The sequence below is a fragment of the Hibiscus syriacus genome, unplaced genomic scaffold, assembly GCF_006381635.1.
Source record: "Hibiscus syriacus cultivar Baekdansim isolate YM2019G1 unplaced genomic scaffold, ASM638163v2 tig00110387_pilon, whole genome shotgun sequence".
NCBI classification, from domain to species: Eukaryota; Viridiplantae; Streptophyta; class Magnoliopsida; order Malvales; family Malvaceae; genus Hibiscus; species Hibiscus syriacus.
In genome coordinates, this window is record NW_024062717.1 from 4,189,647 (window position 1) to 4,261,735 (window position 72,089).

Here is a 72,089-nt window from a genome sequence, read left to right on the forward strand (position 1 = left end):
TTTGAAAATGTTTTTCCCTTTCTCTTATTTTAGGAGGGAAACGAATATGAGAATATAAAAATTTTGTAAAACATTGCTCCTTAATTCAGGCTCGCAATAAAATCAAATTATAAACATGAGTCCAAGGAATATCAAAGGAATCAATAGCTCTTTTATTGATTTCAGAGTTATAGCTCTTTGATAATGTTCAAATGGATGAGTTTTGTTGAAAACATTTTAATGTTTCGATATAACAAATTATGATAAATGAATTTTAAGATTTTACAAATGATTTTCTAAGTATATTCGATACAATTATTCGAATATCAAAATTATCACTCCAAGACTTTCAAAGTTCAAATTCAATCCTTACTAAAGTGTAAAATTGTGTTTTATACTTAAAATATTTTTGAAACAATTTTTCACAAAGTATTTTGAACAAAAAAAGAGCCAAAAAACAATTTTATGAAGGGATGTACCAATGCACTCATTTGATGCATCGATGCACACCCATTTTGAATACAATTTATGCACTGATACACAGTCATGCATCGATGCACTCTGGATTTTATTAAAACATCGAATTGATTTTGTGCACCGATGCACAAGTCATGCATCGATGCACCCCGGCTATTTTTGAAACATCGAAGAAAATTTGTGCACCGATGCATACCCTAGTGTACCGATGCACTAAGTCTTCCAACGATCGAAATATTTGAATTTAAACATAGTGTACCGATGCACAAAGCCTATGCATGGATGTATCATACGATCCCAACTGTTTTATTAATTATTTTCACACACTAACAACTCTATTAACTCCACTAATGATCCCCAACGTTCAGAAGTGATCTAAGGAGTATTTAAACAAGCTTAGGAGCCATTGATCAACAACAATTATCAAGAATCAAGAGAGAATCAAAGAGAAAGCATCAAACCTCAAATTTGAGCATTTTTAAGCCTATTTCATTCAATATTCATTTTTTCTTTCAAGAACACTTATTGTGCTCAATTGTATTATTCTTGAGTGTTCTTTATTTGTTCTAGAATTGTGCAAACATCTTGCCTTGTGAGGATTTTCTTGTAAGTTTCTAAAATTTGTATTGTTCTCTTTGGGAGAGAGTGTTCTCAAGAATTTGGGCTATAATTCTTGAGGGATTTGTAAGGTTACTCTTTGTCCTCAAAAGAAAGACAAATTAGTGAATTTGTGGAAACTCCTTAGTGTGGATAGCTAAGGTAGTGGACGTAGACTTTGGTTGAGAAAGTCAGACCACTCTAAATCGATGTGCAAATATTTTCAATTTTCTACAAAAGCTTCCACCAAAATTTTTATTGCCAATTTACCCCCTCTTGGCCTATTTCGTCGATCGATTAACTCAACAATTGGTATCAGAGCTTGACTCATTTCAAGTTTTAACCTCCTCTTGAGTAGATCCGGAAGAGTTACATCGATACTCAAGTCATCAATGGCCTCTACTTTAAACAACGACTTCGGTCTTTATTCATTGCCCGTCAACAAGCCTCCTTTCTTCAATGGAGCTAATTATACTTATTGGAAGAATAAAATTATGTACTTCATTCAAGCAAGTGACATGGGAGCATGGAATATTATAGAAGATGAATACATCAAACCTTTCACTCATCCAAGATTGTGGAGTGAATGAGAAACAAGAATGTTCCAGCTCAACTCCAAAACTATCCATATTATCTATTGTGCTCTTGGACGGAATGAATACGGGAGTGTTTCATCTTGTATAACTGGCAAGGAGATATGGGACAAACTACAAGTCACTCATGAAGGCACAAACAAGGTAAAAGAATCTAAAATTAGTCTTCTAACTCATAGCTATGAAAATTTCAGGATGAAACTGGATGAAGATATCAAAGCTATGACAGATAGATTTTCCACGATTTCCAATGGTCTCAAATCATTTGGAGAGGTCATTCCAAATGAGAAGCTTGTGAGGAAGTTAGTTTACTCTCTTCTAAAATCTTGGCAATCAAAGAAGACGGCGATCATCGAGGCTAAGAACTTAAAATCCTTAACTCTCGATGAGCTAATTGGTTCTCTCCTTACTCATGAAATGATGCTTTAAGATGAGATAGACCTCGAAGAGACGGAGAAGAAGAAGAACGTAGGAGTTGCTCTCAAATCCATAAAAGATGAGAGTGATTCGGATGAAGATGACAATGACGATGAGATGTCTTTATTTTCCAAACAGTTCAGAAAATTGATGAGGCCCAATCGAGGAAGAAAATTCAAACGCAATGAAGGCTTCAAAAATGAACCGAAGGAGAAAGACCCCATCATTTGCTATGAGTGCAAAAAGCCGGGGCATGTCAAATATGATTGCCCTCTATTGAAGAAAAATGATCAATCAAAGAAGAAGCACAAGGCTCATGTGGCTACATGGAGCGACGACGAAGGTTCCGATGAAGAGGAACAAGAAGTTGTAAACTTGTGCTTAATGACCATCGCGGAAAACTCTCAAGTAATCTCTAACTCAGTTGATTTATGATTTATCTTATTATAATGGGTTGGCTTTGGATTATAAGACTTTATTTTCAAAATATAAAAATGATATTTCAAAATTGAAAAATGAAAATAGTCTTATGTCCAAAACAAACAATTATCTTGAAAGTAAGATCAAAGAATTGCAAATCAAATTAGATGAATTTGAAAAGAAAAATACCGATTTGCATCAAAAGGGGTGACAACTCGATCTTCTCTTAGAAATATATGTAATTATGTTGCATTTATTTCTTGCATAGAGCCTAAGAATATTAAAGAAGCATTAAATTATGAACATTGGATTATGGCTATGCAAGAAGAGTTAAATCAATTTGAGAGAAGTAGAGTATGAACATTAGTTGAAAGACATAGTAATAAATCTACTGTAGGTACTAGATGGGTATTTAGGAATAAGCTTGATGAAAGTAGTAATATAGTGAGAAACAAAGCTAGACTTGTTGCTCAAGGGTATACTCAAGAAGAAGGCATAGACTATGATGAAACATACGCTCCCGTAGCTAGGATGGAAGCAATTAGAATGTTATTAGCATTTTCATGTTTCAATGAATTTAAATTATATCAAATGGATGTTAAAAGTGCCTTTTTTAAATGGTTTTATAAAAGAAGAAGTGTATGTGGAACAACCTCATGGTTTTGAAGATTCAAAATTTCTAAATCATGTTTTTAAATTGACAAAAGTGCTTTATGGTTTAAAACAAGCTCCTAGAGCTTGGTATGAAAGATTGCCATTTTTTTAATTGAAAAAAGTTTTTCAAAAGGGAAGGTTGACACTACATTGTTTTTAAAGCATAAAGGTAAAAATTTATTAGTAGTTCAAATTTATGTTGATGATATAATATTTGGTTCTACTAATGATGTTCTTTGCCAAGAATTTTCTAAGCTAATGCAAAGTGAATTCGAGATGAGCATGATGGGAGAGCTCTCATTTTTCTTGGGACTCCAAATCAAACAAAGAAAAGATGACATCTTCATCAATCAAGCTAAATACGTCAAGGATATGCTCAAGAGTTTGGACTGGAAAATGAGAAACCTCATGCCACTCCAATGAGTTCTTCTACAAAGCTTGACAAAGATGAAGGAGGTAAATATATGGATGTTAAATTATATAGATCAATGATTGGCTCTTTGCTCTATCTAACAGCAAGTAGATCGGACATTATGTTTAGTGTTTGCTTATGTGCTAGATTTTAATCATGCCCTAAGGAATCACATTTACTAGTTGTTAAGATGATCTTTAGATACCTTAAGGATACTCCTAGTTTAGGACTTTGGTATCCTAGAGATTCTAGCTTTAGCTTGCATGCCTTCTCTGATGCGGATTATGGAGGATGCAAAATAGATAGGAAAAACACATCTGGTACTTGTCAATTCCTAGGAAATATGTTGATTTCTTGGTTTTCAAAGAAACAAAATTGTGTTGCATTATCTACCACTGAAGCGGAATACATTTCAGCGGGTAGTTGTTGCGCACAAGTTTTATAGATGAAACAACAACTTTTTGATTATGGAATTGAAGTAAGTACCATACCTATCAAGTGTTACAATACTAGTTCTATTGGTCTCACTAAAAATCCCATCCAACACTCTAGAACTAAGCACATTGAAATTAAACATCATTTCATTAGAGATCATATCGCTAAAGAAGATATAGTTCTAGAATATGTTGATACTTTGCACCAATTAGTGGATATCTTTACAAAACCTTTAGATAAAGAAAGATTTTGGACACTTAGGAGAGAATTAGGTTTGACCAACCTACCTTGACTTAGTGTTTAAAATAAGTTTAGCACTTTTAATTAGTTTTGGAAAATGCTTATAAAAATAAAACTTTTGATTGCATCCTTTGCTATTAGTTAGGGGGAGTTTATGATTCTTAGTGAGAATTAATTATATCTTCAAATGTAGTTTAAGGATTTGATTTGATTGATTGAACATAATTAATTTTCAATATATAAGTTGCCAATACCACTAGAGCTAATTAATTTAGCATTTATAAGTGTTTAGAATGGATTTTTTACATTGTTTTGCTTAATGTATCGATACACTATCTAGTGCATCGATGCATCCCTTGAATGTGCATCGATTCACCATGAAGGTGCACCAAAGCATGCCTTGAATGTACATCGATGCACTCTGCTGTGCATCGATACACCCGTCGTATTTTGGGTATTAAAACCCTATTTCTTCTTTATTCTCTCAAAACTCTTCAAAGCCCTCATTGTCGTTGTTCGTCCCTCTCTCACCCTATACTCTCCATTTGCTCAAATCCTTTGATTGTTAGTTGGAATTCAATAGTTGTTCATCATTAAAACCTGTTGGAATCATTAAACTCGTGCAAAAATACTACATTCTCACTCAATCCGAAAATTTCAAGGTAATATTTCAAAAACCTTTGTTTTATTTATTTATGAACTTAGAATTAATTTTGATTAGTTATAGGTTGAGCAAATTATCCAACATTGATTGTTTAGTATTTAGAAACTGATTTTTACAATCAAATTTATCTAAAACACACAATCTTTCAAACATTTTCTGAATTTTTTGAAATAAAAAAATTATTAACTTCGAAAATTTCTGTTTTCATTAATTTTTTTGATTTAATTGTGTTGTTTTTATACATATTATAATCATCAAACATTATTTTCCAAATAGTTTTTCAAATCTTTGCCCACTAGGATCCGATTTAGAGAACCTTGAAATATTGCAGACTCAATTGAGTTTTGAGATTGATTATATTGCATACATGTGCTTCAAATTTGCAGGTTACTCTATCCTATTGATTTCGTAAACCATGTCAAATCCTAAATGACCTAGGACATCGTCTAGTCGCTCAAACCAAAACCGACCTCCTATTCCTCCACCTAATCCAAATCCAAATCCAAATGACCCAAATATGACCATTCTGAACTCATTTTTTAACGTACCTGGTCGTAGACAGAATCTCTACCATATGTACCACACTTGTTTTGAGTCATACAAAATCCGAGAAGAGCGTATCCCTACGATCCAAGCTATAGAAGATATGGATTTTCAATATCTTCCTACTCTTAAATCCTAGAAGTTTGATAACCTCTTTAAACTCAAGCCTATTGTTTATCAACAATTAGTCCGCATCTTCTATTCCAATGTGGTATGTGTCCAAAACGAGCGTCGACCCGTAACCATAGGAATTCGATCCTTTATTTTAGGACAATTCATTTTTATTGACTCCAACACATTCGCTACTCATTTTGGATTAGATAATTAGATTTATATGAAAAGGAAACTGTGGGATCTCCCTATAAGTCTAAGGATAGCGTTAGTACCCTACCATCTCATCATGATCGATTCCTACATTTGTTAATCTCTTGGTGGTTTCGACCATCCGGATAAGTACTCATCCCTTAGAAAAATATATATGGTGTATACATTGTATTCAACATAACAAGAAAATCAATTTTCCATAGATTATTTTTAGTGAATTATTAGATATCGTAAACAATGTCCCTTCAAAGAATATAGAAACCTTAGTTTATGGTTATCTTCTCAATAACTTATTTATCAAACTCGGTCTTAGGGTCAATCTTGATATTCCTATCCCTCTTCAAAACCAAATCAATTTCACTTCCTTAAAGAAAAAGGGATAGAAACAGGATAAGAAAATTGGCCAATGGGTTTATCGTCCCACTGAGCAAACTCCGGGAGCTAGCTCTTCACGAGCTCCACTTCCTCTGGCACCGGCAACTGACGACGATCCAGAGCTTCAACAGCTTATGCAAGATATTGACGAGGTAGTGCCCAACGATATTCTCCTGCACCGGAACCAGCACAGCAAGAGGAACAAATGCCTCTATATTTTCAAATATTTATGGAGTCATTTGATCTAAGGTTTGCTTCCATGGAGTCTCAACTGACTGAGTTTCAATGGGAGATGCGTGAACGTATGGATGCTCTCACACTCGAAGTGAGCACATTATTCTCTTCCCGATCCTTCTATGGACGACTAGACCTATCTTGCCTTAGTTTTCTTAAATTGAACCCCAAACTCAAACTTTGAATTATAAAATATTTTGTTGTTTTTATTTTGGATGTTTGAATTTGTTGGATGATTGGATGTTTGAATTTATTATATATATTTGGTATGTTTAAATTTTCTCTTCGAGCCTAATGTTTATTTTGCATCATTTACATATTAGTTGCATTATGACCAATTTTTACCATTTCACATTATGAATATTGAATTATGAAACTATTGACTAATCTTTCTTTTGATTTTGATCTTAGCAGCTTAAGCTATATCTATAAAAATCAATTGGCTATCTTTTACAAACTTGTTTAAAATCATTTTAAGAGTCTTTTTGATTTAACAAAAAGGAGGAGAAGATATATTATATAAGGGGGAGTAATTTCAAAATTATTTTCAAAAATTATTTTCATAGAAAATCTTAAAATTACTCAAATGTTTTGTTATATCAAAAATTGGGAGATTGTTGAAAACATTTTGATGTTTCGATATAACAAATTACGAAAAATGAATTTTAAGATTTTACAAATGATTTTCTAAGTATATTCGATACAATTATTCGAATATAAAAATTATTACTCCAAGACTTTCAAAGTTCAAATTCAATCCTTACTAAAGTGTAAAATTGTGTTTTATACTTAAAATATTTTGAAACAATTTTTCGCAAAGTATTTCGAACAAAAAACGAGCCAAAAATCAATTTTATGAAGGGATGTACCGATGGACTCATTTGATGCATCGATGCACACCCATTTCGAATACAATTTATGCACCGATACACAACCATGCATCGATGCACTATGGATTTTATTAAAACATTGAATTGAATTTGTGCACCGATGCACAAGTTATGCATCGATGCACCCCGGTTATTTTTAAAACATCGAAGCAAATTTTTGCACTGATGCACACCCTAGTGTACCGATGCACTAAGTCTTCCAACGATCAAATATTTAAATTTTACATATAGTGTACCGATGCACAAAGCCTATGCATCGATGCACCGTACACTCCCAACTGTTTTATTAATTATTTTCACACACTAACGGCTCTATTAACTCCACTAATGATCCCCAATGTTCAGAAGTGATCCCAAGAGTATTTAAACAAGCTTAGTAGTCATTGATCAACAACAATTATCAAGAATCAAGAGAGAATCAAAGAGAAAGCATCAAACCTCAAGTTTGAGCATTTTCAAGCCTATTTCATTCAATATTAATTTTTGCTTTCAAGAACACTTATTGTGCTCAATTATATTATTCTTGAGTGTTCTTTATTTGTTCTATAATTGTGCAAACATCTTTCCTCGTGAGGATTTTCTTGTAAGTTTGTAAAATTTGTATTGTTCTCTTTGGAAAAGAGTGTTCTCAAGAATTTGGGGTATAATTCTTGAGGGATTTGTAAGGTTACTCTTTGTCCTCAAAAGAAAGACAAATTAGTGAATTTGTGGAAAATCCTTAGTGTGGATAGTTAAGGTAGTTGGCGTAGACTTTGGTTGAGAAAGTCGAACCACTCTAAATCGCTGTGCAAATATTCTCAATTTTCTGCAAAAGCTTTCACCGAAGTTTTATTGCCATTTAACCCCCCTTTTGGCCTATTCCATCGATCGATTAACTCAACAAGTTGGCTTTAGGTTGATCTCTTATTTTCGAAGGTTTCAGCCATAAAAAAATGTCATTTTTCGGTCACTGCAACATGCCTTTTTCTTGGCTTGGCATTTTAATTGGATGCGGACAAAATGACGCAACTAACATGAACAATTACTAGACCTTCTATTTCGATCCTCTAAATCTTTCATTTGTTCAAGCTACGTAGTTTCTTCTAACAAAGGTAGTGCAGAAATATTGGTCAAAAAATGAAATTTTTGAGTGCTCGTGTGAAATTTACTATAACATGTGTTTCTTAACTCTATTAGTCCATCATTACCGAAAATTTCTTGTTTAGATAAATTTGATTTAATTTGCCATTGTCTGGCTAGCCGAATCCATAAAGTTAGGGCGTTTAACCAATTGCTTTAGATGGGCAGCTTAATATTATAATCACTTTTATCAGGTTAACTGAAGGGTTCATCTCATCACAAAGTCTTTTGCCTGACAATAACAGTGGAGCAAACACTGAGTTTCCAAGTGTCCGAGCAATGTCATGGTTTGAACGCAATCTATTCATAATGCCAGAGATTTCGAGTTTCCTCTATAACCAATTGCCTTAGTGGAATAGCTCAGTTTTACGGATTTAATTTCTTAAGATTGCCAAGAAGAACCTGTTATAGTCTAGGTGTTTGTTGAAAGTAAAAAATTTCATCTTTAGAGTTCAATTTCCAATCAACTGGCCTAAACTAGATTCACCTATTCGACTATTCCATCTGTGAAGATCATCATCATCATTGAATGCCTTAAACAAAAAGTATAGTAATGTCATATGCAAAAGATGCCCCATGTTGTCCGCACCTATGCACATCTAAATACCAAGCCTATTTTCATTCTTTTATGAGAGGAAAAGGCTATATCAGTTTTTATAAGAGAAAGGTATACTGTTCAAGCGTATCTTTCGGGGTAAGATTAAATTCCTTGTTTTACCACTTTTTAATCGTGTTACTTTGTCAAAGATCTATAAATCCAATCATTTACAGAGTTTTTAATTCAGTTGATATTCAAAGAATTTCAAGTCTGTAAATTTGATTCATTGCTCGTCGTCTTTAAAGTAACATAAATTTATTTAAATGTTCAAAAAAGGAAAGTTCAAAAACAAGTTACACCAAAATATGAGAAATTAAAAAAATGAATTCAAGCGGGATGCTGCAAATGATGAAATGATATTCTTTCTCACTTGGATGCCCCCGAGTTGTTGAAGTCGATCCAATTCTTGTTACACATCTTTTGTACGATTCTCTTTAATGCGTAACAGTTCTCAATAGTGTGCCTTGGTACACTGCCGTGATATTCACAATGAGCATTCTCATCATACCACTTGGGGTATAGGGGCTTCATGGGTTTCACCGGATATGGCGACACTACGTGAGTGTCAAAAAGTTGTTTGTAAAGCTCTTTGTAGGTCATGGGAATTCCCTTTCCTTCGTAGGTTCTCTGAAATCTTGATTAAAAGTACCTGACGGTACAGTTGCATTTGATTTTGGTTTGGAGATTTTAACACCTTTATTAGTATTGTAGGTGTTAACGTTGTTAATCTCTCCATCCCTTTCCTTCACATGAGGTTTTTTACTGGCCTCTCCATCTTTAATCTTTCCTTGCTTTATGGTCGTTTCTACCATCTCACCGGCCATGACTAAGTCCAAAAAATTATCGGATGTGATCGCAACCAAATGTCCGAAATAGGGATTCTTTAGTGTTTGCATGAAGAGCTTCCGGGTTTCTTTCTCATCTAAGGGTGGATGAACTTGTACAACCAAATCCCTCTATTTTTGCGTGTATTGTCTGAAATTTTTGTTATATTTTTTCTCCCTGATTTGTAGCATAACTTGGTCTGGCTTCATGCCATTAATGTGTTTGTATTGTTCCATAAATGACTTGGCCAAATCCTTCCAAGTCTTGATATGGGATTGGCTTAGCTGATTATACCACCAGATAGATGAGCCTGATAGACTCTCTTGGAAGCAGTGAATCAAGAGTTGGTCGTTTCCTCCATATCATGTCATCTTTCGGCAGAACATGGTAATGTGGGCGGATGGCCAGTTGTTTCCATCGAACTTCAAAATTCCGGGGACATAAATTTTGGAGAAAGAACCAAGTCTGGGATTAGACTGAGTTCTGCAGCATCAACTCCATAGTAGTCATGGTCTCCTTTGACCACTTTCATTTGGTCCTCTAATTGCTTGATTTTTCTTCTATCATCTTCGCCTTGTAGTCCTCTTCGTCTAAATCCAGTATATGGTAATAACCCATATTATTCTCAGGATTGGATACTGTAGTCTGTATCTTTGCAGCAGGTGGGGTCTTTATTTTTACATCGAACGAGTCCCCTTGAAGTTCCAGTAAGATTCCGGGTAAGACAACCACTTGTGGGGTAGGTGGTATAGTTACCCCTTCCGATGAACCTGCCCCAGGTGCAATCCCTTGATGTAGACCAGATAACTTGGCCATAATTTGATCGACCAAGGACTCTTGGCTTTTCATGATTGTATCCAGAGTACTCAGACTGCTCTGGTTTATCTTATCTTCTAGCTCTCTCTGTAACTTCAACATATTTTCCTCAAGTTGAGCAATTTTCGCTTCCATCTTCTTCCTTTTTAAGCGGGTGTTATGCAGATAGGGTGTGTCCAATGCTTGAGGTGGTGTATCCAGTATTTGTTCCTTTTGATGAGATATACTTCTGTTAGTTAATGCAAATGTAAAGAAAAATAACAAAATGCAAATATGTCTAAAATCATGATGCATGAAATGTTCGAGGCATTGATCCAAAAATGTGTATGTTATTATAAATAATCCTTATTGGGGACAAAAGTGTTACGCCTAAAAGAAAAAAAACATTTTAAAGGTATAAACCCCGAACAGCTTTTACAGATTAAGTTGAATACCCTGTCGAACCGCTCTGGCTTCTCTGGCTAAACCGTGCAAGTGACGAGCTATTTTTTGTACTTGACCCATGAAGTCTCGAATGGCTGCATCTTTGGTTTTCACTCTCTGCTGAGTTGGTTCCCTCAACGAAAGCGCCTTTGAAAGCCTCTATTGAAGGGAACAATCTGAAACTCACTTGTCTGTTTCTTGGATTAGTCAATAATGGCCTGTTTGTCTTTGAAGGGCTCTTCAGGTCAATAATATTTTTCCGTCTTGCCCCTGCAACCTTTGCTAGCTCAAAAAGACAACTTTTGTTGTGTATAGTGTAAATCTCGGTTCATTCTGAGTATTCTCCTACCATAGCTGGACTTCTGAGCTTTTCATCTCTTGTTTTATAACCCCTTTATCCATTAATGCAGATTATTTACGCTTAACGAACACATTTTTGGTGGATCAACACCTCTTTTAAATGATGCAAATGATGAAAATAAAATAAAAGAGAACAAAAATGAAAGTGTTAGTGAGGTAAAGATAATAATCAAAATAATAATGAAAATAAAAAATCCTATCCCACACGATATCTACCCAACATGCTTTAATTCCTACCCGGACATGATTCTTATCCCACATGCTAACTTTAAGTAAATCCTAATCGCATATTTGTCTAATTCTCATGCTTTGAGTGGAAAGTAAAGCAAGAAATAATTCAAGCATCCTAGGTTTTGAAGTGAAGTTTTGGGGTGGGCTCTAATTCTCTGTAGTCTCCCGGTTTAGGTTCTAAAGAAGGTACCCGAGTTCTCCTTGCTAGTGCCCCCTCGGGCCTGCCAGACCCTTAGTCCTAAGCCCATTACAAGCTTATGTGGACTAAGTTAAACTCGAGAGGATATATTCCCTTATGTCTGTGTTGTGAATAAATTCACATGAACACATAAGGTATATGAACCCCGAAAGTTACTTACTAGGCTTATACATAGAATAAATTCTCACGAGGGCGTCATTTTTACCCCCACTTAAACAGGGTTTAGAGCTCGAGTATAGAGCTGAGATGAAATTTTTTCAAAAAACTGAAATCATTGAAAGAAAACATCAGTACAAGTATTTATTTTAAAAATAATCAAAGGTAAATAATTGAAATCGAATAAATAAATTAAAAGTAAAATTTACTATTTTCGCATAAAAAGACAACTGAAAATTAATTCTGGACTGACTCACTTACATGTCCATAGCAGAGTCGCCAAGCTATCACGACCGTCTTTCGGTTTGGGCCCGAAATTGGGCTTCGACTTGAAAATGGGTTAGAGTCGCCACCGATCATTTTAAAATATTTAGATGGATCGGACACTATCTTACTTTATCTGCATTTACCAGAAATGTGTTGAGTTCAGGAGTCGATTACGGTCAACGAAGGATTATAACCCTTGAACCGCCCTTTCGGTATCAATTAATTTGTCGGTTGTCTTAATTGCAAAAATCAAAATTTAAATTTAAATTTAAAACATTCGATTCGAATTACTTACCTTTGATTGGTTGGAGTTCTTCTAAAAAAGGTCGAAAATGTTAGATAAAGAAAAAAACAATAAGTAAATATTAAGTATAAAAACATAAAAAAAATTAACTAAAATAATAAATCAAAGGATGAAAAAAAGAATAAAAATAAAATAAAAAACATAAATCAAAGAAAAAATAAAAAAATATTAAATAAATAAAACAAAAGACAAAAGTAAAAAAATAAAAAAATAAAATAAATAAAATAAATAAAATAAATTTAAGGGAAATAAGATAAAAATAAAAAAATAAAAAAAAAAGGGAAAATAATAATTATAACAAAAAATAAAATAAAACAATATGAAGAGAAAAAAATAAGAAAATGTTAAACTAGAAAAACTAGTAAAAAAAAGAAAACAAAAATGAAATAAAAAGTTAAAAAAAATAATATAATATGGGTTGGGGACTAGATAATAATTAAACCTGAACGAGACAATGACTAAAATGATGTATTTCAAATGTCAAAGCCCAAATTCAAACATCTACAAAATACCTAAAAACACTAAATCATTGACCAAACTAATACATTTAAAAATATTGTGGCCAAAATCAAACAGTCCCATTAATAATAAAATGAGCAGGAATCATGACTAAAATAAAAATAAAAGAAAGCAATAGGTTCGAAATAGTAACATAGTATTTTCATTAAGTGACCATAATGAAACTTATACAAAAGTAGGGACCCTTTCGACATAATTTACCCATGCGTCGAACCGAGAGATGCCCTAAAATCACCTAAACGACGTCGTGTTGGGGGGTTTAAATACCCTCTTTTATGCGATTTTGGCAAGAACTGCCCTCATTTCTCAATTCAGTTATTCTCTCCACTAGGGGTGTAAACGAGCCGAGTCGAGCTCGAGTATTGCCGAGATCAACTTGAAAACTTTAAATGTAAGCTCGACTCGACTCGAAAACTCGCGAGCCTAAAATTTTCAAGCTTTACTCGAACTCGAAAGATAATATTGAAATCGACTCGGACTTGAAAAGGCTCGAATTCAAAAAAAAATTAAGAGCTTGACCAAAGCTCGAGACTCGAGCTCGATTCAAGCTCAAGTGCTCACCACGTGGCTCAGGAAATTAAACTACTGAGTTTAAGCTTTAATTTATAGGATCACTTGTGGAGCACTTGCTTCTATCTTAAAGATGCGGGATATAAGGCCACCTTGTCAGGCATACAACAACAGAGCCACATGCTACACAAAATTGGGTGCTTTGCCTGAGGGATTGAAAGATGCTGAGAAGTGCATTGAGCTTTGTAATACCCTAATTTGTCCGGGCTTTTTAAATCCATTTGATGATGCCTGATAATTAATTTGGAAGTAATCGTGCTCAGATGAAGATCAATTCAAACGACGAAGCTTGAAAGATTACGTTTGGAAGCTTTAGGTGCTCAATTGGGATTAGTCGTATATGGAAATCGAGACACATATTGAAGTTCAATACAAATTAAGTGTCTAAAGTCCATTTACATATTTGAAGCCCAATTACAAACCAAATTAATTGCAAGGTCAAGATTCAAGCCCAACAGTAATTAAATTGCAACCCAACCCAAGCTATCCATGTCTCCCATGCAGCACGGTTCCCCAACAGCTACTCCACGCCCTTCCAAGCATCACCTACGAGTGCCCATGCTTGACCGGACATCACCCTGCCAGCACTACAACCGAGCAGACAAGGCTCAGCTCCCAGCTGTGACCGAGCAACCTCCCACGTGAAACAACACAATTGCAGCTGCAAAGGCCGGTTCTCGAGTGAGACCCATGTCCTGTTGCTCCACTAACCGTGCACAGCTCCCTAGCTGCTTCCCACGTGAAATGCTAGAACCAAGCAGCAACTCATGCTTCACCGTTCCCACGAGCAACAGCTCATACGCCCTGCTCCACTACAGCAGACCACGCCCGTGAAGACAGAGACAGGCTCTGCCACCCATGCTCTGCAGCATCAAAAATAACGACCACACAATTCAAGACCAGTCAATTACGAGGAGCACGGACTGAGAAGAGGAGAAAAAAAAGAGAAATCAGTTTTAAAAGCAAACGGAGGAGGGGAACAAAAAAAAAGAAAAGACCAGAAAAAAATCATCTACAATTTTCCATATTATTTTAGCTTAATCGAATAGGATCAATTGCATATAAGACCCTATAGTTTATGCGCATTTGTATTTAAGTCATTGTTTAATTTCAATTTTGTAAGTTTAATTTACATTTACGTAATTTAATCATCATTCTAAAGTTAGTATATTTAGCTTAAATTAGTCCTCGCATTTAGATTTCTCTTAATTTAGTCCTTGTTTAGGATTGTTTCTTTAATTAGTTGTTTTATTTATTTTGCATGTTGATAATTTATGCATAAGTATGTGATTTATTTTATTTAGGAGTCATATAACATCATTTTGCATAATTTGTATGTTACCTTCATGTGCATAACTTAACCCCCATCACATAATCATATTTAGGGTTTAGGTTTATAGTTTATGATTTAAGGTTTAAGGTTTATTACAAAGACATTAATTAATCGATTTATGAGATAAGTATAATTTAGGGTTAGGGTTTAGATTCATTACAAGGATATTAATTAAAATTTGGAGTAATTGTATATAGAATTTTTAATATATTTTTAAAATTTTATAATTATCAATAGTGTATTTTTAATATATTTTTAATAATGTAATTTAAAAATCTAAAATTATAATATAACATTTTTCGAGCTGCTCACGAGCTTTTCGAGTCGAATATCGAGTAGCTTGTTTAGGCTCGTTAAGAACTCGAGTCGAGCTCGAGCTCGAGTCGAGTCCATTCGATTCGAGTATTTATCGAGCCTTGATCAAGTCGATCTCGAGTAGCTCACGATCTGTCTCGTCCATTTACAGCCCTACTCTCCACTCTCCTTTTCTCTTATCTCAAAAAAAAACACAAAACCCAAACAAAAAAACCTTACAAACCTTCACCGAAAACGTTACATTGATGGCCTTAAGGTTCCTTCCACTCCAACGAAGCAAGGATGACGAGATCAAGAGGTAAAACTCTCATTTTATTTTTTGAAAGCCTCTATTGAATATTCTCTTGTTTTTTTCTCGGTTAGTATGTGTTGCTTTCGAAAAAAACTTACCCATCTCTTTTTGTTTTACAGGAATTTATAGGTGAGTTGGGTTTGGATCTTCTCGCCTCGATCTCGAGATCATCGGAATTTCCTTGTTGACGAGGGGCTTGTTTCGCACGTTACTCGTTGTTTTCGTGATCTTCCGTTTAAACTGATTATTCTTGTTTTTTCATTCAGTTTGCATGTTACTGTGGGGTATATTGTTTGTTGTTACGTGTGTGTTGCTGATTTTTCGGTCTTGCTTCCCCGAAATTTGACCAGTCCGATTTGATTTTGATTTGTTATGTTACCCGAAAACTGCTCGGAGGTCGTTCTCGTGTTTGGCCGATCTTAGGGTCTGGCCGTTGGATTAGTTGCAGATCCAACGGCCTAGGCTTGGCTGCGACGTGATGGCATCTTTAAGGTTTAATAAACCCTCGTTTCCTGACCGTTGATCCTCTCTCGATCTAACGGTCCCCTGTTGTGCGGCGTTAGGATCAAACTTGAAACCCTAGCCACTATTGGATCAGGCAGTTGGGCTCAGGTTTTTGGGCCTTACCCGTCCTTGGCCTGCTGGGTCAGGCAGGCCTTATCTTGGACCCTTGTTGGACCTAAAAATAAAATTAATAAAAATGTTAATAAAATAATAATAAAATAGATAAAAAAAGGAAAAAGCAAATAATAATAATAATAATATATTATATATAAAAAATATTTCCAAAAAACTATATATATATATTTTTTAAATATTTTAAAAACTATAAATTATATATTTAAAAAAAGTTTTTAAAATTATATATCATAGTTTTCAAAATATTTTAAAATTATATTATAGTTTCAAAAAATGTTTTTAAAACTATATTATATGTTTTCAAATGTTTCAAACTATATATTATATAAGTTTTAAATGTTTCAAAAATTATATATTATATATATTTTCAAAATGTTTTCAAAAACTATATTACATATATATTTTCAAATATTTTCAAAACTATATATTATATATTTTCAAAACTATATAATATATACATTTTTAAAATTCATTTTCTAAAGAAAAAAATTCAAAAGTATACTATATAATATATAACAAGAATAAATAAATAAAATCCGAACGAAAATGAGTCTACAGATGTGATATAATCTTATGATGTCACGTCAGTATTTGTTAATTTTTTAACGGCGGTTGATTAAAATAAACCAAAACTAGACTTTGAGTATGATTTTGAAACAGAAATTAATTTGGTTACCAAAACAAAAAAAATAGATAATTGAGATATTAAACATTTAGTTTATCTTAAATTAAATTAGGAGAGCTCTTGAAAATGCACACGATTAATTAATGTGTAATGAGTTATTGGTAGTAAAATGTACATGTTCGTTTTCATGTGGGTCAAGCCACACATTTGTTTGGAATTGAAGCAAATATGTATGTATTAATATTCATTGTTTGGAATTGTCAAAAAAAATGATTAATCTATATTTCTATTTACTTTAATCAAAAATCAATTCAATAAAAAAATATAAATTATTTTTATTTAAGAATATAATGCATATTATTTTGATATTATTTTATCTTCACTCTTTCATATATTTAAATAAAATAATTAAAAATTATTAAGGGTGGAATGATAACTATAAATAAATAATAAGCATTACCCACCTCATCTGATATTATTTATTAATAAATTTTAATAATTTTTTATATAATATTTTTCACTCTAATCGATAAAATCTAATATTAATTAAATATTTTTATAATAATTATTTTGCACTTTGATTCAAATAATATCTCAAATGATATATATATATAATATATATATTCAAGATTCAAGTATTTATTAGAAATTTATCCTTGGATACTGGATTTAATGATTGATACATTATATCTTTTCTCAAAAATTAGGATTTGAATTTTTCTCTTTTAAAACAAGTGCTGGGAAATGCTGATTTTGAATTTCATGAATTTTCCCCCATCATATGAAGCACTTGGATTATGTATCCATTCTAACGACTCTGTCTTTGCTGGAGAATTTGACATGTGCTTAAATGAATGAAATAATAAATAGGTAGGCAATCGTTTATAATTTATTATTGATATCTAAGTTCCAAAAAATTTATGAGTTATTTGCATCATATGTACCCGAACTATAATCTCATTTTAAACGAGTCCTTAATTTTTTGAATATTTCAATTTCTTCCTAAACTATAACTCTCATTTTAAATTAATCTTAAACTTTTGATATTCTAATTTCATTCCTAATTATGAGCATCTTTCTAATTGGTCTGTAAACTTTTAAATCTTTCAATTTCATCCCCAAATTCATCCAAATATGTAATTATTTTCACCATAGGCTTTATATGTTTTCTACAATAGTGTGCTCTTAGTTGTTTGGGTTGATTTATTTTCTAGTGAATTTGGTTTCGCGGTGTTTGAGTGTAGGGAAGTTGCTTACTGATGGTGTCTATTTGAGTGAGGTCTTTTGTGATTCTATCATCTTCTTACTCAGGTAGAATGTACTCTTTCTTTCCATCTAGGTTTTAATGAGACATTCTACTTTGACCTTGGCTTCATATTTATGAATATAGACTCTATTGCTAAGCAAATAAAACAAAGGTTTCACCATAGTTTAGCCTAAAATTTATTCTTCTCAAACATATAATAATATAACTTGGCCTAACAATTTTATTAACAGAGATGTGATTAATATATATGCATAGCTTGAGATAAATTGGAATGTTCAAAGTTTGGGACTAATTTAGAATGAAGTTATAGTATAGAGATGAAATTAAAATATTTAAATGTTTAGGGATCATTTTAAAGTTTAGAGACTAATTTAAAATTAAGGCCATATTTTGAAGATATGTAATCCAATTAACTCATATTTTATTTTACAATTTTTTTTTCATCTTAAACTCTAAACTTTAAATTCTAAATCTAAACTCTAAATACTCAAAAATATGATCCTAAATCCTAAAATTGATAGATTGTATAAAACTATCAAATAATTTTTCCGTATTCACACCCTAGATCGGATCATCCACCAATTGAATATAACGAGATGGATGAGCAGTCATAGAAAAACTCAAGATTTTAAGAAGTATATTAAAAGTTTTAGAAAATATAAAAATATTTAAATTATATAAAAATTAAAATTTTGAGTTACCACGGCGCTTGCATCCCTCTGATCATCAAGGATGGATCGAAAGGGCGAGTGGGAGCAATCACCTCCTAGAAAATTCAAATTAGTATATATTTTAGATATTTTATTTTAATCTTCAATTAATAATCTATTTTTGCTCCCTAAAATTTATAAGTTCGCTTCCTCATAAAATTTTAAAATTTCACCCCTCCACGTAAGATCTTATGTCTGTCTGTTCTTACTATCATTGTGAGCAACAGATAAAGCATTATATCTGTGAAGACCCTTCTTTCTTGGCTTATATATAATCGATAAACAAAATAATAATGACAAAACCCAAAACAATACCTATCTTGACAGGGATTCAATGACTAATTCAGTAATTATTCAATAAAGCAGGGATTGCAAAACATTTTGGTTGGCAATTTGACAGAAAACATTTTGTTTTTGGTTCTTTTTTTCTCCTTATTGATTCGCAATCTCTTCTAAGATCAAGTTGAGATATATTTAATCAATTCTAGTGCCCACAATTCATTTCTTCCCAATCTCTCTCTCAAGATTTGAATTAAATAGTGGTTTAATTCATGATAAGGACAAAATTTCGCAAACGTGGGTTGGACATCCAACATTCGATGGATCAATATACCCCTACTATAATATAGGCAAAGTCTGTTCCCAACAACAAGAAGAAGAGCTTGTAGTTTTTCTTATAAAGGTACATAATCATCAAACATTTCTTGTTTTTTAAATTTTGATTGCTTTACTTTCAACGTAGTCTTTTAGGCTACACTACAATGGCCATGGACTCTTTATCAGCAAATGGTTATCTGAACTGGTACGCTGATATCTTTGTAGCCACATGATTTGAATAGTGTAATTATAAGCGTGTATATATAATGATAGGTCCCAACCAGTACAAGCACAACAACCACAAGAAAGTATTCTCTTTGGGTGAGAATGAACCATAAATTCATTAACTTCTAATCTCCCTTTTTCCGATGTCTTCTTTCCAAATTTATACATCAAAGAAACAACTGAAATGAAGCTAATGGTGTCCGAGTATGTAAGAGACTCATCCACCCACTACCCATGAATTGCATTCGTGCTAGTAACTTCCCTATAACAAAAGTAAACCAGCAAATATTAAACTAGCAAATGCAATAAAATGAAATGATGTTGAAGTAGAATAAATGGCTTGGCTTTCGACATGGACATCAGTATATATAGCATGAGTTGGGTCTTGGGGTCCGATAAGATCTTCTGGGCTTATCATTGCCCACCCCATGAAGATGATGCTTTTCCTCAAGCATCAAATGAGGAAACTGGTGGCAAAGAGTATCCGTGGACTCCCAGGTGGCTTCTTCGTGGGGTAGATGCTTCTAATGCACCAAGCTTTCTTCCATGAAGGTGTCACCATGCTTAATCCATCGTGTATCAAGTATTTGTTTAGGTTCAAGGGTTATGATGCCATCATATACAAGTGGAGGTAAGTCAAGTGGAGTGACAGTTGGAGTGCCATTGTATGGTTTAAGCAAAGAGACATGAAACACGGGGTGAATTCGAGCTGTAGGTGGAAATTGTAGGCGGCATGTTACTGCTCTGATTTTATCCAAAATAGGATAGGGTCCATAGTAGCGGCTGGATAATTTTTGATGAGCCCGTTTGAAGATTGTTTGCTGGCAATGTGGATGAAGCTTTAATAGGACTCAATCACCAACTTTGAATTGGATATCTCTTCGGTTGGAGTCATCTTGTTGCTTCATTCGGTTCATGAAAATATCTAAATTTATCTTGAGTTGGTAGAGCAGCTCGTCGCAATGCAGGAGCGTTTGATCCACTTCATGAACTAGGGAAAGGCCCTCAGGATAGGCGGGGAGAAGTGGTGGAAGGCGGCCATAAAAGAGCTTGGTACGGTGTCATTTTTGTTGAGGCGTGGTAGGTGGTATTGTACCAATACTCTGCCCAAGCGAGATAATTACTCCATTTGCGCTGCCATTGGTGAACAAAGCAACGCAAATATTGTTCAACACAACGATTAACAACTTCAGTTTGGCTGTCTGTTTGGGGATGGTAAGCTGAACTGAGCATGAGTTTGGAGCCGGATAGGTTGAAGAATTCTTGCCAGAATTTGCTGATAAAGATTGGGTCGCGATCACTGATGATGGAGCGTGGCATCCCATGAAGTTTGACAACTCCCTCAATAAATTTTTCTGCAACAACTTTGGCCGTAAATGGGTGAGTTAAGGGAATAAAGTGGGCAAACTTACTGAGCCTATCGACGACCACTAGAATTGTGTCTTTTCCATGAGAATTGGGCAGCCCTTCAATGAAGTCGAGAGTGATGTCCTCCCAAACCTGTACAGGAATTGGTAAGGGCTGTAATAATCCCGCTGGTGCCTTGGTCTCTGGCTTAATGCGTTAACATACCTCATATTTCTGGACATACTCCTGAACAGATTTATGCATCTTTGGCCAATAAAATTATTGTTGCAATCTTCTATAAGTTCAAAGGATCCCCGAGTTCCCTCCAACTTTAGAATCAAGAACTTCATACAACAATTTGGCCCGTAAGAAGTGATCAACATGCACCACAACCTTTCCTTTGTAAAGAAGTAATCCATCACGCCAAGTCAAGTTGTCACGAGGAGGGTCACCAGCCTTTTTACCCAAAAACTACACATAGGAATCTAATTTAGAGGCCTCACGGATCTGCTTCCAAATATCCACATCTGAAAAATGAAGAGCAGCCAATAATGGGTTTTTTTGCCGCCTTGGTAAAGCATCTGCTGCAGAGTTGTCACGACCCTGTCGGAAGATGATTTCATAATCGTACCCCAATAATTTGGCCACCCATTTTTGCTGCTCCAGAGTTGAAACACGCTGATCTAAGAAAAATTTGAGGTTGCGTTGATCGGTTATGATGTAGAATTTGTGACCAAGTAATTATGGTCTCTACAATCGTATTGCTTCCATGATGGCTAGCATTTCCTTTGCATAAATTGACCAAGTTTGCTTAGTGATTTCCAAGGCTCGACTCATATAGGCAATTGGTCTATTTTGTTGAGTTAGAACATCGCCAATTTCGTTCCCCGATGCATCTGTTTCGATGAAGAAAGTTTCGGTAAAGTTTGTCATGGCTAGTGTAGGGGTGGATGTCATGGCTTGTTTCAAAGCTAAGAAAGTCGATTCCGCTTCTTCATTCCATAGAAACTTCCCTTTTTTAAGGAGGTTTGTTAATGGTTGATCTACTAATCCATACCCTTGAACAAACTTGCAGTAGTAGCCGGTGAGCTACTAAACCATTGCGTCAATTTTCTTTTCATCAAATTTGACGCCACGATGTGTAATTATGTGGCCCAAATACTCTAGCTCTTGTTTGCCGAATGCACATTTGCTCATCTTGACATAGAACTGATGTTGCCGAAGGATGATGAATGTAAGTTGGACATGACCCAAGTGCTGCTCCCATGTCGGACTGTAAATTAAAATGTCATAAAAAACACCAAGATAAACTTCTGCAAATACGGTCGAAAAATCGAGTTCATTATTGCTTGGAATGTAGATGATGTGTTGCATAGCCCAAATGGCATAACCAAGTACTCATAGTGGCCATTGTGAGTGCGGAAAGTAGTCTTAGGAATATCAGGGGTGCTAACTCGTATTTGGTGGTATCCTGCCTTGAGATCCAACTTAGTAAAAAAAGTAGCTCCGTGTAACTCATCAAGCATATCATCTACTGTTGGAATTGGAAAACGATCCTTTACGGTGGCAGCGTTTAATGCTCGGTAGTCTGTGTAGAATCGCCATGTGCCATCTTTTTTCTTCACTAGTAGTACTGGAGAAGAAAAGGGGCTGGTGCTTGGTCGAATCAACCCTGCATTGAGCATGTCTTGAACCTGATTTTCAATCTCAGATTTTTGGAAATATGCATACCTATATGGCCTCACATTAATAGCTTTAGTTCCGTCTTGGAGTAGTATTTTGTGATCAATTTCACGTGCTGGTGGTAAGCTGGTAGGCGCAGCAAAGACATCTGAATATTCCTCCAGCAATGCATGCATATCTGATGAGAGTTCCTCATTGTTCTGCTGTCCTTCGAGTTGAAAATATAAAGCAAACACCGCTTGTCATTGTCGAAAGTCCTTGGTGAAGCCCTGTTATGTGGTGTCTTGGATTGGTGGAATTTCCATCCCCTGGAGTTTCTTAGGTTGTTGCTCTCAAATGAAGTCCATGGTTCGCTTTTTCCAATCACAAATTATTGAACCCAATGTCTCTAACCACTGAATGCCTAGCACCATATCCAAACCATTTAAGGGCACAGAAAAGAAGTCGAGGTGGAACTCATTACCTTGTAAATTAACCATGAGCTTCTCATATTTCCCTTTACAAGATAATCTTTCCCAATTGGCAACTCGGACAGTAAACGGTGTTGTGGGCTTCACGGGCAAACGAAGCGTTTCGACTACTCGATCACTGATGAAATTATGAGTGGATCCACTATCGATTAAAGCAACCACCTCATGCGCTCCAATAATTGCCTTAATTCGTATTGTTCTCGGTATAGTCCATCCAGTTAGTGCATGTAGGGTGATCTCGGGCTCCTTTCCGTTGTCATCTTCCTCAATCTTAGACATTTCCCTTGTTATGTTTACCCTTCCCATTTCGTCTAGTGTTTCATCTTTCTGTATACAGCCCTCAAGGAGAATCAACTGTGGAACTTGACACTTGTGTCCAGGGATGAACCTTTCATTGTAGTTGAAACATAATCCTTGAGCTCTACGTTTCTGCATCTCATCCCATGATAGCCTTTTGATTGCCACTTGTGTGGAACCCTTGGGAGGACGGTGTTACTTATAGGAAAATAAGCTCGTAAGGCACCTAGCCGTGTGAATCGCCTTTGTCTCGTAAGCTGATTGTCCGTCATTTTCGCCAAGCTAATTGCCTCCTTCACAGATTGAGGCTTGAACATTCTTATACCATCAACCACATCTGGTTTCAAGCCCCCCCCCATAAATGTACCCACTAGAGCCTTTTGGGTCCATCCACGAACTCGATTCCCAAGCCGTTCAAATTCCCGTTGATAGTCTCGCAATGTTCCCGTTTGTCTCACTCGGGATAGCGCTTCGTCAAAGTCTTCAGAATCAGAGGGTCCAAATCGAGCCCTCACTTCATCTTCGAAGGCTTCCCATGAGATGCTCCCCTATCCGTCAGTGAATGCTTTTCAGAACCACTGCCACCATTGATTCACCTCGCCTTCAAGGTGGAACGAAGCTATATGCACCTTTTGATCAGCGGCTATCTCTTGAAACTCGAAGAATTGGTCCACACGATTGAGCCATTCTGTCGGGTCATCTCCAGAAAATCTTGGGAATTCCAACTTTGCAATCTTGGAAGAAAATGGTCGGATGTTTTTGTCGGTATCTCAGTTGGTTCGGTGGGCTCCTTCATTCTAATAATTATTATGGCTACGTGATCTGCTACTTGCGGAGAATGCTCCAGATAGTTTTGCAATAGTGTCTTCTAGTCGTTGGATCTTGTCGGTGATTCCCACCTCCATGCGCTGCATTCCTTCTTGAACTCCTCCAAGCCCCTCCTCTAGACGCTCGATCCGTTCTTTGTTTGTCTTCATGAACCTGGCTCTGATACCAATGATAGGTCCCAACCAGTACAAGAACAGTAACCACAAGAAAGTATTCTCTTTGGGTGAGAATAAACCACAAATTCATTAACTTCTGATCTCCCTTTTTCCGATGTCTTCTTTCCAAATTTATACATCAAAGAAACAACTGAAATGAAGCTAATGGTGTCCGAGTCTATAGGAGACTCATCCACCCACTACCCATGAATTGCAATCGTGCTAGTAACTGTCCTAAAACAAAAGTAAACCAGCAAATGCAATAAAATGAAATGATGCTGAAGTAGAATAAATGGCTTGACTTCCGACATGGACATCAGTCTATATAGCGTGAGTTGGGTCTCGGGGTCCGACAGGATCTTCGCTTATCATATAATTTTAGATTTTATTTCGTAATCTAATTTAGGGTTTTGATGTTGCAGGAAATGGATGAATACGACATCATCCACCAATGTCATGTGAACTCTTTAGCTGAATTTAATGCCGGTGAAGATATTCCGGTTATCGGAGGGAACTTGAAATGATTATTTTCCTCCGAGAGCTACTCTTCTTACCCTAACTGCAATACCAAAAATGGCAGCGTTTCATCCATTGAATCTTCGGACAGACCCACAAAACAGATGAAAACCAGCGGTAGTTGGAACTCCAGCACAACAGCTGAGCATGTTCCGGTTCCAAAGAAAACTTCATCTCCCACATCTCGGATTCTTTCTTTCCAGAAACCAGCTGCGAATTACAACGTTGTGAAGCATAACGACGAGACTGTTTCTTCAGGAAATATGAACTACTTTTCGCATATAATCACAAATGATCCATTTCAAAAAACAAATCATGCACCAAAAAACCATAGCCAAGCGATCAAAAGGAGTTACACAATAAGTAGAAGCCCTTCACATGCTCAAGATCATATATTGGCCGAAAGAAAAAGAAGAGAAAAGCTCAGCCAACGTTTCATAGCTCTTTCAGCAGTCGTTCCTGGTCTGAAGAAGGTACAAATATTTCTCCATATCAATTTTTTTGGTGATTATTATTTGATTAAAAAACCAATATTTTTTGTATATATATAGATGGATAAAGCATCAGTTCTTGGAGATGCTATCAAGTACGTAAAACAACTTCAAGAACGTTTAAAAGTACTGGAGGAGCAAACCAAGAAAAGAACTGTGGAGTCTATAGTTTTCGTGAAGAAATCCCAGTTATCAGCCGATGATAAATCGTCTTCATGTGAAGACAACTCTGAAGGACGATATTCGGACGCTGCACTGCCAGAGATTGAAGTGAAAGAATCCGATAATGATGTTCTTATTCGAATCCATTGCGAGAAACAGAAAGGTTTCGTGGCCAAAATATTAAGCGAAATTGAGGACCTTCACCTATCAATTGTTAATAGCAATGTCTTGCCTTTTGGGAACTCCACTCTTGATATGACCATAATTGCTCAGGTGATTAACATCTTTTGTTTATCTATTGAGTTCTTTTATTCATTACTTGAACAAATAATGAAAATCCCTACTTTTTTTCCTTTTTGCAGAAAGATGGTGAATTCAACATGACAGTGAAGGATTTCGTTAAGGATTTAAGAGTGGCTTTACTGAAGTTCATGTGACATAACTCTTGAAGTCTTTGTTGTTCCCATTTTCATGATAACATTTGATAAAATAATGAAAAGAATTACATATTCTTAAATGATTGATTCATGTTTAAGTTATTAATGATGCACGTTCGCTTGGATTTAGCATGTATGAATTCCAGATGTATGGGCGTTAAACGTGCAATTTCCCGGTTACAGCTCAGCTATAAGGAAATACAAGTGATCAAAACAATTCTTCTGGTTTAAAAAAGAAGGAAAAACATGACAGGGTTGGAAGTTACGGTTTAAGATTTAATTAATTAAATAGAACATGAACAATTCATTTCAACATTAATTAGTATCCCAAATTAAATTGGATAAATTAAATCACAAATTAACGTTATGTTTTAATTTCAACATTTTAAATTCTCATATAATTTGAATATTTTTTTCATATTTTTTATTGATAATATATTTTTATCTCTTAAAATTTTATAAATCCGATCCTCTTAACATAAAATCTTATATTAGTTCCTAAAAGGTGATGGGAGTTAAGGTGTAGGGGTGATGACGTTGCTTAAGTAGCTTCAGGGATAGCTCGACGGGTAAGATGGCTGATGGAGAAACAACAGAGTATCTGAGCTGGAATAGCTCGACCAAGGTGTTGATGGAACTGTTGAAGCTTTTATGCAATCTTTCATTTTGTTTATATTTTTAATTTTCTTTGTAATATGAAAATTTTAAAAAATATATTAAATAAGAAAACTAAAAAAATAATATAGGCCCCAAATAAATAAAGTGGGCTTGAAATTTTGCACTAAACCCAAATGTAGAAATTGCCTTTAAAACTTAAGTAATGGACGACAAAAATTGAAACCAACACGTTCTATGTTTTCAATATTTGTTTTTAAAAAATTGAGTAATATTCTATGTCCACATAAATTATATGCGACTTTTGTTAATGTAACCTCCTATACCTGCCCCAAATGTTACGATCAAATCTAGGAGGTCACATATCATACTCTAGATATACAGAAACAGTAGTAAAATCTCACATCACCTAAAAATATAACAAAAATTATATAGAAATATACAAAAGAGAGGAATGATCGATCCTCCTAATGCCAAGTCTGTCATCTACTATCTGGTATTAGAAAAGTTTAAAAATTAAAGAATGAGCTAAAAAGTCAAGTGTGCTCCTTAAAGTGTATAAAAGCATACAGATATCAAACACTTCGATAAAAGTTATTTGAAAATTGATTTTGAAAACATGTCACTATCCCCATCCAAACATCAAAATGTGTAAGTTCTCCTTAATCATACACCCACATATACACCCGGTAAGGACCTTATACTTATAGCATAAGAACATGCGGTAAGAACTTATGCTCTGCACAAAGCAGAAGAACATGCGGTAAGACTAAGCCTAAGATACTTACTTCAATAATACCCCATGACAATAATAAATATGTATGCATTTAAGTGAAAATAATAGTTTAACAATTTAAAACATGAAACATTCCATAGTTTAAAATCATTTTCGGAAATACATTAACCAAAGATAATGCCAGAAATATAATATGAGTTAGAGATTAAACTAAAGTTATCCAGCAAATCAGATACATGTCATTTTAAAAATCCAATACCATTAGAAATTCAGAGTGATTCAACTAAATAGATCAAAACAATAATATAACACCATCATGAACACACATGTATCGGTCTGAGATGTCTAATAGAGTAACCTACTGAAGAATTTATATTATTGTCCCACTACAGCAAAAGTGGCTTGTTGCGGCATTTTTTTTTTACTTATAGCGGCGTTTTTAAGCGCCGCTAAAAACACCTGCAGGGTAAAGACAAACGCCGCTAAAAGCGCCGCTAAAAATAATGCCGCTAAAGTTTGCGGCGTTTTTCAACAAAAAAACGCCGCAAAAGGTATTGATATTTAGCGGCGTTTTGCAGAAAAACGCCGCAATAGGTGTTGACATTTAACGACATTTGGCAGACAAACTATGCAATAGGCATTGATGTTTAGCGGCGTTTTTCCTACAAACCCTGCAAAAGATGTTGATATTTAGCAGCATTTTAGTCGAAAACGCCGCAATATGTCTTGAGATTTCGCGGCGTTTTTATCACAAACGCCGCTGAATGTATGGTATATTGCAGCATTTTTTGTTACAAACGCCGCTAAATAACACAGAATTTAACAGTTCTAAAAATTATGCTTAATACCCCAAATCTGTTTTTTCAACCTGTTCCATTATCCAACAAACAAAACAGCAATAACATCAAATCCAATATAATAAATAAAAGTTTTCATTAACGTAATATAAGTTAAGTTAAACACGGTTCAGTAACATTAACATAATGCTCATAACATAAATGAGGCTACGATGGTGGATTCTGAGGTTGCGTTTTTTGTATCATCAGCATCATATCATTGAGTCGTTTTTCAAATTCTTTACATCTCTGCTGATATATTACTTCTCTCTGTTCTGCCGCTGCCTCTCTTTGTGCTGCCACTGCTTCTCTCTCTGCTTCCGCTGCTGCTCTAGCTGCTTCCGCTGCTGCACTCTCTGCTTCCCTTGCTTTATTTTCCGCTTTCAAGTTAGCCATTTGTTGATCCATCTCAACCAACTTTTCTTTTAAACGACCAACTTCTAATTGGGAAGATCGAGACTGTGATGACATGTACTGTGATGAACTAGATCCAAAATATTTGGTGGGAGTAACGAATGATCCTTGACAGCGCACCCGACCATATCTTTCAGGACCCAAAACGTCATTAATAGCTTGGTTTTCAATGTCATCATCATTAACAATACCTTGACTCAAAGCAGTAGCATGATACTCTGCCCTTTTCTCCCTCAATTTCTCCTAATAATAAAGTGAATAATTAATTAAAATAAAAAATATCATGGTACAAATATAAATAAAGTTAGGTAAATTTAAAACATCTACCCAATAAATGTACCATAATTTCTGCAGCGTCAGCAGTCATAGGAGTGTCATCCTTCTTCGTATGTGTCATGTCGAAGAGTTGGATTCGACCAACTTTAGAACCGGATGCATTTTCCTACAATGTACCATAATGTAATTACTATGAGTTAGTATGTACATGGAATACAAAAAAAACTATTTCAATAATCTATAATACCTCCTCATGAGCTATACAAGCAAAGCTCTTCGATCCAGCCGTGTGCGTAAACTTTTGTTGTTGCCTGCTAGCAACACCAACATGCTCTCGGCCCTACAATGTCAAACAACCACTTATAATGATGATTTAAATTTTGTTACAAGTATTTATGAAAAATACATCATACCTGTCCTTTTTGAGAACTCCAAAATCTGACTGCATCTTCCCATTGGTACCTGAGCATTCCTGGTGGGACTGTTTGCAATTTCTCTTCAAGGCTGAGATCATTATTGAATTATTTCTTCTTTAAGGAGCTCTTGTTGTCCCTCCATCTCTTCCCTAACGCTTGCTTCACATAATCGTCAGAGACCTCTAAAACAAATTTCTCCTATACAGCAAATAAGTGTGCAACGTAAGTATAAATTAGTATTGAATTTATATAGAGTATCTATTATAATGACATTATTACCTTAACAAAATCCAACGCTTGATTTTTGTTACTATTAGGCATTTTGCGCCATGACTCATAATTGATCGGTAACAGATTCGCATTACGTCCAACTATGCCTAAGTAACCAGCTAGAAGACGTGATTCTGGGCCAATAGGTTGACCGACATCGTTTCTTGAAACTTTGACGCGATGCCCAGGAGGAAGTTGGTATAATCCCTTTAAAGTTGTACGTCCTCGAGTCTTGCGCGTTCCAGCATTTTCAACTATATAAGAAATTATTAAATGTCAGTTTTGAAAATGAACGAAGTAGTAAATAAAGTTTCGAAGATTACCTTGAATTTCTACTTCTTCAATAGTTTCAGGAACTTCGGAATACTCAGGTGCATTCGTTTCCTCGTTATTTCTTTCTTAATGGTCTTCAGAAGCTCGAACAACTCGCAAATCAGATATTTTTCTCCTCGACATTATATTTGTAATAAACAAACATGAGTAATAAAAAACGATTTAATTAATGAATACATTGAAAGACAACATATTAAGGGTTATAACATTATAAATAAATAAATGAAGATATAAAATCGTACAACAGTCTTATGTAATGTCAGTTGTCATAAATATCTTCATCAACGTCCTCTCGAACCCATTGAAATTGTGTTGTATTACTGATAGTTTCATCTAAGTTTTGTGGTAGTAGAGGTAAACACTCTGATCTTGTTTCAATGTCATCTCTACTTCCATCCCCGATGTCTATCAAGTCTCTGGGAGTATTTCGAAGCATAACATACCAACCGTCATCCATTGGATCGTGACAATAAAATACTTGTTTCACTTGAGAGGAAAATACATATGGTTCATCCATCAAACGTTGACCCGTGTGAATTAATCGAGAGAAATTCACCATTGAAAACCTGAATTTATCTCTTTTTATACATCTGTTTACATCAACCCAGTCACACCGAAACAACACAACCTTTCGTTTTCCATAATAATCTAACTCAATAATGTCCGTAAGATTTCCATAATAATCGACCTCTCCATCCTGCGAATTATTGTCCCTTACAGTAGCATAACTTGTAGTTGATGAGGTAACTACGACTCCACAATTTTGTGTCCTCCTTAATCTTTCACGAGATTTCGTGTGAAGCCTAAACCCATTAATGAGGAAGGCATTATATCTTTTAACTATTCTATTCGGACCTTGAGAAAGCCATTTAACTTCTTCACTAACTTCTCTCCCACTCCAAACCTATTACACATGAATGGTGAATTAATTTGCATTGATGTCGATATAAAAAGCAAGACATATATTATTTATAAGTGTTCCGTAAGATTTAGTTGCTAACCGTCTGGCCTAACCATTCATGAAAAGTTTCTGTGAATAACTTATGTAGCTCTCGCTGATTTAATCTCCGGGAGCGTTCTCGAGATCTCAATACTTCTTTAAACTCACTATAAAGAATATTATGTCGTTAAAATTTGATAAATATAAAAGATAAAGAGATTTCATTAGGATTGGGTCCGAAAGACTTACGTGCGAAAGTGATCTATTGAATCGTGATGGAAAAGAACATATCAGTGTGCTTGTACCCAAGACGTGTCATCTAAATGTGCAATTTCAACTTTCCCTAATGGTTGACCATAACTTCCAAACAAATAATGTTGAGTTAAGTCCTCAGTACCTAACTCATCATTTCGATTTGGTCTATTCCATCTTGTTTCAACATGTTCCAAATATCTAGAGCAAAATGTCATACATTCCTCTACCAAATACCCTTCAGCAATTGATCCTTCCGGATAACGCTTATTACGACAATAAGACTTCAACTTGCCCAAGAACCTATACAGAAAACAACATACTACGTAAATACATTTTATTCAAATGTATAATCAGTAGTAATTTGAAACGTGTAATTCAATTAACACCTCTCTATAAGGTACATCCATCGATAGAAAACAGGACCACCAACTCTTGCTTCGTGAGGAAGATGAATTAACAGATGCACCATAATTGTGAAGAATGAAGGCGGAAATATCTTCTCCCAGTTGCATAAAGTCAAGGCAACTCGATCTTGTAGTTTATCAAGTTCTTCAACCATTAGAACTTTCCCACATATGGCTTTCATTATATTAGAAAGTTCAATGATACAAGACGTCACCTTACTCGACATGCAACTGCGAACAGCTACTGGTAGTAAATCTTGCATAAATATGTGATAATCATGAGACTTTAAACCATAAAGTCTTCGATCTTTAACACTAACACATCGAGAAATGTTTGATGCATACCCATCTGGGACCTTTATATCCTTCAACACCGTGCAAAACACTTCTTTTTCTTTCTTTGAAAGAGAAAAAATAGAAGGCGGCAAGAAATTTCTTCCATTCGGACGTAATTGCGGATGAAGATCATGTCGAATTCCCATGTCCTCTAAGTCAAGTCGACTCTTAAGATTATCTTTAGATTTTCTGCCATCATTCAGAATGGTCTCGATAATATTCTCACAAACATTCTTCTCAATATGCATTACATCAAGATTATGTCTCAAAATCTGCTTTTTCCAATAAGGCAACTCGAAGAATATACTCCTCTTTTTCCACAAGTCTACCTCATTTGAATCATCCTCTTCATCAGACTCATCATCAGTTTGTTCGTCAACTTCAAGCTCTTCATTGACATGTTTTGCCTTTTTCTTTGATCGTGTACTAGTTGCTTGATTCATCTTTCCATAAGTAAAATTGATATTTTTCAACATTCTGAATATTTCAGAGCCGGTTGTTTGGTCAGGAGCATTTCGAAACTCTTCATCACCATCAAACATATTCTTTTGACATCTAAATCTATGATTATCAGGTAACCACCGACGATGTCCCATATAAGAGAACTTTTTTCCATTAACCAACCACTTCGAACATGTTTGTGCAGCACAACAAGGACAAGAATAACGACCTTTGGTACTCCAACCAGATAAATTTGCATACGCAGGAAAATCATTAATTGTCCATAATAAAGTAGCGCGTAAATTAAAGTTCTCCTTCGTCAACACATCGTACGTTTCGACCCCTTCCCATAATTGTTTCAACTCTGCAATTAGCGGCTGCATGTAAATATCAATATCATTTCCGGGGCCTTTCTCGCCGGGGATTATCATGGATAAGATGAAAGATGATTGTTTCATGTAAATCCAGGGAGGCAAATTGTATGGAACAAGTACAACAGGCCAAGTACTATACGAAGTACTCATGAGTTTGAATGGATTAAACCCATCAATTTCAAGACCGAGTCTGACATTTCGAGGATCTCTCGCAAAACTTGGATACTTGTTGTCAAATGACTTCCAAGCTAAAGAATCTGCAGGATGCCGTAATAATCCATCATCGGTTCTGCCATCATGATGCCACCTCATAGACTCAGCAATCTTGGAGGACATAAACAATCTTTGTAGCCTAGGTATGAGAGGAAAATATCGCAGAATCTTGATCGGTTTCTTTCTTGATCGTGCTTGAGCTTCATCCTCGGTAACATTTTCTGCCTCTCTAGTCATCCATCGAGATTTTCCGCATACATGACAAGACTCATGATTTTTTCGATCACCCCAATATAACATACAATCATTCGGACAACTATGAATTTTGTCATATCCAAGACCCAAATCTTTGATCATTTTCTTCATATCTTTGCATGATTGAGGGATTTTTGCAAAAGGAAACACTTCTCCTAGTAACTTCAACAATTGCGTAAAGGAGTTACCAGTCCACCCTCCCATGTATTTTAAGTGGAAAAGACGAATTCAGAAAGAAAGCTTTGAAAACTTTGATCCCTCATAAAGTTGTTCATTCATTTCATTCAGTAACTTGTAAAACTTTGCCGCTTCTCCATTTGGCTCTTCATCACATCCACTTCTTCCAATCTCAATGAAATCATTAACATCATCCTGACAATAATTTTATGTATCATACGACTGATGATTGTGCATATTAAATGCATCTCGTAACATCCCTTCCATGTCATCTTCTCTAAAAGTTGGATGGGGAGAAGGAGCACGATAAGTCGAGTAACTCGTGAAAGCAGATCTATCTGATACAATCTCTCCATGAAAGATACATTTTCTATACCCCCGAACAAATCCAAAAATAAATAGATGCTCGTAAACAACTTCACGAATGTGCCAATTAATGTTCACACAATTCTTACAAGGGCAAAGAATCATATTTTCTTGGCTTGCATTCAGAAAAGCTAAATTTAGAAAGTTTTTGACTCCATTTCGATATTCGACGCTTACCCTTGAGAAATCCATCCAACTCTTATCCATTTCGTATTTCTGGAGTGTCAATTTCAAATGTTAATTGCTAATAATATAGATAAAATTAGAACCTAAACAGAAGCATTAAATGTAGTATTCACTGGTTCGAAGCTTTAAAAATCCTAAATTGATAAACACAAATGCAAATCAAACATAAGTACAAGACTAACATTAACAAATTGAAAATAAAACAAAGTTCTAAAAGCATACACATTCAAACAAGAAAAAGAATAAAGTCCAAATTCTCAAATATTACTTCAAGGATTTTATGGTAACAAGCAAATAAGAGCTATGGATTTAGGCGAAGATCAAGTAACAGTATAAGATACAGGACATATTCATTGAATGCTGACAATGGCCCAATATTTCATTAAAAGAACAAAAGAACTTAATTTTATCTCCTTGCATTGGATGACAAAAGTTGAATAGGTTGATTCAGAGTTATGTTTTTGTTCCTTCAATTGGACTCATCCCCCACACTCATAAAAGCATGTGGAACGTTGTTAAGATGTATCATTTAAACAAAAAAGAGCGTGGCCAACCACCGCTGCATGTGGGAAGTTCAATTGAAGAACACTTTCATAGTTAACACACAATATGTAATATTAACAAAGATCATGCAAGGATTAAAACCAAGAAAAAATTGCAGGCAATATATGCGAAAGCAAAGCGAATAAACTTTTTCCTCCAAGAAATGCAAGCATATTAGGAAATAGACAACTTACAGGAAATCGACTCATTGCAAGTAAATTTTGATCAACACGATTCCACCCAAAAACTTCATGCAAGTGGTAATATGATTTGAAATTTTGGGTAAATTTACAGCCCACTACAACGGAAATCTTATGTAAATCAGTTTCTAATATGGATAATCTAACAAATGAAGCAAGTTTATAATAGCCTAGAGTTTATAACAAGAAATGTAAAACATACATAGGTGCCCAAGGAATTGTTGCTGCAAAAGTGTGTGTCTCCAAAAATGTATTCGATAGAATTAAGGATTTAACACGTCTAGGACGATGTTGAGCAACAAGTTTTGCTATGAAGCCTCCGAGGGATGTACCATACATATGTATCTGTCAAAGACATGACACTCAATCCGTTAAGCAAGTAACAGTTCAAATTAAGATAAACTACGGCTACCATAACCACAAAACTAGAGCCAAAAAATTAGACTAAGATCTCTCCATTTTAGACCCATTTAGTCTACTTAATATTACAGAAATACAATAAATGTTGTTTCACTTTAAGCAGACAACCTATTCTTTGTTCCAGAAACGTAAAATAGGAATAATAAATATGAAATATATACTTAAAGGGAAAATAAGGGAAGAAATGAAGCACATGCGATAAAAAAATTAAGTTCTCACATGATGAACATCGATGGCATCCAAAAACTTTTCAAAACTCTGAACCCACTCTTGATGATTCCAAACACAGGGAATATCAACGGAAATCAAAACCCCTAAACTTTTGTGAAATTTAATTTATTAGGTTTAATGAGAAGTGAACATTCTTCACAACAGCCTAATAGTAAATACCATTTGGCAATAAGCCACAAAAGAAAAATGAAATAAAATGAGGAAGTTTGAGGCTGCCTCTGTGTAAAGGAAAATAGGAAGCCTACTTGTTAAAATGATAAGATTCATATATAACTCACTATAGTGGCGTTGTGAATGTCGAACGTTGATGGAGTAACCTAGGAGCAAAGGACGGCTTTGAAAATCGACGAGCAACAAGTGAAGACGTACTCTCTATCACCGTATGAAACGATGTGAGGCAGAGATATTCGATGAAATTTTAGGTTAGGGTTCGAGATGTTTGTTAATTTGGGGTTTTATTAGAAATTTGCGGCGTTTGTAATCCAAACGCCGCTATCGTTATATTCTATTGCGACGTTTTTTAATAAACGCCACTAATGTCCATATATTGCGGCGTTTGTGTAAAGAAACACCGCATCTATTCAAATATATTACGGCGTTCGTTATAAACATCCTTTTTTTCACTGCTTAAACAAAGGCAGCCAAACCTCACTGACGTGATTTTCTAAAACAGGACGACAAACTAAAATTTGATAAGAATCCCAAAATTTCAAATTTCAGTGAACATATGAGCAAACTGTTGAGACTGCGAGACCGGATCGATATCCTCCCAACGATAATTTGATCCATCATCAGAGCAAATAGGCCACTTAGACATTCTGTCGACGATAATTTCTCTTACTCAAGGTAACACCCGCTCTTTTTTTCTCAAATACGTTAGCTTTTTGGGTTTTCCCCATTTTCAGAAGACCAAAAAAATGAAAAAGATCATTAATGATAAGAGGGATCAAACCGTGCAGTTGTGTTATAGTTCATCGGTGAGAGGCCCGATTTGGTCGTCGGTACATACAAACGACGACGTTGGTAGGAATCGTTTGAGAGCTATTGTTGTTCCAGAGAAGAAGCTTTGAGGGAAGAAAAGTTTAAATGATTTTAGGGTTCGGGTAGGAGAAAATAAGGATTATATATTTAACATTTTGCAGCGTTTATAAAAAAACGCCACTATTGATTACACTATTGTGGCGTTTGTTAAAAAATGCCACTATTGATTAAAACTATTGTGGTGTTTTTCTAAAAATGCCACTATTGATTAACACTTTTGCGACGTTTGTCTAAAAATGCCACTATTTATTATCACTATTGCGGCGTTTTAAGAATAAATGCCACTATATGTGTAATCTATTGCGGCGTTTGTGGTATAAATACCGCTAATTTACCGATCTATTGTGGCGTTTTGGCTAAAACGCCACTATATGTTAATCTATTGCGACGTTTGTGGTATAAACGTCGCTAATTTACCACTCTATTGCGGCGTTTGTTAAAAAACGCTGTAATAAACCACCCTATTACGGCGTTTGTTGTAAAAACGCTGCTATATGTCAACTCTATTGCAGCATTTTTACAACAAACGCCGCTAAAGTATCAATTTGTGGCACTACGATTGTAAACGCTGCTATATGTTTAACTTTTATGGCGTTTTCTCTCCAAACGCCGCTACATATCAGTTTTGTTGTAGTGTCCTAATATAATAAATTATAACTTTACTTAGATAATTTACGGATATATACGAGTAACTCTTCGAGTACATGAGTCGTGTGAATATGCTGGACGAGAAGCATCAGATCTAGTTGACCCTCGGTAAAGGGAAACACGAGTACCATCATCAAAATACGTTCTCAAATCAATTCTTTATTCAAAACTCATAAATCAAATTAAAGTACTAAGTTATAAATACATTTTTTAGGTTAACAGGCTTATGTTGAGACTTTTGGGTTAGAATTTGGTAAAACAAACTGCAAAATCGAACTCAGGACATTGAAAACCATTCGGATGAAGGTTTTCAATAAAGTCAACGCTAATCAATGATCAAAGTCAATGCCGACCAACGGCAGTCAACGGTTAATGGTCTGTCAACAATTAGTCAATGATCAGCTCGACTCAGCTTGATTAAGTTGAACTGGTTCAACGATTTGATCGGTCCGAATCGATCTCGATTCGGGCCAACTAAATGGGTCAATTGCATTTAGGCCAACAGCCGACTCAACAACGTTAAAAAGGTTAGGTTGGATTGATTCAGGGTTAGGTCAGTTGAGTACTCAGGTCGGGTCGACCCAACTTTTAGAAGACTCTTCCTAGACTGTGGAAGAGCCCCACGTGCAAGGGTGGCGCGTGCGGCGACTCTAGTGGCCATAATTTTTTCAAAAAATTCAAAATTGACAGGAATAAGATTTTAAGCCTCTTACCTAGTTCGGTTCATGACGGTGAACAACCGAGAGTTAGTTTTTGCAACATCAGAAACTTCCTTCCACTCACTCAGCTTCACGCCAACAACGATGACGAATTTAATGACACTGGTGGACTTAGAACAATGCCAGGAATCTAATGATATCGACGGTGTCAACCAACGAAGGTTGATCGACGATGAAGCAAAGATTGAAGGTATTGGGAGAGAAAGAAATGTTAAAATAGAGAAAGAAAAAAAAAGGTGGTTGCTAAATTTTTGAAAGTGGAAAATGATCTTCCGGAAAAGTGGGGGTTATTTATCTCCTTTATCTAATAAAGGTAAAATTTACTTTTTAGTACTTAAATTTTCCCCATATTATGATTTAGTTCAATAATTCTATTAGTATATAAATTTAAACCCCAAAATTAATTTAAGAAAAAAATTGCCTCTAAATTAAGGTGTGACAGTTTAGAAATTTATTATTACATACAATTAGATTTGAACTTTAATCGTATTGAATAAACTTTCTCACAACACAATAAAATTTACATCTCGTAAATCGAATCAGATCAAAATTAACCAAATTAAAAACTTTATCAAATTATCAAATATAAACTCATATGGAGTAATCCACCGTCTTCAGAGTTTCTAAACCCTAGCGAAAAATGTTGCAACTCAAAATATGCCAGCTTTTGTAGTAGAAAACAACGGTTACATCTACCGATACTCAGTCTAGTGCATGCTTAGTAATATCCAAATCAGCAAATGTTATGTTTAATTAGAGCGTGATTGGTGCACTTCTTCCCCCTATAGTTCCCTTCTCTTCTCCTCTTGATAGAATTATGATTAGATTTAAAATTTATCAAAAAAACCTTAACAAATTGTAATATAATATGTTGTATTCACCTTTATAAAAAAAATTGTTTATCGTGACCAAATCATTCAAAGATCTAAAATATGATTAATCTTTTATGAATTACAAGTGTCACTGCAATCAATTGAACATGGATGGAGTCAAATTTATTTAAGATGTCAAAAATTTAAAAATTATATAAAGAATTATACCAAGTGAGTGAGAACAAATAATAGACGTCTATTTAATTTTAGGGGATGTTAATATTATTTTTAAATTATATTAATTTTTAAATATTTGTATATTAAAATTATTGAGGAATTGTTTTTTTTCCAAATATTACATGACATCCCTCACTAAGGGCTGGGCTGGCTCCGCCCACGTTATTGAGTTAGACAAAATCACAAAAACGATAAAAATTTCTCATTAAATGCTTAACGTTATTGTATTCTAATTAGAACAAAAGACTGTTATTAATTTAACAAATTATTATTAGTTAAGTTGGCTTAGTAATGTCATTAATTAAAGAAAGCGATGGTAATGTCAAATTATGAAAGTCAGTATATATAAACGGTGGTTAAGGTAATATTAAAAATAATGAATAAACAATAAAATATTCTCATTAAATATTTAACGTTATTGTATTCCAACTAGAACAAAAGACTATTATTAGTTTAACAAATTATTTTTAATTAAGTTGGCATAGTAATGTCATTAAAGAAAGCGATGGTAATGTCAATTTGTTAAGTCAATACATATAAACGGTGGTTAAGGTAATATTAAAAAATTAACAATAAATTGGTATGGTAAACAGAAAATTAGTATATGAAATTATTTTTTAACATAGCTTAATGATTATATGTATGCCTACAAAATTATAATTGTCATTTTCTAAATTATTTTCAGTGACATGACTGCACCGATGAACAATCTGTTTGAATAAATAATAGAGCATTTATAAATATGGCTTAAAATAATCCCATTGTCGTTAATCACACGCTATTTCATCTTATTTCTTGAAAATCATTATTAAAGTAAAACAAATTTTGTCGTAATTAAGATATTAATTAAATAATTATACAATAAAGCTATTCATAATCCCCACTAAATCATTTTCTTTGAGGGGAAAGGTATGGCAGATTAATTAAGAGATGGACAAAGAAAAATAATGTATTAATAAAGAATATTCCTTTAATATTTCTTAATTCCCAATCCCATTATTTTATGAAATCTTTGCCTTACTAAATATGCAATAGAAATTTAATTGTATTCTTAGCTTGTCTAATCAAATCAAGAGACAAACAAACAAGAGTTACTAATTCTTTGATTTTGACGTCATCGCTTAGCTATAATCAATCGTACCACATAGAAGCCACTTCATTGTTCTTACATTTCATAAATCATTAGTCATTACATCTTAAAATTTTAGGGTGATTACAAGATAATATATGTTTTAAAGATTTTTTTATCATTTGACAATGAAAGTTCAAACACTCTTACAATCTCAAGTGCTTGAACCTTGGACCTCTAAGGACAACAATCATCCCTTTAATCATTGAGATGACTTGATTGGTGCAAATATTATTGTTTTATAAATTTGAGTATACTAAAATTTATTGAGAGCTTTGTGTTCTTAATGAACTATACCCACCTGGTGTTATTGATTTCATAGATATATCAATAGTTTAAGTAGTAAACATGTAAGCATTCTTAAAGTGTTTGCTAAGCTTTTTAAGGAAATAATGAATTGGTTATCACAATTTTCAGATACCTTGCAGTTCTAATAGGATATTGTAATGCAAATTGAGTATATATAAACAATGAGTAAACCCGTTTCATATAACACTTTAAACTCGATTCGTAATAACGATAAACTTAAAATACTACATTGAAATTTCCAAGCAATTCAAATTTCAAATCCTGTAAGTTTTTTTTTTATAAACAAACACTATTTTTAGCATTTAGGGTAAATAGTTTCATTCATGAACAAAATAAAGTATTTTATACAAAAATAGAAGCTCCAACACTTTTCCAAATCTCAATACAAAACAACCAAAAAGAGTTACTCTTTAAAGTGTGAAATATAAGTACTAAAAGATCAATATTGTACTCTAATTAGGTTGTGTTGAAAAATTTTAATTGACAGTGTTCCTTCGAGTTGAATTAGATCTACTAATTGATTCACGAAAACAAATTGAACGATGAGCTTTTTAAGATCAACAGTAAACATCCACTCTACTATAATTCATGTAAGCCATGAATATAAACATGCAGTCAAACATATACAAGATGTATGACATAAGCATCCATATAGAATAAGCTAAAGGTTCTCATTTTTATCTCATGGTCAATAGGTATTTCATTCCCCACTTTAGAGCAGCCAAATCATACATATAGATCATTTACTCAATCCACTCTACCGGAGTGTGCATATCAAGCAGCGCATGCCATACGCATAAATAACTATTCAACATAATTTCACACGTGCACTCTAACTATGGAGATGATGAAAATGATTTTACCTAATTCATTCTTTGATGATGATTTAAAATCTCAAAGCTTTCTCCATTGAAAAATCAAAGCTCTAAGTTTATGGAAAAATAGAGTATGGATAGGGGAGGAAGATAAAGGACGGGTATACATAGTCTTACCCTTACCTGATTGTCCCCCTAATCCTTATGTCTAGTCTACAAAATTAAAGGGGAGATCATATTTGATTTCCTCTAATGAAAAAATTACATTTGTAGTCCTTCCAAATTCCACCCACCACACCATTATCCCTTCATAATGCCAATTGGGCATGATTCCCACCAATTAGACCCAAATTTTATTTAACTAATTTCTCTCATAAATTAATAGATCAATCTACATCTGGGTGAAAAACAAAATATTGGCTCAAATTTGGGGGTCATTGCACTTCATGCATATTTTACTCACTATATTAAAGAGTCTGGGCTTATAGCTCGTCTTAGTCAGACATGAGGTCGAGTAGCTCAAAAATCTATTTATGTGGGTAAAACTTAGACCTATAATTGTGACAAAGACACAAATCCCTTGACCAAAAGGTTGAGTATGAAAATGGTTCATGATTCATTGATGGGATGAGTTTGAAGTCCAGTAGTTGAAAATTTCATGTGGATATCCAACCTAATCTTCTATGTACAACTGTAAGGTTGATACATTTGTTCTTAATGAATTCATATATCAAGATTTAGGTGGTCCCATTGAGATGAACTTGATGATTTCACCAAAATTAAATTTAAAAGGATGAGTTATTTATTTATTTGTAATTTGGTGTTCTGATTTTGTATTTGGGTTTGGTTTTGTATGTAAATAATAATAATAATAATTTATTTATAATAATAATAATACTAATAATATTAAAAATGGGTCGGGGTAAAAATATGGTGATTACAAAATTTAAAAGGATGAGTTATTAAATGCTGTTAACGAATTTATATCCTAAAATTTTAGTGGCCCTATTGAGATATTTGATAATTGATCAAATTTTGATTTGAAGATAAACTTATTAAATAGTCATAATGATTTCATAGCTCTGGTTTGGTTTGTCTGTAGTAAGATACACTTGATGAAATCACATATATGAGTGTGAAAGATTGATTTGTCACATTCCATAAAAGATATTGAATCATTTTTTAGAGCAATTACAATTATCACACGACCATTTTATAATTACATCAATTAAGGATAAATAGTTTGATTTTTACCGCAATGTAGTAAATCTAATTCATTTTTAAAAAAAGTCAACAACAATAATTTTCCAACATCATTTAATAATTAAAATGAAATTTTTTGCCCTTCCGGTTCTAAGATTTAGTTTTGATTATTCGGACCGACTCGCATTGTACACCTAATTTTGGTGGGTAAGTCTCCCAACAAGAATTTTCTGCATACACGAACTTAAGATTTTACTTAAACGATGTATATATATAATTATAAAATAACATTTTAATATATTTGGATGTGAAATGACAACAAACTGATCGACAGTTCTTAAACTAATTTATGGAATTGAAAGATAAATAATGGACCATGCTCCAGCTAAAAGAACACGTCCATTTTTCAACCAAACTAATGTTATTTAATTCGACCAAAAAATACAATCTACTAATTAGATCCCAAATTATAGAAAATCAACAACAACAATAACAAAACCCTATTCACATATGTAATGGGGTAAGGGGAGATAGGGTAGTAGGCTACTCCCAACGCCAGGTTGAGAGCAGCTTCCGTGATAGACTTCTGGCAGTCAAAAAACTAAAAAATAAAGGTAAAGTGCAATGCATGTATAAATAAATAAATAAAAACATAGTTGAATAGTCTTCATATGCGCGTCTGTAATGGGAAGTAATCCTTGCAAATAAATCTCTGCGTAAAAATATTTGCGTATAGACAGAAATGTAAGATCCGACTAAATTTAAAAATAGGAAACATGAAGAGAATGATACACAGAAGTCAACGATAGCAAGCTACGATAAAGAATAAAGTCAAATGGATTAAAACCTAAACTAAGGCAACACTACTCCGCTACCTTAGTTCTACGCCTTCATAAATTCCAATGACAGAAACGTATAAAAAGTAGAAGTCATGGAAATTACTACAAAGGCATTAAAAATATGCCAGAGATGTTACACCCTATGGTTGTGACCCGCACTACTCAACTACCATGGTCTTAAGTCTCCATACTTTTCTATCAGAGATCATGTCCTCGGTAATGGCTAAATCCTTCAAATCAGATCTCAAAGAGTCTTCCCACTTCCGCCTTGGTCATCCTCTCCTTCTGGCACCGTCGGCTGTAATCGACTCTACCCTCCTGACCGCATTTGATGGTTGTCACCTAAGGACATACCCAAACCACCTTAGTCTTCCCTCCCTCAATTTTTCGGATACAGACACCACCCCCAAGGACATCCTAATAGCAGAGTTTGATGTCATGTCCCACAGAGTCCTACCACATGCCCATCGAAGCATTTTTATTTCTGCGGCCTCCATCTTCCTTACGTGGTCATTCTAGATTGTCCAACATTCTGATCCATACAGCAATGCTGGTCTTATTGTCATTCTATAAAATTTTCCCTTAAGTTTTAGAGGCACCTTCTTGTCACACAAAACTCCAATAAGATCCCTCCAAATTATAGAAAATAGAATACATAAATAAATTTGAATAATGCATGCAACTACTACTAGCCTAGGATAAATAAAACACAGAGCCAATGGTTGGTCATACAACTAGAGAACACTTGATAAAGACAAAAAAACAATATATTATATTAAATTTGAAATTGAGATACGCTATCTCATGTATTTCAAATTCTTTTGTCATTAGGAATATAATGGGTGTTGGTTTGTGTGGAGAGCTTTTTGACCACTTTTCTGTCTGTCCGTGTTCCCCACGGTGGAGGAACCTTCGTTCCAGCTTCTAATTTTGCATGTGATTTTTGACTCATCACACACGTTTTTTACTCTTTGATATTGCGAATTACCATTTTCATTTCTGTCTGCCACACACTCGCTTGATTTATGCCACTTTTATTGGCATTCCAACTTGTAATGCTACAAATTTTAAACTCTTAATAAAATTTTCAGTGAAATCGATTTCTATAGTTTATTAATTTTATATTAACAAAATTCATTTTCTTTAATTTTGATTAATAAAATTATCTTTAATAAGAAATGTTGTCAACTTGTCAATCAAATAATGAATTTGGCTCAAGGGTTGATGCTTTTAAATTCTACCTTTACTAGGTTTAATTCCTTTTGTTCATACTTTGGTTAACTATTTTTCCTTCCATCAAACGATGGCATTGATCATCATAGTGATACGCGTTATCATATAGAATTAAATTTATTAAATTAAATAAAAAAATATGATCAATTTACTAAGATATGTACGTAAAGAGGATTGTATATAATTATTCAAATTTATTTAACTACCACATCAACATTTTCATTAGTTACCAATTGTATGAGGTGATATCGTTTAAATAGTAAAGTGATCCGATTGATAAAATTCATAGTTCCATGGTCAAAATTGAAATACCCTTATAGTTTAGTGACTATTTATACATTTTACCCAATAAAAAACTAGGGCAGCTATATTTTCACACGTGAGAGAACACAATGTAATACTTGGAAGCGCGTCCGTCTGGTAGAATCTGTATATATATATATAGCTCTTAGCAAATGGATTGGTTCGTCCAGTCAAGTCAACTGTCCAATTGGGAGAGAGAGAATCATTTGCATCAAACATCACATCTCAAATCTGAACCCCACTCCTTTCGTTTTCAACTCCAAATTCCTGACTTTTGAAGATTTTTGGAGCTCTCCGTTTAATATTTCGTATGTTTCAATATTCTTCCAAAAGAAAAATCAGGGTCTTAATTGTTTGCTAAGATTCTGTTGTTTTATTTGATCATACCAGGAAATCAAGTGAAAGACAGAAAAGAGAAGCTTTTTTAATGGAAATCCTTTCAAGCAAATGGATATCTGAACTGGTAAAACACTCTTCTTTCTGCCACTGTAGCAAAAAGAAAAAACAGTTATTTTTTTTCTTATGAAAGTTGTTTGGTTTGCAGGAAATGGAGGATCCCATTTTTTCCCCACAATTTCCTTTCGTCGACTATTCATTTGATGACACAAATTTCCAATCCTTTTCTTCTGAGAGCTATTCGTCTTATCAAAACATAGACCAGAAAATCTCTCAAAACGATGTTTCATGCAATATTATTGAAGGTCATCGTCAAGTGGAAGATGAGTTCAAAAGGCCAATGAAACAACCTAAGACTAAAAACTGGAACTTTTCCATCAATCAAAACATCCCACCAAAGGCTTCTTTTTCTTCTTCCCCATCTTCCCATATAATCTCCTTCAGCAACTCAGATTCACCTCCCGCTGTCTCTCAGCAACGCTACGGTCTAGACTGCGATGTGAAACCAAACAATTATTGTCCACCTAAATTTGAACAGGTTTCAAAAAGGGCGGCGTCATTGACTATGACTCCGTTAAATGCTCAAGATCATGTGATTGCCGAAAGAAAACGCCGCGAAAAGCTCAGCCAGAGGTTCATATCACTTTCAGCACTCATTCCTGGCCTGAAAAAGGTACTAAGTCTTTCGGTTTCATTATAGATTTATATTTTAGATCCAAATAAGACATTGGCTTACGATGATCATATGTGTTTATGCAGATGGATAAGGCTTCGGTTCTTGGAGATGCTATCAAGTACCTTAAACAGCTTCAAGAGAAAGTGAAAACACTGGAGGAACAAACTGCGAAGAAAGCAGTGGAATCAGTGATCTTCGTGAAGAAAACGCAAATTTATGCAGTTGATGAGACATCTTCATCTGAAGAGAACTTTGATAGCCAATCTAATAAGCCATTCCCTGAGATCGAAGCAAGAGTTTCAGACAAAGATGTGCTGATTAGAATCCACTGCGAGAAAAACAAAGGGTTCGTTTCGAACATTCTAAACGAAGTCGAAAAGCTTCATCTCTCTGTGCTCAATACCAATGTATTGTCTTTTGGACAAGCAACTCTTGACATAACCATTGTTGCTCAGGTATTGCTTTTGGAAAGTAGGTACTAATATACAATTTACAGGTTAAAACCCTTGACTTAAACCTTGAATATTCCATGGTTATTAACTTATTATTGTCATCTGCAGATGGAAACTGAGTTTTCGATGACAATGAAGGATCTCGTAAAATGCCTACGACAGACTTTGCTTAAGTTCATGTGATATGAACAACTGAAAACCCATGTTGACATTGACAAAACAAGATTGGCACTAGGAATAAGGTCTACACACAGAGCTCTTTTTACATGTTTTTTGGATCAGTGATGATTTTCCATAATTTATCTTAGTTGGTGTTTTTCCTCAAACCTTAAAGAGAGAAACAGTAGCCAGTGACCTGCCATTATCAATAGCTCGGAGGATCAAGATTTTGGAGCAAAGGAGGGTTTCCATGTGTTTAGTTACTATTTTTTTCGTGGTGTTGACCACGTTTAATTTTTCCCTACTTGGCTTGTCTGTATTTGGATTTTCCACAGCTATTTAGCTTCAAGAGGTTTTTGACCTAAAGTTATGTAAATGACCCCTCTTTCCCCTTGTTTTTTCTCCATTAAAAGTTGGAGATTTACTGGCAGATTTTCTTTCTTAGGTTTGATTAAAGTTTCCAGGAACCTTTAATCATTGAATTGTTATGTAGACTCTCCTTGTAATATTGCACATGTCTGGAAATAAGTCATTAATTTTCAACTATATATGAACAGGAGAAAAACACACACACACACATATATATTTATATATAATTTTATTCATATTTTCATTTCAAAAAAAAATGAGAGTGAAGTATGTAATTAGTCCCCTCAAAAGATTGTAATCTGGCTTAGTTTCTTCCTCCTTGACTTTTGGCTCAATCTTTGTCTCTATTACTCCATCTCTTTCACATAGTTTATAAAAAAAGAAATGAATTGTTGGTGATCTGTCAGTCTTCTTCTCTCTTGTGTTTCCATTGATTCAAACTCTAATATTAGTTGGATTCATACGGAAACCAACCAACCATCCCATGTTTTTGCAGTTTCTGAGGTTTAGAAAGTTAAATGTCAATGCATGCAACATTTGCTAATTTTTCATGTAACTTGAAACCCAATTAAACCCACCCTTGTTATATCATCTTATCGATTAATCAAGTCCATAGTTACGAGGTTGGTGATTAATTAAGCAACAGTTTATAAATAATGCACGGTGCACGGTGCACGGTGCACTGTGTTCGTATTATTTAGATTCTGATATATAAACGAATTGCAGTGTTTTTCACTTTTACTCGTGTAAAAAAACCCTTCACATGTGACTAAATAATGCTATTTTCCTTATTAGTTTCGATGATAATAATATAATATATATTTAAAATATACCTTACAGATGTAGTTATTCGACTTCAAAACTTCTAGAAAAAATAATACTCCATTATCTCACTGAAATTATTTGATAGTACCTAAAGAGGTGAAGAAAACTCTAGGAGAAGAGAGAGAAATGCTCCTAATGGATATAGAATTCACGATCTAAAGGAATATAATGGAACAAAGATGAGTAGTTTCACTAACCGATCAAACCGACCGAATGTGATTGCTCAGCTATTAAACATTCATTAATGTACTAAATAAAATTAATGGTTGATTAGTATAGTTTTGAAATGAAAATGTCACTATCAAGTAAGTTAACATGTATGTGTCGTAACCGTTTCCCGGCGGGACAATCGTTTAATTGTTTTAAAAATAGTTACGACTTTAATTTTTAAAAATGAGGTGATTTGGAATTAATTTGGATAAAATTGAACAGAGTCGCCATCGACCTTTTGGGTTAGGTAAGTCGAATACCTAAAAATGTCTTTTAAAAACAATTTTAAGAAAAACTGTTTTTAAGACAAAAGTTGGTCTGCATTTACCAAAGATTCGATTAAAACGGGTTCGGGAGTCGGTTACGCGTGGGGAAGGATTAGCACCCCCACAGCGCCCAAAATTGGTACTGTTTCGCTTACACGTTGTCGTAATGGTGAAAATCCTGAATCAAATATCAAGTTAAAATATGATACATTTATTAAATATTGATTAACTTATTTCAAATTAATTAATTTAAAAAAATCATTTTACTCGAATAAAAAAACTTGAAAACATGAACTTAAAGGATTAAAATAACATAAACGAAAATTTAAGGGATTAAATAGTAAAAACATACATTTAAATGACAAAAATAGAAAAAAATAAAAATTCGTAGAATAGAACCACAAATATAAATAAAAGAGTTTCTATCATGTAATCTAATATATCAAACCAACCCCCACTTATTTTCAATAATTGCATCCGTTCTTCTTTATAATGTTTAATTAATTATTTATTTATATTATATGATTTTAAAGTCAAAATTGAAAGACAATGGCATGTGAACTGTCGCCAAGCATGGTTTCCAACTTTCAAATATCATCAAAATTAACATTATTTTATTCATACTTTTTTTTCTTACTTTTATAATATTCTAATATTATAAACTAATAAAATAATTATTAAAGCTTATGGATAGCATAAACTATATACTTCGTTTATAATTTTCTTTTGAAATTGATATCAATTAATCTATTGCAAATTTCTTAAATCAAAACATTAAATAATAACTATACTAAAAGTAAAATAATCCAAAAATAAAATCCCTTAGAATAAAATAAACAAAAAAATTACAATGATTAAATAATAATTAAACCTAATGCTAGATATTGACTAAAATGAATTATTTACTAATATGGTATCTAAATTCGAATATTAATAAAAATTATAAATAAAGAAATTAGGACTAAAAAGAAACATGCAGAATATAGAATCCTAATGTCTAAACAACAAAAATTAAATAAATTAATATTTAGACTAAAATTAAATGAACATAAAATAAAAAGATAAAATTGTAAACTCTCAAACTATTAATTAGGGACTAAAATGATGAAATTAAAACATACAGCTTAATTAAGATTTATCCTTAAATACAAAATAATGACTAAAAATACAAGTTTCATAAACCAAAAGAATAATTTATAAATATACGAAATCCATGTAGTATATTCAAGTGATCAAAATATAATATTTACAAATGTGACACATGGAATATAATAAAAATAAAATATAATAGGTAACCATATCAAAAATGTACAAAACAAGGAAGCCGTTTAAGTATAATTAATTCACAATAAAATTACAAACAAGTCCCTTGTTAAACTACGTCGTTTTAACAATTGTATATAACTCTAAAACAAAGCCAAAATTTGGCTAAACACTTCATTTTACTCAGTTTCAAACTAAGAAAGGAGAGAATTTCAAATTCTCTCCACTTATTCATCGGAGATGAGAGGAACACCCGCCGTCGACGGCGACGTACGGCAGACTTACAGTGGTCAGAGGGACCAAATGGTCCCAAAAAGCTTCCTCTCGCTCCCTACTTCCCGATTATCCCCTTAATTCGGCCTATAAACAACCCTACAAGTCTAGATCTAGAATAATACCTTTCGAAAAACACCACTCCGACGACGTTTTGATGCTTCTCCAATCAAGGTAAGGGTTCTATCCCTCTCACTTTGTTTTTTTTTCTCCTTTTTTTCCCTCCTTGATGTTCATATGGTTCTCCTTTTATGGTTTCCATCCTCACCGAATCCCCTTGTTCCTTTCCTTTTTTTTCTTACGTTTTGGTAAGATGTTGATGGGTTAGGTGAGATTTGTTGGATTTGCTGACTTTGGTGATGGTTTAGGTAGAATGTAGTTGCGTGGGTCTATAACTTCCACTAACAATTTTTTTTAGCCTTCCATCATGCAGATAAATCCAATTGAGGATGGTGCCCATATCCTTGAATCTTGTCACTACTAGTATGGTGCACGTGATACGGCTTGTTGGTGAACATGTCGTGAAACTGCTGGGGGTGATGTCTCGGATCTGTATGTGGCATGCATCAAAATATTAATTAAATAATAATAATAATAATAATAATAATAATAATAATATTTATAATATTTTTTAACCCTGACAAAAAAATGGGTGTCTACAGCTGCCCCTCTTTGCACATTCTTGTGTTAACAAGAATAGGGCAAAGACGAAAAAGACAACCAGTTTTTTGTTTCATTCTTCCTTCGTCATTGAATTGAACAAGTTCTTCTCATTATGAACTTCTTCTTTCTCGTGGATGAGTTCTTCTCATTATGAACTCTTCACTGAAAATGTTGAGTCATCTATTTCTGGTGGACTTGAAAGGAACAAGTTCTTTTCATTATGGACTTTCTCCTTTAAGACGAGTTATTCTCATTATGAACTCTTTTGGAAATGTCAATCCCTCTAACGAGGCGTCACTGATTCGAAATGTCGTGAATCGAGTGATAGATCGAACAAGCTCTTCTCATTATGAACTTATTCTCTCTCTTTCGGATGAGTTCTTCTCATTATGAACTCTCCATTGAAAATGTTGATGCGAAGTTGAACAAGTTCTTCTCATTATGAACTTCTTCTTCCTCTGTCGGATGAGTTCTTCTCATTATGAGCTCTTCACTGTAAATGTTGATCCCTCAAGCGAGGTGTCACTGATTCGAAATGTTATGAATCGAGTGATAGGTCGAACAAGCTCTTCTCATTATGAACTTCTTCTCCCTCTGTCGGATGAGTTCTTCTCATTATGAACTCTCCATTGGAAATACTGGTTCACCTCCTTTTGCGATGAATCTTAATTGTTATTGACTTTCTCTGAATTTCTGTCAAAACATTCAAAGCATTTCAATGAATATGAATGAATGAGCATGCTCCTATTCATAGATGCTTACTGATGTATGCATGATGTTATTTTAATATTATGAACTTTGTGGTCCTGCAAATCTTCATTTTAAATGTATCATTTGTCCTTTCGTTTGCATTCCACATTTTGCTTGGGCTATTTTATGCAAATTCTCATTTCTCTTGTTCCCATGCAAATCCTTTATGTTCTTTTTTAACTGCTCATCTTTATCAGCGTACCAAAATATCAGTGTTTTCAATGTGCTTTCTTTTCTCAACTCATATGCATTTTCTTTGGCCATGTCTTACCCTAATCTTTTCGATCATTAGGGTTAGAATCTCTGCTATGGAAGTATTTATTCAGAGTAATACCAAAAATCTTTTTATTTTTTAATGCCATGTCAATCTACTTATAAGAAGAATTAATAAAATTGGAACTTGAAATAACAAACTTCGAATTTACTGACAAGAAATTGAATTTAAAAAGTTATGGCAATCACATGAATAATGGAAATTTAAAACCATAAGTCAAATGTCCTTATGGATCATTAGCACGAATGTTCCTGAATAAATCCACTTGATATAACTATTGAGTTGAGCTTCTGTCTGGAGGACTTCGAGAATTGCCAAAATGTCTATAGATGTGAAGCTTCTCTCAAAATATCAGACCCTCAAGAAGATTTAGTTGTCTGATGCCTAATCTCAAAATGCTTTTGAGCCGCCTTTTCAGGTTTTCAACTCAAAGTCTTCCTTTGGTTTCAAAATGTCCTTTGCGGATTTTCATCTCAAACCCTCCTTTTTCTCTTTTTATTTTTCATTTCTTTTTTCATTTTTCATTTTTTTTTCTTTTTCATTTTTTTCATTTTTCATCTTTTTATTTGTTCCCTTTTTTTTCTTCAAGCATAGTACTTCTTGACAGAGTCTGAGTTTACTGGATTCTCAATTTTTCTCCATCCATCTACCAAGATCAACGCTCCCCAGAGAAGGCCTTATTGACAACATATGGACCTTCCCAATTAGGCATCCATTTCCCTCGGAAATCTTTATGAATTGGCAGGATCTTTTTTAGCACTAGATCACCCTCTCGAAATTCTCTTGGATGAACTTTCTTATCATGAGCTCTCATCATCCGTTTCTGATACATCTGACCATGGCAAATAGCTTTTAATCTCTTTTCTTCAATGAGATTCAATTGGTCAAACCGAGCCTGAACCCATTCAGCTTCATCCAATTTCACCTCTTTCAAAATTCGAAGTGATGGGATTTCTACTTCCATTGGCAAGACTGTTTCCATCCCATATACTAAAGAGAAAGGTGTTGCCCCTGTCGAAGTTCGCACTGTAGTTCGATATGCATACAAGGCAAAAGGTAATTTATCATGCCAATCTCTGTAAGTATCAGTGGTCTTTGTGATGATCCTTTTAATATTTTTATTTGCTGCTTCCACTGCTCCATTCATCATTGGACGGTAGGTCACTGAATTAGAATGTTTTATCTGAACTGAGTACAAAGTTCTACCATCATCTTGTTATTCAAATTAGTGGCATTATCTGTGACAATTCTTTCTGGCAATCCATACCGACAAATTATCTCTTTCTTTATGAATTTGCAAACTGTAGATCTCGTGATATTTGCATACGAGGCAGCCTCAACCCACTTAGTAAAGTAATCAATTGCCACAAATATGAAACGATGTCCATTCGAAGCCTTTGGTGTAATTGTCCCAATGACATCCATGCCCCACATAGAAAACGGCCATGGTGTGGTCATCACTTGCAAAGGTGACGGAGATGTATGGATCATATCCCCATAGATTTGACATTTGTGACATTTTCTTGCATAATCAACACAGTCTGAATGCATAGTGGCCCAATAGTATCCATATCTCATGATCTTCCTGGCCATAGAAAGCCCATTTGCATGTGTTCCACATATCCCTTCATGCACTTCTTCAAGTATACCTTTTGCTTCTCGGGCATCCACACATCTCATCAAAACTTGATCACTACCTTTTTTGTACAGAACTTCCCCATCTAATACATATCCGGCAGCCATTCTCCTTATTGTCTTTTTATCGATCTCAGACGCACATTGTGGGTAAGTTTGATGCTTGATGTATTGCAAAATATCATAATACCATGGACGACCATCTACCTCTTCTTCGATATCATAACAGTGTACCGGGGTATTATACATTTGCATATTAATTGGCATCATGTCAACTCTTCTATTTGCTTGGAACATTGCAGCAAGTGTGGCCAAAGCATCAGCCATTTGATTATCTTCTCGAGGGAGATAATTGAAAGTGACATCTTCAAATTCTTTTACCAATTCAAGGATCAATCTTCGGTATTCCACTAACTTTAGATCCTTCGTCTCCCATTCTCCTCGCAATTGATACACCACTAGTGAGGAGTCTCCATATACTTGGAGCACTTTGATTTTTCTTTCTATAGCTGCTCTTAACCCCATGACACAAGCCTCATACTCTGCCATATTATTGGTGCAAAAGAACTCCAATATGCTTGTAAAAGGATAATAGACATTTTCTGGGGAAATCAGTACTGCTCCAATTCCTTGTCCTAAAGCATTAGATGCTCCATCAAAATACAACCTCCAAGATTTATCATCTGAATTTTTTTCCTCCTTGGTTGTGATGCACATCAGATCCTCGTCTGGAAAATTAAAATTTAAGGACTCATAATCATTTGAGGCACGACTTGCAAGGAAATCTGCTATGGCACTCCCTTTGATTGCTTTTTGGTTCACATATACAATGTCAAATTCTGATAACAACATCTGCCATCTAGCCAATCTACCAGCTAAAGCTGGTGATTCCATTAAAAATTTCAAAGGGTCAAGCTTAGATATCAACCAAGTAGTATGGTATAACATGTATTGTCTGAGCCTTCGAGTAGTCCATACCAAAGCACAACATAGCTTTTGAATTGGCGGGTATCGACTCTCACAATCAGTGAACATTTTGCTTAGATAATAGATAGCTCTCTCTTTCTTTCCAGATTCGTCATGTTGCCCCAATACACATCCCATTGAATTTTCAAATACCGTTAGATAAAGGATCAATGGTTTACCAGGGACTGGTGATACCAGAATTGGAGTATTAGACAAATATCCCTTGATTATCTCCAAAGCCTTTTGGCACTCGTTGTTCCAAACTTCGGGGTTGTTCTTTCGAAGCAATTTGAAATCTGGGTCACATTTTTCAGTTAATTGTGAAATGAATCGAGATATATAATTTAACCTTCCTAAGAATCCTCGAACTTCTTTCTGTGTACGAGGCGGCGGAAGATCTTGAATGGCCTTTACTTTATCTGGATCAATCTCAATTCCTTTTTTACTAACCACGAAACCCAAGAGTTTCCCTGACGTTACCCCGAATGTGCATTTAGTTGGATTGAGTTTCAATTGATATTTCCTCAACCTTTGGAAAAGCTTCCTCAAGTTTTGAATGTGTTTACCTTCAGTCCTGGACTTGGCAATCATGTCATCCACATACACTTCAATTTCTTTGTGCATCATGTCATGGAAAAGAGTCACCATAGCTCTTTGGTAAGTTGCCCCAGCATTTTTCAAACTAAATGGCATCACTTTATAGCAAAATATGCCCCACATAGTCACAAATGTGGTTTTTTCCATGTCTTCAATGTTCATTTTTATTTGGTTATTCCCCGAGAAGCCATCCATAAAAGAAAACCACGAATGACCAGCAGTGTTATCCACTAAAGTATCTATATGAGGCAATGGAAAATTATCCTTCGGGCTTGCTTTATTAAGATCTCTGTAATCCACACACATGCGAACTTTACCATTTTTCTTGGCACAGGGACTATGTTGGCAACCCATTCTGGATACTTTGCCGCTTGAAGAAACCCTGCATCAATCTGTTTCATCACTTCCTCTTTAATTTTCAATAACATTTCTGGCTTCATTCTTCTGAGCTTTTGCTGAACTGGCTTACACTCAGGCTTTATCGGAAGCTTGTGCACCACTATGTCTGTACTCAGTCCTGGCATATCTTGATAAGACCATGCAAAGATATCCTTGAATTCTCGGAGCAGATCTATCAAATCTTGCCTTATCTCGACAGAAAGTGTGCTGCCGATTTTAACTTCTCTCTTGTCATCATCAGTTCCCAAGTTTATAACCTCAGTTTCTTCCTGGTGAGGTAAGATCTGTTTGTCCTCCTTTTCTACCAGTCTTAATAGTTCGTTAGGACATCACATTCTACCTCATCCTGACATTCATTGATTTCTTCCAAACATATGGGCTGCTCAAAGTTTATCTCAGTATTAAATTCAGAAACATTCATGCTATTGATATTGTGACACCTGCAAATGGAAAAATTGAATCGAATATATATTTGAAAGGAGACCAAAATTTATGAAATGAATATAAAGAATGAAAATGAAAATGTAAATAATGATAGCCATTTAAGAAACAAAAGACTGTCTTTTATTGAAAGCAAGTAGAGTTAACATAGCTGCCCTTATGAAAATTCCTTAATACTTGCGGGCACAAGTATAAGGATTAGTAATGGGTATTACTCTGAATTAATCTTAAAAACTACAGGGAGATCCTCTGCAGTCCAATTTTTCAGTGTTTCCCCTGGGAAGCAAGGACGGATTCCAGCCAAATATCTTCCCGCTTTATCATCCCCAGTTATCATGTTAATGACCAAACCCTCCATAGCTTCATTGAACAAGTCTCTATCTTTCATCTGCTCTTCTTCATCAATTGCTCTGGCTAACTGTTGCTCCATATCAAAAACTCCCCCAAACTTGAAAGAGCTTTCTAGGGGAGGGAAAAGCATACGCTCCCATGGAATATCCTCTCCTTTCAGTCTAGCTCTTCTCACTTCACCTCTCTTTTTTATTTCTTTCTTTGCTGAAAATCAGGCTTAAATCCCAGCCCGAAGCGATCGTTCTTCATCATGACAAATTTGGGATATAAACTCCCTTGCAAGCATATACCGAGACCCTTTCCTGTCTTGGCTCCTTTTCCTAGAGTCTCTCGCACAATCATCTTAGTACAATCAGATAAACGCGGGCGAGGAATCTTGTTTCCTTCAGCAATGAAAGTAGCGTTGACAAATTCTAAAGCTCTGAAGGAACACTCTAGGGCATTCTCATTCGTCTCAATATATGGGGCGTCAGTCACAGAAGCAATAATCTCTTCCTCTGCCCAATACTAATCAACTGGCCATTTGTCACGAATTTTAATTTTTGGTGCAAGGACGAAGGGACTGCCCCTGCAGAATGAATCCATGGCCTCCCAAGCAAACAATTATATGAGGGATTGATGTCCATCACCACAAAATCAATATTGTAGACAGTTGGTCCAATCAACAGTTGTATCTCTATCTTTCCAAGCACATCCCGCTGGGTTCCATCAAAAGCTCTAACAATGTTTTGGTAGGCCCTCATATGTGAGCTGTCCACCGGTAACCTCCGTAATGTGGCCATAGGCATAACATTAAGTGCAGACCCATTGTCAATCAAAACGCCTGACAAGACATGACCATGACAATGAGTTGTGATATTGAGGGCTTTTACTGATCCCATTCCACCATCAGGAATTTCATCATCAGTGAAAGTTATGTAGTTGTCAGCAGCTATGTGCCCTACAATTCGATCCAACTTGTTCACTGATATATCCTCAGGCACAAATGTTTGATTGAGCACTTTTAACAAAGCATTCCGATGTACTTCTGAATTTATTAACAAATCCAGAATCGAAACCCGTGCTTGTTGCTTGTATAGCTGTTCAACTACATTATACTCACTATGTTTTAAAAACTTCAAGAATTCTTGAGCTTGCGTTTCTGTTACCGGCTCATTGATCATTGGTGGGAGTTCATCATCAAATATCTTTTGCGGTACCACCACAGTTTTTCCTTTTGCCTTCACTTTGTCCATTTCTTTTGACATCTCAGGAGAATAACACCTCCCACTTCTTGTGAAGTGCCCGACTTCATTCACTATTCCAGTCATCAAGTTGCCTACTGGTGCTTCACCTTCAACTACCTTTATTTCTCTAGCGAACCAGATTCTCTTATTAATGAAACATTGGCAGTGTAATTCCAAGGCACCTTGCGGGTGTCTTTAAACGAAAATGGTGAAGGAGCTGTGATTACAACTTTTGGCGTTGACGACCCAGAATTCATTGCTGATGATTTCACAGTGATGACTACTGGCTTGTTTGTTTTGTGAACAGGCTCAGAATTTTCTGTCATGAAGACGTCTTTTTCTCTTTTTTCCTTATCTTCCTCAAAGAACTCTACCTCCTTATTATCCATCAATCTTTGTAGTAACCCCCTAAATTCAGGGCAAAGCTGAATTTCATGCCCTTTCTTGGTGATATTCACAATAGTGTTCACACTCATTGGTCTTTGGCTTAAGATCTTGTCGAATCATGCCAGCCTGATAGAGTTGTTGGAATACCCAACTAAAGGGAGATTTGATTTCATGAATGTTTGTCTTTGCCTTCCTCCTATTCTCCTCATGGATGGTATTTATCCCTTTACCTCCATGATTCGGTAGTGGGTGTGTTGATGCATCTGGTGAATCAAATTGTAATCCTCCTGTGTTAATCAGATTTTGCACTATCTTTTTGAATGCATAACAATTCTCTATAGAATGGCCAGCAATTCCATCGTGGTAATCACAATGCGCATTTGCGTCATACCAATTAGGGTACGGTGGTTGAAGAGGGGTCAAACGGTAGGGGCGTACCACATCTGCCTTGAATAACGAGGCGTATATCTCTGAATAGGGTACGGTAATGGTGTGAAGGACACCTTCTCTCTCTCCTTACGAGGTCCCCTGAAATCATTTCTGGTGGTGTTCATGTCATTCCTCTCAGCCCTTGATTGGGTTATTGTGACACTATTTGCAGTATTCTTGTGGTAGACATTTGCACTGTTAACTTCATTTTCCTTTTTTCGGTATACAGGTTTTTTGGAGCTAGACCCTTCAACTACTTCAATCTTGCCACTTCTTATAGCATTTTCGATGAGCTCACCAGAGATGATCAAATCAACAAAATTTTTGGTGGCATTTCCAAGCAAATGCCCCAAATACGGAGCTCTCAAAGTATTGACAAAAATTACAGTAGCCTCCTTTTCGAGTAAAGGGGGTTGGACCTGTGCAGCAACATCACGCCACCTTTGAGCATATTGTCGAAAAGTTTCATTGCTTCTTTTTTCCATATTTTGAAGAGTCCACCGATCAGGAATTATATCTGTAACATGGCGATATTGTTCTAGGAATGCTTTTGCCAAGTCCTTCCATGATTGATATGAGCCCTAGTTAATTGGTTATACCACTTAGCGGCAGAACTGTCAAACTGTCTTGAAAACAGTGAATCAACAGTTTTTCATCGTTCACATGGCCAGCCATCCTCCGGCAAAACATGGTTATATGAGATGAAGGACAAGTGGTTCCATTGTATTTTTCAAACTCGGGAACCTTGAACTTTATAGGGATAATCAGATCTGGGACCAAACTCAGCTCTCTGGCGTCAGACCCATAGAACGGTTCAATCATTTCTACTGATTTTACCATTTCTTCCAATTTCTTCAACTGTTGAGTTATTTGTTCATTGGCTTTTTCCTTTTCAACTAAGTCATTTAGATCTGGAGTTAAGTGTTCAGTAACAGGCTGATAATTGTTTGGGAATGCAGATCCCATGTGGTGTTGCTGATTCTCATTGTTGACATATACATGAGGTCGTGCTTCTTGAGGTACCGAAGGGTGAGCAGAGATGTGTACAGGTGTGAAACCAGGAGGAGGACCAGATTCTGGTGTAAACCTTGGTAGGTGCTGGGGATCAGAAGTAAACCCCGCAGGATGTGATGCCCCTGGTTCAAACCCTGGAGGATATGATAAATCTTGCTCGGATGACGTTATTTGGCCATCCGTGATCCTTCTACCTATAGCATGTTTCTTAAACATTTCTTCCATCCTTTGTAGTAGACCAGTTTGCGAATTTGTTATCTCTGCTTCCATCTTATTTAATCTCTCTCATTTCTTCTTGAGCTTGTTTTTGTTCTTGCTCAAGTTGAATCATTCTAGCTTCCATTTTCTTAGTTGTATTCCGAGTACCGTACAGGTGTGAGTTGAGTTCCAGAATAACTACAATGATTGAAAATTATATTTTACATTATTTTGGGTGTTTTAATGAATGAATGCATGTATTAATGCAAAATATTTAAAATAAATGCAATGCAGAATGAATGTATGTAAAAGGTATTGATCTCAAAAAGTTAATTATCATAGAACAACTTCCATTGGAACACAAAGTTTTATTACACAATAGTTCACTTCTACAGATACGGCCTAGCCATCCGATTAAGTTCGATAACTTCTTTAATCAACCAAGACATCTTCTTCCCAAACTCAGAAACCGGATTGATGTGATGCTCGATGACCTTTGCTTCGACAGCTAATTCCCCAATGTATCTGGCAACTTCACTCATCTGTATTATAGCCTCGACTACCATGTTGCTTCTATCTGCACTCTGTTCTCATAGAAATCATTCGATGTTTGCCACTGTTCAATAGTTCCTTGGAGATTTCCTTCTAGCTCAGTGATTCGTACTGACAACTTTGCAGTGCTTCCAGGCTTCGAATTCGATTTCGCAGTAAGGCATTCTCTTCATAACTTTCCTGAAGGTTACTTGGTCCCATGATAATCCTTCCTCGGAACAAGGATTCTTCGAGTTGCAGGATATAATCACGGATTTGTGATTTTAGCTCGACATTGAGCCAGATCCTCTTCAAGTCTGTTTTTGTTTCCTGCATCCTTCGATTAAGACTCTGTATTTGTACATTTTTATCTCCACACCTTTTTATCCAGCTGTTGATTGTCTCTTGTCTTGCTTCGAGCCTATATTGAAGTGTTTCTTTTGTAGTTCCCACCTATTTCTTTAATATCAAATTCTTCGATTTTTTGTCCTCTAATATCAAGTTCGACAAGCATATTATTTATTTCAGTTTCAATCCCCTTATCGTGAGTCTTCTTAGCTTCTAGCTCTTTGACTCGATCTTTCTCCCTTTTTAGTTCTTCCATAGCTTTGCGACTCTCGGCCTTGTATCCTATGATCGCTCCCTTTATCAAGCTCAAGCTCTTCTATTTTTTCTTTCCCTTTCTCCAAGCTCTTGAGTAGACGATCATTTTTTTTTCAGATCTCTATTTCGATGTTTCTCTGCGTTTAACTTTTGGTTAACTGGGCTGATGCTCTACTTAACCCAATTGTTATCCTAGATTTTTGCAGTGTAGTAACCCTTCTTCAGATTTTTCAACTCCGAATCTACTTTTTCTTTTCTCTTTCTTAGCATTCAAATTGTGCGGCATGAAAGTCAACATCAATACTCAACATGAATTTGTCTTGTCGAATCTCTTCTAGTTCTTTCGACCAACCTTCTTCTCAGCTTCGAATTCTGCTCTTAAGATCTCTATCTCCGATGGGACTATCTGAATTCGTTCCTCCATAGTTATATCCTTACTTTGGTCAGGTAGAGGAATATTTTATTCTTTCTTATAGACCTCCATTCCTCATAATTTGGCGTCAACATTACCTTGGCTGCATCGGCTCTAGTACAGAAAGTCTTCTTCCATCCTCTAACTGCATTCGAGATGTTTTTCTTGTAATTGTTCCCGTAGAATACAAACTCAGATGAGTGCAATCCAGCAGTGACTGGGATAAATTGATGGCCACCATATTGCCTCATAACCAAAAGTGGTGCGTACCCAATTGCTCCCCATAAACCGAGCAACATCACCCAATTATAGTCACCGCACTTATATAGGAACTCACTTTGATTTGCCAAGGGGCACGCCAAACGATATCCTTGTCTTGTATATTCTTAAGGGCATCTATCCACATGTCTTTAGTGACTCCTTTTGGCCAATCTTTCTCTATAAATTCTCTCAAAGGCGAGTAACTTGTACTAAACCGATGATATGAAATTTTTTCAATTTTCCAGAAGTGGCTACGGATCCAGACATATAGTAATTGCACGCATCCTGAAAATCGACCACCTCCAAGCCTTCGACAAGCATTCAAGGATCGAAAAGTCTCTGCTAAAATTACAGGAGCAGGGTTGACCTTTTTTGTAATTGCTCGAATAAATCCACAACTGCAGCCTCAATAAATCCCAAGGCCTTCGGGAAAATGACTAAGCCATAAATGCCCAGTGTAAAGAGGTCAAATCGCACCTTCTCGTCAGGATGACTTTGAATGATTCCTTTAATAGCAATCCAAGAAATGCCTTCACTTTCACCTTTTGTTTGGTACGAGCAACCACCATTCCTCACGCACTCCTACGATTTTGGCTAATTTGATTATGAAGGGTTGAGTTTTGATGGACTTGGAATAAATCCGATTCTTGAGCATCCTATGCGCAACAAGGCAATATATTCTTCGATGGTAGGAACCATGTCTTCTTATTGAAAGTGAAACAGTTGTACCCTGGATTCCAAAATTGAATCAAGGCTCGGACCAACTCATCATCTATATCAATATATAACAGATAGGAAATATCCCCATAACACTGGTAAAACTGCCGCTTCTTACTCGACTCCCATTTTTCCCAAATGTCTCGTAAGTCCTGGATGTCATTTCTTTTAAGAGAAACGGAAGCATAACCCGCTAAATCTGACATGTGATCAGCTAGCAAACTGTCCCCTTCCAATCTTTGCAATGCTTCAGCCCACTGTCGTACCTCAGAGTTTGAACTACTTGATTTAAATACTTTTCGTCCATTATTGAAAGCTTTCCAATTTGACGATTAACTAAAGATCAACACCCTTAATCTTGAATGATGCAATGCAGATAACAAAAAAAACACAAAAAATGAAAATGAATTAGTACAAGTAAGAAAATTGAATACAAATTAAAATGTCATTTAAAGATGAATATAACATCTACCCCGTCATGATATCTACCCAAACATGTTATATACCCACAATGATTTTCAAGAAATTAATCCTAACCACATGGTATCTAGTTCGCATGCTGTTATTAAACATATTTAAAGCAAAAAAGAAAAGTTCAGAAACGCTCCTCCTTTGTGTACACCTATTTTGGGTACTTACTGACAGACATAGGTTCGATATATCTATACCTCAGGTGATCGTTCTACGGTTCACTATATGCGTGGTTGCGTTTCTAACAGAAAAAGGTACTCGAATTGTCCTTGATGTTAGTGCCCCCTTGGGCTGCCAAACCCTCAATCCTCACCATTATAGGCTTAAACGGATCGAGTTCAATTCGAGAGGACATTCCCTTATGTCTATGCGGAGAATAAATTCTCACGAAAACATAAGGTATATGAATCCCGAAGGTTACTTGCTAGGCCTGCACGGAGAATAAATTCTCACGAAGGCGTCGCTTTTGCCCCACTTAAAAAGGTTCGAAGATCGGGTATAGAGCTTATGTTATGCAAATGCTCGTGACGTGTGTGAGGAGGAACATTCAACCCTTTGACTCAAAGGAAAATGACACCATTCGACAAAACTTTGGACAAATCTGAAAAAAGATAAAAATGTTAGTAAGACAATAATAAAATGAAGCAATTAAAAACTTCAATAAAAGGATCAAAAGTTAACTAAATACTCGAACTCATAATTTCTACCAAACGACAATGTGTAAGCGACTTACAGACTGACTCTCTAAAAAATTCTGGTCCCCAGTGGAGTCGCCAAGCTGTCGTAACTGTTTCCCGGCGGGACAATCGTTTAATTGTTTTAAAAATAGTTACGACTTTAATTTTTAAAATGAGGTGATTTGGAATTAATTGGATAAAATTGAACAGAGTCGCCATCGACCTTTTGGGTTAGGTAAGTCGAATACCTAAAAATGTCTTTTAAAAAACAATTTTAAGAAAAACTGTTTTTAAGACAAAAGTTGGTCTGCATTTACCAAAGATTCGATTAAAACGGGTTCGGGAGTCGGTTACGCGTGGGGAAGGATTAGCACCCCACAGCGCCCAAAATTGGTACTGTTTCGCTTACACGTTGTCGTAATGGTGAAAATCCTGAATCAAATATCAGTTAAAATATGATACATTTATTAAATATGATTAACTTATTTCAAATTAATTAATTTTAAAAAAAATCATTTTACTCGAATAAAAAACTTGAAAACATGAACTTAAAGGATTAAAATAACATAAACGAAAATTTAAGGGATTAAATAGTAAAAACATACATTTAAATGACAAAAATAGAAAAAAAATAAAAATTCGTAGAATAGAACCACAAATATAAATAAAAGAGTTTCTATCATGTAATCTAATATATCAAACCAACCCCCACTTATTTTCAATAATTGCATCCGTTCTTCTTATAATGTTTAATTAATTATTTATTTATATTATATGATTTTAAAGTCAAAATTGAAAGACAATGGCATGTGAACTGTCGCCAAGCATGGTTTCCAACTTTCAAATATCATCAAAATTAACATTATTTTATTCATACTTTTTTTTCTTACTTTTATAATATTCTAATATTATAAACTAATAAAATAATTATTAAAGCTTATGGATAGCATAAACTATATACTTCGTTATAATTTTCTTTTGAAATTGATATCAATTAATCTATTGCAAATTTCTTAAATCAAAACATTAAATAATAACTATACTAAAAGTAAAAATAATCCAAAAATAAAAATCCCTTAGAATAAAATAAACAAAAAAAATTACAATGATTAAATAATAATTAAACCTAATGCTAGATATTGACTAAAATGAATATTTACTAATATGGTATCTAAATTCGAATATTAATAAAAATTATAAAATAAAGAAATTAGGACTAAAAAGAAACATGCAGAAATATAGAATCCTAATGTCTAAACAACAAAAATTAAATAAATTAATATTTAGACTAAAATTAAATGACATAAAATAAAAAGATAAAATTGTAAACTCTCAAACTATTAATTAGGGACTAAAATGATGAAATTAAAACATACAGCTTAATTTAAGATTTATCCTTAAATACAAAATAATGACTAAAATACAAGTTTCATAAACCAAAAGAATAATTATAATATATACGAAATCCATGTAGTAATATTCAAGTGATCAAAATAATATTTACAAATGTGACACATGGAATATAATAAAAATAAAATTAATAGGTAACCATATCAAAAATGTACAAAACAAGGAAGCCGTTTAAGTATAATTAATTCACAATAAAATTACAAACAAGTCCCTTGTTAAACTACGTCGTTTTAACAATTGTATATAACTCTAAAACAAAGCCAAAATTTGGCTAAACACTTCATTTTACTCAGTTTCAAAACTGAGAAAGGAGAGAATTTCAAATTCTCTCCACTTATTCATCGGAGATGAGAGGAACACCCGCCGTCGACGGCGACGTACGGCAGACTTACAGTGGTCGAGGGACCAAATGGTCCCAAAAAGCTTCCTCTCGCTCCCTACTTCCCGATTATCCCTTAATTCGGCCTATAAACAACCCTACAAGTCTAGATCTAGAATAATACCTTTCGAAAAACACCACTCCGACGACGTTTTGATGCTTCTCCGATCAAGGTAAGGGTTCTATCCCTCTCACTTTGTTTTTTTTTTCTCCTTTTTTTCCCTCCTTGATGTTCATATGGTTCTCCTTTTATGGTTTCCATCCTCACCGAATCCCCTTGTTCCTTTCCTTTTTTTTCTTACGTTTTGGTAAGATGTTGATGGGTTAGGTGAGATTTGTTGGATTTGCTGACTTTGGTGATGGTTTAGGTAGAATGTAGTTGCGTGGGTCTATAACTTCCACTAACAATTTTTTTTAGCCTTCCATCATGCAGATAAATCCAATTGAGGATGGTGCCCATATCCTTGAATCTTGTCACTACTAGTATGGTGCACGTGATACGGCTTGTTGGTGAACATGTCGTGAAACTGCTGGGGGAGATGTCTCGGATCTGTATGTGGCATGCATCAAAATATTAATTAAATAATAATAATAATAATAATAATATTTATAATATTTTTTAACCCTGACAAAAAAATGGGTGTCTACAGTATGATTCATAAACTATATCGTTAATTAAATGTTTGCTATTTCTTATAAATATCCATTTATGTGGAGTTTGCATATAATCATTTATGTTTGCTAGAATTATATACACAAAAATTACAATTTGTAAAAGTTCAGCAAGTGGAACATCCTAACAATTATCTTTGGAATTAGGGACCAATGTAGTATATTTGTTATGAGACAAATATATAGAATTTGAAGGGATGGATTTGTAAAATTTTAGAGGAAGAATATATTATCAAAAAAATATAATAAAATATCTAAGTTATGAGAACTTAAATTTTCAAGAGACGATTATCTCGCCAATCACCTCAATTTATCCCTATTTGGAATGAAAGGGATAATTGCCAACGAAGGCCATATAGTGATACACTTTACATGAAAATAATCAAAAGAATAGAGAATAACAAAATCTTAATTAATGTGGTTCACTCTATCGGGTCTATTTCTACGAACATAACACATACAAAATTTACATATAAGAATAAAAATAAACTAGATTTCTATGTAACATTAACTTATTTAGAATATTTGCTTTTGATTTTTTTTATCTCATTTCATTTATTTGAGAAGAGCAATTAATTAAGTTACAATTTGTTTTATTGAATGTACAAATTAGAGAGTAATGTGTTAATCTTGAGAAACGATTATCCATTTCTACGATTACACTGATCAAGATAAATTAGAGAAGAACACCGGTTAAAAGTTTGGGGGAGTCAAACTTGTGATAATCGGTTCTAAGTCATTTTTTTAACACGCCACATCAACTTTTCATCACCTACGTTAACGACTATTTATATCGAGTGACTAATTTGTTATAAATCGATAATGTTAGTGACTAAATCATTAGTTTTGAAACTTAAATGGGAAAATAAAAACTTACTCAATTATTAATGACCATTTGTATAGTTTACCCTTACTCTAAATCAATAATTATATAAATTAAGATTCGAATCCAATTTTTTTAAGCACATGTTATATCAGTATTAGGTCAGAAGCTCTTTGGAAGTCCACAGGTTCATTGGACCAAAGCTGCAATAGAATAAGCCCTGTCCCATTGGCCCATGGTCCCCCACCAACCTCTCCAATATGAAAAAGAATTATGTTAGATAAGAATAGACGTATAGTTTTATGTTAGAGGGATCGAATCTCTAACATTTTAAGAATTTATAAAATTTTAGGGGGAGAAAACAATTTTTTAATTAAGAAATAGATTAAAAATCTAAAATATATGATAATTTAATTTTTCAGGGGTCAACTACTCCCACCTGTCCCCTCAGTCCGTACAAGAAATTAAACATTCCAGAGTACCCTAAATTACATCATTAATCGGAAGATTACCACATCAAATGGAGTGAAATGTGTATCTAACAAACTTGACGTGGAATCCCACATCACCAAACCTATCACAAACATGTTATCGAGGGGCTAGAGTCTTGCATGTTACTGTAAGTTGAAAGTTTTGAATCCATCGTCTTTTCAACTTCATCAGATATGAAAATGAAGCTTAACATCCATTGTTTTCAATCCTAACAATGATATTGTATTTATACTACATTTTGCAATTATTTGCCATAAAAGAAAAATCTTATGACAGTGAGTTATAAACTGCTAATCAAATAATGTTGAGTCAAGCTTCTTCCAACACGTTGAAAAAACAATCTTTGCATTTTATCTGGTTGTTGTAGGAAGCATTCTTATGGAATGTGAACACATACAACAAAATATAATATTTTACCTGTTTTGAACAGATAAAGACTGCAAAAGCTTTGTTAAAGCAGTGAAGATTGGTGATGATAACCAAGCAATTATTATTGAATTAACTAATGTATTCAAGTTAACAGGTAGCAGTTAATGGAGATGCAGCAGCTTTTGTGTTTGACTTCCATTGGATAGGGGAACTTAAATACTCCATAAATAAATAAGCCAAAACGTCAGATGCCATTAACCCATCACTCATAATTCATTATGAAATGAAACTTTACCTTTCAAGCAACTCGTCTCACTTCAAAAAAGATGAAAATAAATGATAATCCACTGATCACTTTATGTCGCATAACGTTATAAGAAAGAGTAATGAGAACATTTTAATTTTGTTTATACATCAAATACTGGTTACAGGCTTGACTCAGGGTATTACATTATTAAAGGTGGGGAATAGAAAACACACTTGACTCGGTAGCAACAAATATATCACACTCAACGAATAAAAGGTGGAAGAGAGATTTCAAATATATAACACACTGCAAAATAATAATTAATTATAAATGATATAAGAAAATAAGTAATTATACGAGTTACAGGCGCATTAAAGAGGAGAAACCAACGTCTCGGGAGACTTGATCAGTGAATTTATTTATATAAAAAAAAAAGAGACAAGAAAGTGGAGCAAAGGAAATTGGTTTTGTTGGGGTTCATAAAAAAGAGGGATGGAGTTAAACGACGTGTTCCAAGGTATCAAAAACAGTGATAGATTGGTTTTAGGTACAAAGACGACGTGTTTTCTGGGTTGGAAGAACATTGGGCTCGGTGTTCCTTTTTAATATTTCCCCCAAGTTTTCTAGTACTGTGGGAAAGTTTGTTTGAAAAGAAAGCACACCCCATTTAACCACTATTTTATAACTTTGCTCTTTCAAATTCGCAACCCAAAGTGATTAATTAAAAGGCCAAGACTGCAGTTTCTACTGTACCTACGGACAACTTTTTGTTCATTACTCTTTGATCAAAGAGGTTGAACGCAGGATGTCACATGATTTTTATGATGATTTTATGTTAGGAGAGATTGATTATTCTCATCCATCTCTCCTCGGTCTATCCTGACCACACGTTGGTTTGAAATGAACCCAAAAAGTGGTGAATATGGCAGTGAAGTTAAAAATGAAATTATCTGTAAGTTCATAGTAACAGTATAGGGTATAGTGTAATTGTAAACAAAAGAAATAAGGTTTAATAAAATCTGGGAAAATACCAATTCTGGTGTCAGACAACAAATATTGACCAAACTTTAATTTAGCACCACCATGTGCAGCAAAATTATTACTGTTTCATAATTACTAATCATGTTCCTTTTTCCAATCCTCTTTATCAACAGTTTCAGAACGAAATGTCGAAAACAAATTCAAGCATCTTGGGGGTAGAATTTGATGTGAGTGGGTTCAAGTAAGAGTGAGCATTTTATTAAGTCGAGTTAAAAAAATTTGAGTTGATAATTTATATTTTATAATTTAAATTTAACTTAATTTTTTTAGTCGAGTAGAATTTAAGAAACTTGAGTCGAGTTATTTGGTTTCTTTACTAATTTTTTATAATCATTTATAGCTTTATGATAAGGATTGATTATAATTTTTCTACTTTCACTAACCTTGTAAGATATATATTTCATATTCTTTTCACATTATAATGTTATTCAATATATCAAATACAATCTAAAATTATAAAATATATATTCATAATATTGTATTTTAAAGAAATTATTTTGAGGGTAAAAATATTGATGAGAGTACAAAGGAGTCAAGGAATTGATGAAAATAAAAAATTTGCAAACAATTACAATCAAAAGATCAAATTGAGTAAAATACAAAGTTAAGGGACTAAATAAAAAAAGAGAGTCCATTTTTAGTAAAAAATAATAATTAAAGTTATATAGGTATTCTATAGTGATATATGAGCAGGTGGTTCACATTTGGTGAAAACAAATTTAAAAATACATGATGAATTGAAGAAATAAGGAAATTATAAAAATTTGAGGGACTAAATTAAAAAATAGAAAATTTGTTATCAAAAAGAGAAATCGAAAGTATGTATGTATTCTACATTAGGTTAGAAGCATGTGGTTCAAATTTGATAAAAAAAAATTGACATAAAATGAAGGAAAATTTGAAGGAATGATAAATGCATTGACTAAATCGTAAAACTGTCAAAATACTTAGTCAAATTTTTGATTTTTTGAGTAACTTAAAATTTCAAAAATTTAACTCGACTCGAACTCAAAAAAACAAACTGATAAATCAAATTAACTCGAAATTAAAAAAATCGATGTTGCGCTAAGTTTAAGCACATATTATTTTATTTATTGATGTTGTTATTAGTCTTGTATTTCTATGTTTGTTATAAGGGTCGAGAAAATTTACTAACACTGTAAACATAAATAACCCATTTTCTTAGGATTAAGAATTTGTTTTGAGCGATCGATGCTGCCATTAATTACATCACTAATCCTTGTGGGTTTTTTTAACGTTGTGGTTCATTTCGTGTTTCGTACTGTAATTAATCTGACTACCAAACAAAATAATAGTCTCCTCCCCTTTGAACCATTTGACCTTGGACCAAGTGGCACTCACCACCACTCGTTTCTGCTGCTCAATTTTACTAACAGAGGTATTCGATTTAGGTTGTGCTCATTTAAACTTTTAATATTGTATTCATGATAATTTGTTTATATTTAAATATGATTTGTTTAATGTTCATAAATATATTCATCAACATGTTTTCTTGTTTTTACGAATATTTACTTTGCAATATTCTCATTTTTATTTTTCATATGTGTGTCAAAGAAAAATAGTGAAATTATGCTACTAACATTTAATCTTTTTAGATTTCATAGTTCGAACTATAAAGTTCACTATATTTTTAATTTAATATTTACATTCACCGATATTTAAAATGTAAAAGGTAAAAGGAAAAGGAAAATATATTAAATAAACTTATAAATGAGTCGATAAATAAATTTTCAAACGAGTTTATTCGTGAATATAAACAAATGAAACACATATTTGTTTATATTTGTTAGTCTATTAAATGAACATAACATTTTATAAAATATATAATTTATTTAACATAATAAACGAACATAAACTAACTATATAAAAAAATTTACAAACAAAACATTATGTTGAACTACGCCATTTAAGACTTTTCCGTAAGATCCGATGGAAATAAATGCTTTTTTGATTAATTTGAAAGAAAGGAAAATAAAAGAAGAAGAGATAACATGTGAGAATAAAAATAGAACAATAAATGGGGTAATAAAAGGGTCAACCTCCGCACCCACATACCACTACTGGTCTACGTAAATTGCCTCTTGCGACCAATAATTGCTAAAATCTTCACACCATCAATGCTACTACTTCTACGAATCAAATCATTGTGTTTAAAAACAAATTCAATAATTAATAATAAATTACATTAAATTTTAATTCGAATCAATATGATTATGTTTGTAATTAGAGTTATCTTGATAAAACCTCTGTGCTCCTTTGATTGTTACTTATTATAGGTCTTGTGTTGGTGTGAAACAAACCACCTCTGATTGTAGACCATATAGAACTACTCAACCACATCCATAACAATAGTAATAAATGGATCACCAAACAAACTTTTTTCCCAAGTTAAGTTGATTTGGATGGAGGGACGGATGTATGATATTATGTTATGGGTAAACTTGTAAAATAAATTATTAATAAAAAATACAAAAAATCTAAAATATATTAGAATTTAAAATTTGTATAGGACTGCTGCCTCACTTACCCCTTCGGCCCATCTCTGTAATTAGAATCTTTATACAATTCCATCCTCTCATCCTTATTTATACAGTATCTGTTCTGGATTAATGGGTCAACAGATTGCATGCATGTCATTAATTAAAAAAAAGTTTTGCAAAAAATTAAGAGAGGGAATCTCATTTGTTCAAACTTGGAGCTGAGTCTTTTTACCCAATCTCCTACTATTTTACTTTCCAAGTAATATAACTTTATTAGGTGGCTAAAATAGTATAATTAGTGATTTATGTTTCTATTTTGAGTCAAATAATTGGAATAATTTCAACAAGGTAGCTTCCTTGGATTTGGTAGGTGGTTGGTCCCTTAAATTCTCCTTATGGGTTTAACTTTAAAAGCATTTAATTTTTTAAACTTTCGCTTCCATTATAAATCATACTCGAAATGTTCAAATTAAACTCCCATATCATTGTATCAACTAAATCTTTTTTATTAGTTTAACTATTAATTTAGGACATAAATATCAATTCAATCTTGATATATATTATATTTAAATAGTAGGAATCAATTGTATCTAGTACATAAATTATTAAAATTCTAACACATTTTTTTAAAAAAATAAACAGCGTGGTTGAATTTTTAAAGGACTAGTTTAAAACGATAGAATAAAATTATCAGTATGATAAATACATCAATTTATATTAAAACGGTACGATAAAATTATTTTCGATTTGAGTCTAATTTTAAAATTTTATTTTGAGTATGATTTGAATTTAATAATTTTAAATTTATAATTTTTCCAATTAAGTAAAATTTAATTTTTTTAATTTTTTAATCGAGTTTAAATTTGATTCAAATTATTTACTAAGGGCATCTCCAATGCTACGCTGTATTGGAGATTTTCTCCAAAGTAGAGATGAAAAAGCTCTCCAGCTTTGTGCCACTTCCATATCGCCACAGTAGAGTATTGTTATGGTACCGTGTCACATCTAGTGCGGTACTGTAGCTCGCGCTAGATTTAGGTTTTTTTTTTAACTTAAAATATATTAAATTATAATATATATAAAAATATATTAAAATTAAATAAATAATCATGCTAATTTTTTTTGTAATTTTTGTAATTTTTTATATTTATAAAATTAATATTATAATAATTAAAAATTGTAAATAAAATAGAATTAGTAGTAATGTAAAAATAGCGTTAAAGATGAATTACTGTTTAATCTCTAGAATAGAGATAAAGATACACTAGAGTAGAGATGAAGATTAGAGGCGTATCACGCCAAACGATTAGAAAAATTAAAAAAAAAGTTTAACTATTAATTGATTATTATTATTTTTAAAAGAAATGTAAAGACGCGTGGCATGTTTAAGCCAATTTGCATATAAAAATAATATTAAAGAAAGAAGAAGATAATAAATCGCACTGGTTCTATAACCTTACCTGGCTCACTCTTTCTTCACTTTGATTTCAACTACTTTCCCTTCCCTCCCAATTCCATTCCAGGGAGCGAAAAGAAAAGAAATCTAACAAAAAAACAGAAAAAAATGAAGTTGCTCCTCCTCCTCCTCCTTCTCTTCCACATTTCACACTCCTCCGCCGCAAGAGCCATATCGGAGCTTCGCGCCCTCATCGCCGTTAAATCCTCCATTACCGACGACCCTCAATCTTACCTCTCCAACTGGAATGCAA

General features: G+C 34.2%; 1 protein-coding gene and 2 pseudogenes across 1 annotated transcript; all 3 read left to right on the forward strand.

Annotated features, from left to right (window-relative positions):
* The first annotated feature begins 24,733 nt into the window (after positions 1 to 24,733).
* On the forward strand, positions 24,734 to 26,052 carry LOC120122727 (annotated as a pseudogene).
* An 18,861-nt stretch (positions 26,053 to 44,913) lies between these two features.
* On the forward strand, positions 44,914 to 46,592 carry LOC120122693 (transcription factor bHLH18-like). The gene is made up of 4 exons (XM_039141814.1): positions 44,914 to 45,018; positions 45,100 to 45,624; positions 45,711 to 46,082; positions 46,188 to 46,592. The coding sequence occupies exons 1-4, from the start codon at positions 44,983 to 44,985 to the stop codon at positions 46,260 to 46,262; spliced, it is 1,008 nt and encodes a 335-aa protein (XP_038997745.1). The 5' UTR covers positions 44,914 to 44,982; the 3' UTR covers positions 46,263 to 46,592.
* Positions 46,593 to 71,844: 25,252 nt separating this feature from the next.
* The window catches only part of LOC120122442, a 3,789-nt pseudogene continuing 3,544 nt past the window's right edge, over positions 71,845 to 72,089 (forward strand).

Excerpts from the sequence above, each read along its gene's own strand:
- LOC120122693 (XM_039141814.1), top strand. The coding sequence starts at position 44,983 with ATGGAAATCCTTTCAAGCAAATGGATATCTGAACTG. Across the intron at positions 45,019-45,099 it reads GCAAATGGATATCTGAACTG|GAAATGGAGGATCCCATTTT; the intron begins GTAAAACACTCT and ends TTTGGTTTGCAG. Across the intron at positions 45,625-45,710 it reads TCATTCCTGGCCTGAAAAAG|ATGGATAAGGCTTCGGTTCT; the intron begins GTACTAAGTCTT and ends GTGTTTATGCAG.